Genomic DNA, 71,332 nt, shown 5'->3' on the forward strand with positions numbered 1-71,332 from the left:
CGCACAGACTGTAACAACTACAGGGGCATCTCACTCCTCAGTGTGCCGGGAAAGGTCCTGGCAAGGATTATTCAACATCGCCTTGCCAGGCACGCTGAGGAGAGGCTTGCGGAGCCCAAATGCGGTTTCAGGAAAGGGCGGTCCTGCACAGATGCCATATTTTCTGTCCGTCTGCTACAGCAGAGGTGTAGGGAATTCCAACAAGACCTACATCTCTGCTTTATTGACCTGGTCAAGGCCTATGATACCATCAGTAGGCCTGGGCTCTAGGTTGTTCTTCGTGCTTTTGGAGTACCTGACCCTCTGCTCACGATCATTAAGGACCTTCATGATGGTGAACGGGCCCGGGTAAAACTACGTGGCCAGGAGTCAGAGCCATTCCCTGTACACCTTGGGGTGCGACAGGGATGTCCTCTGGCTCCCACATTATTTAACATCTATTTTGACTACGTAGTTCGTGAAACCTTCAATAGCTGTACCGGGGGAATCTCCATATGGTACAGATATAATGGGAGGCTGATCGATGCCTGGGTGCGGTCAAGGGATGGCTCCCTATTGCTCAACCACGTTATGTATGCCGATGATTTGGTAATAGCTGCTAATTCAAAGGAGGAGTTGGAGACGCTGCTGCTGAGACTGGAGCGTGCCACTAAGAGGTGGGGCCTTACCATCAGCCCCACCAAAACTAAGCACCTGCCTGGGTATGTTGTACCATCGGACACTCCACCCCCACAATTCCCAATCGGTGATGGGGCAGTTGTGGAGAGAGTGGAGAGTTTCCCATACCTGGGCAGTGTGCTTATGACAGGCTCCAGTTTAACAGCAGAGGTCTCACTCCGAATCAGTCGAGCGGCAATATCTTTTCATCGGTTGCGTAACGCTGTGTGGAAGCTACCTGGTCTGTCGCTCCGCACTAAGCTTCAGGTCTTCTCGGCCACGGTCATTCCCTCCCTTCTCTACGCTTGCGAAACGTGGACCCCCCTAATGGAACATCTTCGCCGGTTGGAAACATTTAGGCTGGCCTGCCTACGATCCATCCTGGGTTTAACCAGACTGGATTGTGTGAGGAGCTCACAAATCCTTGAAAGATCTGGGCAGAGTCTCATCGGTGAGCTCCTCCGGCGGGGAAGGCTGCGATGGCTGGGTCATGTAGCCCGCATGCCCAGCCACCGCATGCCGAAACAGCTTTTGTTCGGCCGGATTGAGGGGGCTAAGCGGGCGCGGCACAGGCTAGAGAAGAGATGGAGTGATGTGGTACAGGAGGACGTGGAGCTGAGTGGACTTGCCGATGACTGGTACCAGCGGTGTCAAGATCGGCCTCTGTGGAGGAGGCTCGTGAAGGACGCTACTGGGCAGTTGGAGGCAGTCGCCCTCCAACAACAACAGAGGGCGGAGGAGCGACGCTCACAACAACGAGCGGAGCGCCGGGTGGCTTAAGCACAGCAGGTTGCCACAGTAGGGGGCACAGGTGGTGCATCAGCCAGTCATCTCAGCCAGTCGACCCGTGGCACCTGGGTCTGCCCCGTGACCTCCTGCCAGCGGGCGTTCGACACTGCACGTGGCCTCAGGGTGCACATAGCCTGGCACAAGCGTCGTGGTGACGTCACCGCCACTTAGTGGCGAATGGCGATTGTTGTTGTGTGTGTGTTGGGGTGTGTGTGTATTGGGGTGTGTGTGTGTTGGGGTGTGTGTGTGCATCAGCCAAGATAAAGTACCCCATATAGCCTTAACAGACTGTAGGGGCAAGTGCTGTTAGCGAGCACCTATTAAGGCCGGTAACGGTACACGAGGGGGTGGGTGGCCAGCACCACGCCCGACCGCCTTTGTCTCCCTAGTGGAAATGTTTACACACTGCACCAGGTACTCATTTGAGGCTGAGTCGACCTAGGGGAGGCCCGGGACCGGTTAAGATAATCGTCACTGGTGTTTGCCGTGAGCGGGAATCGAACCCGTGTCGCCGGGTTCATAGCACAGTCATCTCAGTCAGTCGACCCGTGGCACTTGGGTCTGCCCCGTGACCTCCTGCCAGCGGGCGTTCGACACTTCACGTGGCCTCAAGGTGCACATGGCCTGGCACAAGCGTCGTGGTGACGTCACCGCCACTTAGTGGCGAATGGCGGTTGTTGTTGTGTATGTGTGTGTTGGGGTGTGTGTGTGTGTTGGAAGAATGCCCTGGTGGTCTGCCTCTTTAAGAAGGGGGACGACACAGACTGTAACAACTACAGGGGCATCTCACTCCTCAGTGTGCCGGGAAAGTTCCTGGCAAGGATTATTCAACATCGCCTTGCCAGGCAGGCTGAGGAGAGGCTTGCGGAGCCCCAATGCGGTTTCAGGAAAGGGCGGTCCTGCACAGATGCTATATTTTCTGTCCGTCTGCTACAGCAGAGGTGTAGGGCATTCCAGCAATACCTACATCTCTGCTTTATTGACCTGGTCAAGGCCTATGATACCATCAATAGGCCTGGGCTCTGGGTTGTTCTTCGTGCTTTTGGAGTCCCTGCCCCTCTGCTCACGATCATTAAGGACCTTCATGATGGTGAGCGGGCCCGGGAAGAAAAAAAAACTATGTGGCCGGGAGTCAGAGCCATTCCCTGTACACCTTGGGGTGCGACAGGGATGTCCTCTGGCTCCCACATTATTTAACATCTTTTTTGACCACGTAGTTCGTGAAGCCTTCAATAGCTGTACCGGGGGAATCTCCATTTGGTACAGATATAATGGGAGGCTGATCGATGCCCGGGTGCGGTCAAGGAATGGCTCCCTATTGCTCAACCACGTTATGTATGCCGATGATTTGGTAATAGCTGCTAATTCAAAGGAGGAGTTGGAGACGCTGCTGCTGAGACTGGAACGTGCCACTAAGAGGTGGGGCCTTACCATGAGCCCCACCAAAACTAAGCACCTGCCTGGGTATTTTGTACCATCGGACACTCCACCCCCACAATTCCCAATCGGTGATGGGGCAGTTGTGGAGAGAGTGGAGGGTTTCCCATACCTGGGCAGTGTGCTTATGACAGGCTCCAGTTTAACAGCAGAGGTCTCACTCCGAATCAGTCGAGCGGCAATATCTTTTCATCGGTTGCGTAACACTGTGTGGAAGCTACCTGGTCTGTCGCTCCGCACTAAGCTTCAGGTCTTTTCGGCCACAGTCATCTCCTCCCTTCTCTACGCTTGCGAAACGTGGACCCCCTTAATGGAACATCTTGGCCGGTTAGAAACATTTAGGCTAGCCTGCCCATGATCCATTCTGGGTTTAACCAGGCTGGATTGTGTGAGGAGCTCACAAATCCTTGAAAGATTTGGGCAAGGTCCCATCGGTGAGCTCCTCCGGCAGGCAAGGCTGCGTTGGCTGGGTCATGTAGCCCGCATGCCCAGCCACCGCATGCCTAAACAGCTTTTGTTCGGCCGGATCGAGGGGGCTAAACGGGCGCGGCACGGGCAAGAGAAGAGATGGAGTGATGTGGTACAGGAGGACGTGGAGCTGAGTGGACTTGCCGATGACTGGTACCAGCGGTGTCAAGATCGGCCTCTGTGGAGGAGGCTCGTGAAGGACGCTACTGGGCAGTTGGAGGCAGTCGCCCTCCAACAACAACGGAGGGCGGAGGAGCGACGCTCACAACAACGAGCGGAGCGCCGGGTGGCTAAAGCACAGCAGGTTGGCATAGTAGGGGGCACAGGTGGTGCATCAGCCAGCCATCTCAGTCATCTTAGTCAGTCGACCCGTGGCACTTGGGTCTGCCCCGTGACCTCCTGCCAGTGGGCGTTCGACACTTCACGTGGCCTCAAGGTGCACATGGCCTGGCACAAGCGTCGTGGTGACGTCACCGCCACTTAGTGGCGAATGGCGGTTGTTGTTGGTGTAGCGGTTAGCGCGCTGCGCTATGAACCAGGCGACCCGAGTTCGATTCTCGCTCACGGCCAAACACCCAGTGACGATTATCTGAATCGGTCCTGGGCCTCCCCTAGGTTGACTCAGCTCCAAACAAATACCTGTTTAAACATCGCCACTAGGGGAGACAAAGGCGGCCGTGCCTGGTGCTGGCCACCCCACCCCCTTCGCGTGCCGTTCCGACCTTCATAGGTGCTCGCTAACAAGGCTATACGGGCCTCCTTCCGTCTCTCCTCCCTGACCGCTGTGTTTAAATAAAGCGTCGCGTGTTGATGCTCCATTCAGAGCCCCCCTCCCACCTCACTCCACTCCCCCCGACTCCCCGCGAGCTTCCCCATTCACAGCGAGCGAGAGCTGCGCTCTCAACCCACCGGCCGGGCCCATAGGGGCAGGCACGCGCCGGCTATGCGTACCCAACGTAACCCAGCGTCTGTGAGTGTGTGTGGCTGTGTGTGACGTGTGTCTGTGTGGCTGTGTGTGACGTGTGTCTGTGTGTGGCTGTGTGTGTGACACATGTCTGTGTGACACGCGTTTGTCTGTGGTCCTGAGTGGCACGTGTGTCTGTGTGTGACACGTGTGTGTCTGTGTGTCTGTGTCTGTTTGACACGTGGTTGTGTGTGACACACGTTTGTCTGTGGTTGTGAGTGACACGTGTGTCTGTGTGTGACACGTGTGTGACACGTGTGCGTCTGTGTTTGACACGTGGTTGTGTGTGACACGTGTTTGCCTGTGGTTGTGAGTGACACGTGTGACGCGTGTGACACGTGTGTGTATGTGTGTGACGCGTGTGTGTCTGTGGTTGTGAGTGACACGTGTGTCTGTGTGTGACACGTGTGTGACACGTGTGTGTATGTGTGTTTGTGTTTGACACGTGGTTGTGTGTGACACGTGTTTGCCTGTGGTTGTAAATGACACGTATGACACGTGTGTGTATGTGTGTGACGCGTGTGTGTCTGTGGTTGTGAGTGACACGTGTGTCTGTGTGTGACACGTGTTTTCCTGTGGTTGTGAGTGGCACGACTTAACCTCAGTTGAATACCTGGTGCGGTGTTCAATCATCGCCACTGGGGAGACAAAGGCGGCCGGGCATTTGGTGCTGGCCACCAAACTTCCTCGTGTGCCGTGCCGGCTTTCATCGGTGCTCGCTAACAGCACTTGCCCCAACAACCTGTTTCAGGGGGGATCGTTGCGTTCGCGTCGTGAGCATCCCTCCCGGGGAGACCGCGGGTTGTGCGGGAGCTGACCCTGCCCAGACCATGGTTGGGTGCGAAAGAAGTTCACCACAGATGCCTCTTGCAAACTAAGCAGGCGTTGAGCCTGGAAAGTGCTTGGATAAGCGACAAGCAAATTGGTACCAACAATTGTTTCTGGTTTTTTTGTTGTTGTTTAAGAAAGTTTAGTGTTTTTTGGTTGTGTTTTTTTTGTCTCCAAATTACAATTCAATTCAAAGTGCGTGACGTTACGCACCACACACACACACAGGTGCGGGTGTTGCAGATCCCCGGTGCCGGCGAGGCTCACTTGCGTGGGTCCCGGCGGCTTGCACCCAGCTTGTAGCTAGCGCGAGCGCGCACCCCCGTGGCCTCCTCCCGGTGCCACGTGAGGTCACGGAATAAATCTCCCCTGCGAACGCGCGCGCGTGCGAGATCCCGACGATTGTAGCAGAAACAACATTTAAAAAAAAAGATGTGAACATTTTTTCGTCGACCGATTTATTATTTTTGTTTAATGAAAAATAACTTTTTTTAGCTCCTGTTCCGTGGGGGGGGAGGGGGGCGGTGGGGGGTCATCGGGGTTGGGCCGAAAGGAGGAATTGGGTGGGTGATGATGTCTCGGCTGAGCTACCCTACAGGGATATCACGGGGACCCATAGCCACACAGAGTCACCGTGCGCTCTCGGCGTGCTCGCTGATCGATCCCGGAGGTGGCGACGTTCGGCCGGGCTCTGTGGAGTTCGTCTCCGCACTACGGGAGGGATGCCGAGGGGCCGTGTGTTGTTGGTGTGATCTGGGACTGTTGTTGTTGTTGTTTTGCTGTCTTGCCCCAATCTTGCAAATCCGCTTTCAATGATTTGTGAGCTCCTCACACAATCCAGCCTGGTTAAACCCAGGATGGATCGGAGGCATGCCAGCCTGAATGTTTACAACCGCCGAAAATGTTCCATTAGGGGGGTCCACGTTCCGCAAGCGTAGAGAAGGGAGGGCATGACCATGGACGAAAGGACCCGACGCTTCGTGTGGAGCCACAGGCCAGGTAGCTACCACACAGCGTTACGCAGCCGATGAAGAGAAAATGCCGTTCGACTGATTCGGAGTGAGACCTCTGCTGTCATACCGGAGCTGGTCATAAGCACACTGCCCAGGTATGGAAACCTTTCCATTCTCTCCACAACTGCCCCGTCACCAGTGGGGAGTTGAGGGGGTGGAGTGTTTGATGGCACAAAATACCCAGGCAGGTGCTTAGTTTTGGTGGGGCTGTTGGTAAGGCCCCACCTCTTAGTGGCACGCTCCAGGTCTAGCAGCAGCGCCTCCAACTCTTCCTCTGAGTGAACAGCAATTACCAGATCATCAGCATACATAACGTGGTTGACCAAGAGGGAGCCATCCCTCGACCGCACCCGGGCATCGATCAGCCTCCCATTGTATCTGTACTTATACCGGATGGAGATTCCTCCGGTACAGCCATGGAAGGCTTTTAGAACGACGTGGTCGAACAAAAAATTAAAATAATGTTGGAGCCAGAGGACATCCTTGTCGCACCCCAAGGTGAACAGGGAATGGCTCCGACTCCTGGCCACTAAGCTTTACCCAGGGCCTGCCCACCATCATGAAGGTCCTTAATGATTGTAATTATAGATTCAGGGACTCCGAAAGCACGAAGAATAACCCATGGGGTGCACATAAGTCTAGCAGTTTCCTACCGTTGTTATTGAGCTGATCTGGCGCATGCCTTCTAATCACTCCAGCCCAGGTGCCAGCATCATGACCCACTCGGGCATTAAAGTTACCCAACAGGATGACTCGATCCCGAGAGGGCATTTTAGCCAGCATCTGTGACAGGAGGACATAGAAGACATCTGACTCATTGGCCTTGCCTGCTTCCCTCCACTGATGTACATCTTCAGTGGGGGAATAAGCAACCACCACCACTCCTCTCGCGTCTGGTTGATTGGGAGGCGAGCTCACAGTAACCTGGGGCTTACAGCTTTCCACACCTGCATCGGCCAGATGACTGGCCGATGCAGATGACTGGCCGATGCACCACCTACTATGCCAACTTGTTGTGTTCTAGCCGCCCAGGGCTCCATTCGTTGTTGTGGTGGTGATCACCATCATTACGACCGCAGCCTTTATCACCATCCACCACCGCTGTGGCGCGAGGTCTATTCTTCCCCGTGATCGCCTCCCTCTGGATGCCCCGCCATTGCTTTCTCGGTCTCCTGCCCTCCTCCTCCACCCTACACACGAGTCCCACCCATCACTACCTCCAAGTTGCCTACCCTATCCTCCTGCACCCTACACACGAGTCCCACCCATCTCCACCTCCTCCTCTTCCTCGTGTACATTCACAACGATTTCCTGCCACGTGCTATTCCCAAGTTGCTTACACTATCATGCCGTGATATCCCCAGGCATCACGCGCATGCACCTGCAATGAACGCTCGTTATAACCCCCGCGTGATGCACATCGCCACCTAAACTCAACAAGGTCTCTCGCACGCTTAGGGCCAACTCAAGGGGACGCAGTCTACACATCGACCAAACCTCCATTTGTGTGCTGGCGTGGAGGTTTCATAATTACTCATCATCAGCCGTGACCGATCCACTGCTGGTTGAAGGCCTTCCCATGCCGACGCTATCCCTCGGGTCCATTACGTGGCAAAGGACCTCGAGGGATAGCGACGGACCTGGGAAGGCCGATTTCACCGCTCCGTCTCCACGTTGGCACCCGTTGCCCGCGCTTTGGCTGCCACTCCATCCGCAGCCTCGACCGCCGCGCTGGCGAGATGTTAACTACCTCGCCTGGTATGCAGGCGGTCGTGGGTTCGGTCCCGACCCTGACTCCTGCTGCTGTATATTTGGAGTTTGCGTCTCTCTCATCATCACCATCACGGTGACTAGGATATGTTAACTACCTCGCTTGGTATACAGGAGGTCGTGGGTTCGATGCCGACCCTGACGCCTGCTGCTGCTGCTGTATATTTGGAGTTTGCGTGTCTCTCTCTCTCTCTCCGTCATGGTATGGACTTTTCTCCAGGTCCTCCTGTTTTCCTCTCCACATTTAGAATCAACGTCACGCGTTCAGAGTATTTGGCTGCTACACATTCCCACGCGAGCTATCATTTGTGGTCAGGTCACTTCTGAAAAAGAGCTACATAGCTCAGTGGGCCTTACCTGGTACAATAAAAAAATAGCTTATCGTTTCACAGTTTGATCCTGCCTTCCGAGGTCCGCGCGCACTTCCTAACGATCAACACCACGGCCGGAAACCTCGTGTACGTCCTCTCTGCTAACCCACGCGTGCCTGTGTCCGTCTTTCAGTGTCCCTCCACGCAACGCTCATCCGCCTTGTTTCTTACGACCACACACTCGTCAGCGAACCCCGACCATTCCCGATGAGAGGCAGAGACGTCGGAGCCGATTCAGGGCATTGCTGCTTCAACAGTCGCTGCTTTCGCTCGCTCTCTTTCTCTCTCTAGCACTGTCTCTATCTCTCTCTCTCTGGTTCATGACGTGGCGAGAAGAGGTGGTGAGTCGACCGTTCCTCCTCGTTCATCAGGCGCTTAACAAGTTGCCTAACCACGGACGCTGCCTTTGCGGAGTCAACCGCGCCGTGAAGTTTCACACGGCACGAGTGTCCGCCTAACGATATTGATGGGGGGCGAATTTCATTAATGTGCTCGCCTATTACCCTGCCATTTATAGCAGCCCCCCCCCCCCCCAAAAAAAAAACATGCATTGTTTGTCGCGCCCGAGAATAAGGCATTCAAATGAAGACATTAAAATCAAATTTTGGTGCGAAAATAATTTACGGAGTGAAATGGGTTTTTATTATGAAGGGCAATGATTTATGGAATGATGCGCGAACTATTAGGGGCTGATGACAGAAGCGATACGATATTCGGCGCAATCCGCGAGTTGTGAAGTGCGCGGGTGTTGTTGTGAGGTGCTCGCTAACAGCACTTGCCCCAAACAGTCTCCTAGGGCTACATGGGGCATCTTTGTATGGATAGGTGCTCGCCAACAGCACTTGTCCCACACAGTCTGTTGAGGCTACACGGGTCAGCTTTGTATTTGTGTTAGCCTTCATAGGTGCTCGCTAACAGCATTTGCCCCACACAGTCTGTTGAGGCTACACGGGTCAGCTTTGTATTTGTGTTAGCCTTCATAGGTGCTCGCTAACAGCACTTGCCCACACAGTCTGTTGAAGCTACACGGGGCGTACGTGTGTTCGGAGAAGACGCCTCAAACATTCCCCGCGTGTAATTATCGCCACACCGCCTTCCCCGACATCAGCCAGGGTCGCGCGAGTTGGCGAGGTCAGCCCCAGTCTGTGCTGCCTGTGCGTGCGTGTGCGTGTCTGTGTGTGTCTGTGTGTGTCTGTGCGTGTCTGTGTGTGCCTGTGCGTGTCTGTGTGTGTCTGTGCGTGTCTGTGCGTGTCTATGCGTGTCTGTGTGTGTCTGTGCGTGTCTGTGTGTGTCTGTGTGTGCCTGTGTGTGTATGTGTGTGCCTGTGTGTGTCTGTGCGTGTCTGTGTGTGCCTGTGTGTGTCTGTGCGTGTCTGTGTGTGTCTGTGCGTGTCTGTGCGTGTCTGTGTGTGCCGGTGCGTGTCTGTGTGTGTCTGTGCGTGTCTGTGCGTGTCTATGTGTGTCTGTGTGTGCCTGTGCGTGTCTGTGTGTGTCTGTGTGTGCCTGTGTATGTATGTGTGTGCCTGTGTGTGTCTGTGCGTGTCTGTGTATGTCTGTGTGTGTCTGTGCGTGTCTGTGTGTGTCTGTGCGTGTCTGTGTGTGCCTGTGTGTGTCTGTGCGTGTCTGTGTGTGTCTGTGCGTGTCTGTGTGTGTCTGTGTGTGCCTGTGTGTGTCTGTGTGTGTCTGTCCGTGCGTGGGGGGCAGTGGTGTAGCGGTCAGCGCGCTGCGCTACGAACCCGGCCCGAGCCGAGTTCGATTCCCGCTCACGGCCAACACCGGTGATGATTTATCTGAAACCGGTCCTGGGCCTCCTCCCCTATGTCGGCTCAGCCTCAGATGAAGTTACCTGGTTCCGTGTAGCAAACATCGCCATTGGGGAGACAAAGGCGGTCGGGCGCGGTGCTGGCCACCCACCTTCTCGTGTGCCGTGCCGACTTTCAGAAGTGATCGCTATCAGCACTTGCCCCAACAGTCTGTTAAGGCTATACGGGGGATCTTTGTCTTTGTGGTGCAGAGATTAGCGCTTTGGTCGACCAAAGTTAGATTCCCGCTCACGGCCACCAGCACCAGCAATGATCATCTGAACCGATCCTGAGCAATTCGCCCCCTTCCCATCTTAAATCTGTCCCCCCACACAACATGTTTTTTTTACACATCCTAACAGCTACACTGCGAGTGCATAACGTCGGCAGCGTTGGTTCGACAACAAAGTAAAACTGTGGGTCGGGTTTCGACATTCAGTGTCTCATCAGCAGACTCAGGCTGCTCCCCTTGATCCAATGCTCGAGAGTTTAGGCAGAGGTTAGGACCCCTCTCTGTCACGACAATGGGCGGAATGTAAACTACCTCGCCTGGTATACAGGAGGTCGTGGGTTAGATCCCGACCCTGACGGCTGTATATTTGGACTTTGCATGTCCTCTCTTCCCGTGGTCGCGTGAATTATTCTCCGGGTCTGCCGGTTTTATTTCCCTCCACATTGAGAATCACCACGCGTTTAGAGCATTTGGCTGCTATAAATGTCCACGTGATGATGGGCCACTTCGTTAAACTATCATTTGCGGCCAGGTCGCTTCTGAAAAAGAGCTACATAGCTCAGTGGGCCTTACCTGGTACAAAAAAAACATTGTTTAGTTGATATATGGGTCCTAGCTCGACGCTAAGCGATGTAATAGATCATAGAGAATCATCGTTAAGAGTCATTGGTGATTGGAGTCATCGACCAGGAGTTCAACTCGGGTGAATGGGACATTTTACGTCCGTGTGAACAACTGTGACACAAATACACCAAATACAAAGATCAACCTACAGCCTTTAAACAGACTGTTGGGGCAAGTGCTGTTAGCGAGCACGAGGGAGTGAGTTTGATTGGCCATCAGAACGGCCCGCCGCCTTTGTCTCCCCAAACAATGATATTTACACACGACACACCAGGCGCTCGTGTACGGCTGAGTCGACCTGGGGGGAGGGGGGGGGGCAAGGAACAGTTCTAATATCACTCGCCACTGATGTTGGCACTTGCCGGGAATCGAACCGAGATTGCCGGGTTCGTGGTGCATCCGCTCCTCACTGTGGTTCCCGCTCATCAACACACACAGACACGTACACACGTACATACCGACACGTGCATATCACCATAGCGAGCAGCACCCATTTATTATGTATGGACGCACGTACGCAAACCCGCCATTCGCCACTAAGTGACAGTGATAACGTCGCCAGGGCGCTTGTCACCAGGCTACGTGCACCTTGAGGCCACGTGAAGTGTGGAGGGCTCTCCGCTGCCTGGAGGTTGACTGACCGAGATGACCGGCAGATGCACCAGCTCTGCTCATCACGGTGCCAACTTGCCGCGTTTTACCCGACCGCAGCCGCGCTCGTTGTTGTGAACGCCGCTCCTCCGCCCTCTGTTACAGACAAAAATACTAACTTAACTATTTTTTTTTATCTTACCAGGTGAGGAGACACTGAGCTACATAGCTCTTTTTTCAGAAGTGACCTGGCCACCGATGATATCTCGACGAAGTGGCTTATCATGGGGACATCTAAAGTAGCCAAAATACTCTAAACGCATGCTTCTAAAAGTGGAGGGAAATCCCGGAGGATCCGGAGATAAATCCAAGCGACCACGGGGAGAGAGACACGCAAACTCTAAATATACAATCGGCTTCAGGGTCGGGATCGAACCCACCTCGTTAACTACCTCGCCATCGCGGCGCCTTCTGCGCACTCCTGCTCGACACGAGGGTTGTGGCCCCCCGCCAACGGAACGTGGAATTTCCACGTTCCGTTGGCAGGGGGTTCCAGTTTATCCTTAAACGACCGTGTGCGCTGGCCATTGTTTTGTGAGGCGGCGATGATAAGGCCCTCCCCACCCGCCAGCCCCCTCTTTTGCACCACCCCCACCACGACTTTGGGTCGAGTCCGAGATGCGAGCTCCCATCTCACACTCTGCGGGCGCCACCTCGTGACCGAGTGAGGGTGCATCATCCTAACCGCCCAATCAGATTCTCTACGCTCACGTTGTTATATTGTTTCGTCATCAGCCACGGTCAATCCACTGATGGATGAATGCCTCCCCAAGCCATCACCGCCATCGTCATCATCAGCCATGGTCAATCTGCTGCTGGATGAAGGCCTCATCTCTCACGTTCCTGCGAGATGCAACAATTCCATCCACCACCGCCTGCGCGCACGGGATGATCACATTATCGCTCCATCTTCATCGAGGGACGCCCCTCTGTCGAACGCGTTCCCATTGCTGGGATGCCACTCCCGTAGTTCATCTTCGTCATCGGCCACGGCCCTCGTCTAGCCGTGACGGATCCAGCCCCAAGACTGCCTAAGTTTCGTAACAGTTTCAATGTTGTCGTTGGCCTGTGAACTTTGCGCATTTTTTCAATGTTTTTGTTCCACTCTTGTCGTGAATTGCCACGCTGAGTTGTTGCATTGTACGCACCGTATCTGTACGCGTGTGCGCTATAGTGTGGTTAACGCATAGAGGGGGGCGTCAAGGGCACGACACGGGCTGGAGAAGAGATGGACTGATGCGGTACGGGAGGATGCCAATGGCTGGTACCAGCGGTCTTGATTTGAAGCTTTCGTGACTGCAGGGATTACTCTTTGTTTTTTTCGGTAAAGTCACGTATAAATAAGAAATAATAAAATAACATAATAGCGTACGATGTTTCGGTTGCAACACAAGCAGCCATCATCAGGTACAGAAGAGAAACATTATGGAAGTTTGGGCCGGACTGTTTGGGCGGTAGGGGAGGCGAAACAGCGGAGAGAGAGAAGCAGTAAGGACGACGTCGCGCATAATACATCCTCGCAACAACAGCAGCGGGCTTTTTGCTGGCCAGCGAACGTTCCAGACGGCCAGAGCGGTCCGCCTGGAACGCTCCTCCCTTCCGACATTAGGAAGCCGCTGGGAGCTGTGGATTGAAAACGAATTTCTTTAGAGCTTGCTTTTTTTTAGTGATGTTGTCTTTCGCCCCCACCTTCGATTAGCACGGTTGGGCCTACGTACGGTGCGAAAGAAGTTCGACATACAGTATTCGCCCCGACCAGTTTAACTCTCTGACCCGCCCCTACTGGACGTCTGTGGAAGAGAGCTTTATAGCTCATCATCATTCCGCCCTCACCCAATGCGGTATCTGTTGCATTGGTTCACTTATTTTGTGTAGATTGCTCGCATATCCGCCCGTAGCCGATTCCTCCTCAAACGGGTCCATGCGACTGGGTTACGTCAAACCCCATAGACTCACACATAGATCCACAGACTCGCATAGAGACCCACAGACTCACAAATAGACCCACACACTCACATAGAGACCCACAGACTCACAAATAGACCCACACACTCACATAGAGACCCACAGACTCACATAGAGACCCATAGACTCCCACATAGACCCACACACTCGCATAGAGACCCATAGACTCACACATAGACCCACAGACTCGCATAGAGACCCATAGACTCACACATAGACCCACAGACTCACATAGAGACCCATAGACTCACAAATAGACCCACAGACTCACATAGAGACCAAATTTTTGCTAAACCCTGTTTGTCTGGTATGCTTCTCTCTCTCTGTGTCCCCTGTTGTATCTGTGTCAGTTCCCCCTACTTGGGTGTCTGTGTATACATCTGAGGTTATGTGTCTCCCCTCTCTCATAATTTAGCTCTTCTGTACCTGATGATGGCTGCTTGTGTTGCAACCGAAACGTCGTACGCTATTATGTTATTTTATTATTTCTTATTTATACGTGACTTTACCGAAAAATACCAAAGAGTGGTACCAGCGGTGTCAAGATCGGCCTCTGTGGAGGAGGCTCGTGAAGGACGCTGCTACTGCTCAGTTGGAGGCAGTCGCCCTCCAGCAACAACGGAGGGCGGAGGAGCGACCGACGCTCACAGCAACGAGCGGAACGTTGGGCAGCCAGAACGCAGCAAGTTGGCACAGTAGGGGGGTACAGCCGAAGTGCATCTGCCATTTATCTCGGTGAGCCAACACATGGCACCTGGGTCTGTCCCGTGACCTTCGACACTTCACGCGATAGCCTCGAAGTGCACCTGGCCTGGCACAGGCGCCGTGGTGACATCACCTTCACTTGGCAGCGAGTGGCGGTCATTGGTTAGCGCACTGCACGAGTCCCGATCACGACCGACAAGTGACAGTGAATATTGGAGCCGGTCCTGGGCCTACCCCTAGGTCGACTCAGCCCTAAAATAATGACCCGTCGCTGTGTGTAAAGATCAGCACTGGTGCTGCCCACCAAATTCTTCATAGGTGCTACTCGCTAACAGCACTTGCCCCCCCCCCCGCGCCACTGCCCGTTAAAGGTTTACGGAGGGATATTTATCTTTGTTGAAATTCAGCATTCTTCTTTGTTCTGGGGCCTGTTACGTACAATTATAGGGAAATAATTTATACGAGGCGACGTCTCGGGCAATGACCCTTCCTCGTAGCAGAGAGACAATTATTATAATGGAGTAGATTTGGTAATCAAGCCATGCTTATGTAGCAGAGGACAATGACAAAGGCAGGCGCTGCTGTATCACAGGCGGATCATCTAAACTATTTTTGTATTTTTCCAGGTAAGGCCCACTTAGCTATTTTTACGAAGCGACCTGACCACAAATGACAGCTCAATCACGCCACTTATCACGTGGAAATTTATTGCAGCCAAACACTCTAAATAAATGCATGGTGACCCGGAGAAAAATGAACGCGACGACGAGAACATGTAAACTCCGAATATGCAGGTATCAGAGTCGGGATAGAAGGCACGACCTCCTGCACACAAGGGGAGGACAGTGAACATCTCGCCACCGCGGCTCCCTGCCTTCTGCTGTCAGTAGGGTGCGATGCTGCTACTGCTGCTACTGCTGCTGTGTGTAATCCCAATTGAGCAACCTGCGGGATAATTGTTCGAATTTGTCGAGAATTTGGACCGTGACGAACGGGCAATTCTGTGCCATCGCGACGGGGGGAGGGTCGCAGTATGAATAACAGCAGACGATTGAAGAAAACAATCATCAGCCACGATCAACCCACTGCTGGATGAAGCCTAACATCTAATCCCTATCGTTCAATTACACTACGGCAGTCTAAACTGCCTAGGGAGGACCCTAATGGCAGCTGCCCCTATGTGGCATAGGAGGAATCCGATAAAGCTATGAAGCTCTTCTTACACAAGATGTCCCGTACATAATCTGCCACCAGACGGGGTGAGGGGGGGGGGAGCGGGCGATGTTGCGTGGTGCTAATACAGCCAGAACGTGAAGCCTTTATTGTGATAAATAAGTCTTTGCCGTAACGTCGAAGATTTCTCTCCCACGCTGCGGACTCATCAGCAGCGCGTGGCCCGGAAGCCCTCCTCCGCCAATGGCAGCAGAGGGCTGTCAAGGTCACGCGCGTGACGTCACGCAGGCGCCCGTGACGTCACGCAGGCGACCGTGTGCCTAAACCGCGCGCCCCCATTGGCCAGGGAGGCAAGCAGAGCCCCGCCCATATCGGTGGGAGGAGGGGGGGGGTGCCCGCCAGCCAATGGAAGGGCAGCGTTGCGCCCTATGCGCTCTACGATTTGTGAAGCCGGCGGACGGAGTTCGGGAGGCCCTTGGCGTGCAGTGGAAGGAGTAAGAAGGAGGAGGCCGACGGCTCGCTCGCTCGCTCAAGAGACGCCTCGCTCGCTCAAGAGACGCTCCGACCGCACTCCTCGCGTCTCGCCCACACCCTGCCCGGGGCCCAGAAGCGCGGCCGTTCGCCTGAGGGGAAAAAGGATCGGATGGGCGCCAAGGTGACCAAGTCGTTGTGGAGGGCGGCGCGCAACGTGAACTTGGAGAGCCGCGCGATGGAGGCACTCTCCCGCGAGAAGCCGCTCGCGGCTCCGCGGCACCGCGCGGCCCCCGGGGCCGAGCTCCCCCCTCAAGGCACGTGACCTGCCCCCCCATCTCCGCCCCTGCCCCCCATCCCTGCCCCCCCGCCTCTCCTCCTGAGCGGTCACCTCGCGCGCGCGCGCCCTCCGACCCCGTGGTTTCGCGAGTTCGAATCCAACCTCCCACCGCGCTTTTATTTTGGGGGGGGTGGTAATACAAAAGATGTATATTTTTTTATATATATGTGTTAAAAAACAAAACTTGCCGCTATCGCTAAAACCTGACGGGTTACGTTTCAGCCGTCCCCGCAGCTTTTCGAAATAATGCACGACGAGTACTATGACCAGAGTGGTGAAGTATGGATAACAACAACAGCAAACACAAAACACACAGCAGCCAGCAGCACGTCGATCCACGCGTGACTGGCGTGGAGGGAGCGGGGAGGTGAGAGCCTCCATTCACCAGTTGGGTGACAATGGCCGTGGATTTGCCGGTGCTGGTGGTGATTTAAAGGACCTGAAACATTTTGGAAGTTTGGGCCGGACTGTTTGGACGGTAGGGGAGGCGAAACAGCGGAGAGAGAGAAGCAGTAAGGGCGACGTCGCGCATAATACATCCTCGCAGCAACAGCAGCGGGCTTTTGGCTGGCCAGCGAACGTTCCAGACGGCCAGAGCGGTCCGCCTGGAACGCTCCTCCCTTCCGACATTAGGAAGCCGCTGGGAGCTGTGGATTGAAAACTAATTTCTTTAGAGCTTGCTTGTTTTTTAGTGATGTTGTCTTTCGCCCCCACCTCCGATTAGCACGGTTGGGCCTATGTACGGTGCGAAAGAAGTTCGACATACAGTATTCGCCCCGACCAGTTTAACTCTCTGATCCGCCCCTACTGGACGTCTGTGGAAGAGAGCTTTATAGCTCATCATGATTCCGCCCTCACCCAATGCGGTATCAGCCCGTAGCCGATTCCTCCTCAAACGGGGCCATGCGACAGGGTTACGTCAAACCCCATAGACTCACACATAGACTCACAGACTCGCATAGAGACCCACAGACTCACAAATAGACTCACACACTCACATAGAGACCCACAGACTCACAAATAGACCCACACTCACATAGAGACCAATAGACTTACACAGAGACCCATAGACTCACACATAGACCCACAGACTCGCATAGAGACCCATAGACTCACACATAGACCCACACACATAGAGACCCACAGACTCACAAATAGACCCACACTCACACATAGACCCACAGACTCGCATATAGATCCATAGACTCACACAGACCCGCACACATAGAGACCAAGAGACTCACACATAGACCCACAGACTCACAAATAGACCCACAGACTCACATAGCGACCCACAGACTCACAAATAGACCCACACACATAGAGACCAATAGACTTACACAGAGACCCATAGACTCACACATAGACCCACAGACTCGCATATAGATCCATAGACTCTCACATAGACCCACACACATAGAGACCAATAGACTTACACAGAGACCCATAGACTCACACATAGACCCACAGACTCGCATAGAGATCCATAGACTCACACATAGACCCACACACTCACATAGAGACCCACAGACTCACATAGAGACCCACAGACTCACAAATAGACCCACAGACTCACATAGAGACCCACAGACTCACAAATAGACCCACAGACTCACATAGAGACCCACAGACTCACACATAGACCCATAGACTCACACATAGACCCATAGACTCACACATAGACCCACAGACTCGCATAGAGACCCATAGACTCACACATAGACCCACACACTCACATAGAGACCCACAGACTCACAAATAGACCCACAGACTCACATAGAGACCCATAGACTCACACAGACCCACAGACTCGCATAGAGACCCATAGACTCACACATAGACCCACATACTCACATAGAGACCCATAGACTCACACATAGACCCACACACTCACATAGAGACCCACAGACTCACAAATAGACCCACAGACTCACATAGAGACCAATAGACTCACACAGAGACCCATAGACTCACACATAGACCCATAGAATCACATAGAGATACATCAACTCATACAGAGACCCATAGACTCACACATAGACCTTTAGACTCGCACATAGACCCATATCCTCGCATAGAGACCCATACACTCACACATAGACCCATAGACTCACACATAGACCCATAGACTCGCATAGAGATCCATAAACTCATACAGAAACCCATCGACTCGCATAGACTGAGTTGTGACGAAACCAGTTTCTCAAGTGCAGCGAGTTGATGGTCTCGGCCTGGTCAGCAGTGACCGCACAGGAAAATAAAAAAACAATCCTTACACATTTCACTTAACCTGGCTACGTACGGTGCGAAATAAGTTCAACGTACATAATTCCAGATTTTATAATTGCAGCAAAAACCTCTCAGACGAACTAAAGAGCTGGGCTGAGCCGGGTCACTGCTTGCATTGTCGACCACGATGCACAGACAGGTTGCCATAGGCTACTGCGGCACTACGCGTTAGGCCACAGAGGGGCAGTGCAGCAACACCCTTAGTTGTACTCGACTCACGTGTTCCCACGGTTATTCTCCACCACGAACCCACCCAGCGGACCGGCATGGTGAAGTACGGTAAAATTAACCGGCGCGGCGCGGAGAGGTCCTCATCATCCAGCAGCGGATTGACAAAACGTGGAGGTGCGCGGGTGTTGAAGCCTGTTGACGTTGAGCCCGTGACCCCCGTGACCCCCGTGACCCCCGTGACCCCGCAGAGCGAGAGGCGATCGCGGAAAAGCTGCGATCGCGCGAGGACGTACTGCTGGCGCACCTGCAGAGCGTACGCGTCCACTCCACAGACACGCCGGGACAGGTGAGCGGAGGAGCGCCGGCCACACCGCCACTCCCGTCGCTCGGTGTGACTCAGTGTAACACACCGTCACTCGGTGTGACACCGTCACTCGGTGTGACACACCGTCGCTCAGTGACACACGATCACTCGGTGTGACACCATCACTCGGTGTGACACACCGTCACTCAGTGACACCCCGTCACTCGGTGTGACACCCCGTCACTCGGTGTGATGCACCACCACTCAAACAAATACAAAGACCCGCGGTATAGCCTTAGGAGGCTGTTTGGGAAAGTGCTCTTAGCGAGCAGCTCCTATCAAGGCCGGCACAGCACACGAGGGGGGGTGGTGGCCAGGGCCACGCCGTTGTCTCCCGAGTGGCGATGTTCACGCACCTCACCAGGTACTCATTTCAGGCTGAGTTGATCTCGGGGAAACCCAGCACCGGTTCAATTAATCGTCACCGGCGATGGTGGCCGTTAGCGGGAATCAAACTGCGGGCGCCGGGTTTCGTCGCGCAAGGAGCTCCAGCCGCTGCGCCGCCGCTCGCGGCGATGTCGACCCGTCCCTGCTACCCCGACCCCAGGTTCTGGAGGACGAGTGGATGAGCCTCCGCACCCCAACAGGAGGCGCGTCGTCACCGCCGTCCTCGTCCCCGCGTCACCGCGAGCCGCTCGTCCACCTCCCGTCGGCGCTGGCCGACTCGCCGCACGCGCCGGCGTCCGTCCCCTCGGTGCCGCTGGGCCGCGTCACGGTGGCCGAGGCCGTGCTGCTGCTGGGCCTCGAGCGCTCGGGCCCCGCGGCCCGCACGGACGCCGACGTCGCGGACCAGTTCGGCCTGGACGAGCGCTCGGTGCGGGCGCTGCGTGATCACTTCCACGCGTTCGACATGCACGTCGAGCCGGCGCCCGGCAAGAGGCTCGCGGCATCGGCGGTGCCATCGCAGCCGCCGCCGCAGCCGCAGCCGCCGCCGCCGCCGCCTGCAATGCGGCTGCAGCAACAGCGGCGCCAACAGGACCAGCAGCTGCAGCGGCTGCAAGGGCCGCAGGGGACGGCCGTGAAGCCCACCTGACCTGCGGGGGAATGCAGGGTAGAGGGAGGCTCTCGCAATGGCACTGTCGGATGACGGCGTGGAGCCGAGGTGTTGGGGGCTAAGAGCGCTGCGGTCGGGTCACTCAGCATCATCATCATCGTCATCGTCGTCGTCGTCATTATCAACATCGTCGCCAGTAGTAGCGGCAGAGCTGTCATTGTCACAAGCAGCAGCAATCACTCACATCAGCAGCAGCCTCTAAATCTTCATCATCATCAGCAACAGCACAAGAAGCATGATAAGCAGCCTTTATTATCAGCAGCAACTGCATCTGAAATCATCAGCCATGGTCGATCCACTGCTGGATGAAGGCCTCCTTGAGCATCGCTCAAAGTGCGCAACTTCGTCAGCGTGCGACGAGGGGAGGAGTGATGCCGGAGTTTCTGGCTTGTTTATTTTCAGGGAGCCTTTTCGGCAATTGATTGCTAGGGGAGGTTTTAGCGTAAATCGAATGTACAGCGCTTTGCCAACCCGCTCCTGGATGAGCTTGCCGTTTGGTCACGGTCAAACTGTGCAGCGATGTAAATAATCGAGGCCTCCCCACGCCGCGTCAGTCGTGGGAGTCGTTTGACCAAACGTCACCGCGGCGTTGGAAATCGAATGTTACCCGGCACTGGTGTCACTCGTGCCCCTGGGAATGACCCGGGGTCCGCGCGGTTTATAGCGCGGTGCGCTGATCATGGGGGCACCTCCGCTTCGCCCCGGGTGTCTTGTACAGAGCGATCCCCGCGACACCTCGCAAGCAAAGCAGGGTGGGTGGGGGAGGGGGGGAGGACCCTGTCGAGGGCTTGGATGGTCGAGCAGCTGCGCGTGCAGTGGTAGGCGCAGCGGAGGGCAGCCAACTCCCACTACTTTTCTGTGCTCGCTTCATCTTGACCAACCCCGCTCCGACCAGCGTGATGAGGTGTGGTCAGATGTGTCTCTCGCCTCGCCCCGCTCGGCGTGCGCAGGCCGGAGGCCCTCGTCCAGCAGTGGATTGACAGGCGGGCTGCGCAGGTGATCTGTGTGTGCGTGCGAGATCGCGTAATTTATAAATGGGCGGGCGGGCGTTTGTTTGAAGCCGCTGTCTTCCTCGCTGTTTAATATTAAACGTCATCGGTGCGGTGCATTGCGAGCGTCATCCGGCGAACATTCCTTCCGAGCGGCCATCGTCGAAGCTACAATCGCGGCGCCAATTGACGTTGGTACGCTTAGCGTCTGAACGCACACACCGCATCTCCGGACGGTTATCAGGAAAACTAAAATGAGTTTGCTCTGCGCACGCGAAGCCTCGACTTGAACCTAGGGCAGCGACGGAGTCTCAACCGCGCCGAGCCTCAAGAGGGGCAGAATTCCAGAAGGCGGGAGCAGAAGCCGAGCATGGGCGACCTCCGATGGAGCAAAGGTTGACTGCGGGCGGGCGGGCGGGCGGTCGGCTTTACCTTTACTGCAGCGGAGACGGCACTTCGAGAGGGCAGCACAGCAAGTAGACCGCCGTGAGGCCGCCCGTGAAACGGAGAGTTTGTTGTTATCCCCCTTGCTTCTGGGGGTTTATTCCTGGCACCCCCCCCCCCCCCCCCGGGGTAAATCCCAACACGAAGCTGGGCAGTTGCAAAAGTCGGGCAGCACCCGTACAGTGGAAACGTCAACATAACCCTAACGTGCGTACCTTTGCTGAACCTCTTTCGTGCCGCGCGTAGCCAGCCGTGCTAATCGGAGGTGTGGATAACAATTAGCATTCATGACAATTGGTAGCCCATACTTAATAATGCATGTAACAAAAATAATGCATTTACATTGCTCCTATAACTTAGAAAAACGTCCTAAGGGCACAGGGGGTTGTGTTTATGTTATCCGAGGGGGACCCCCCCACCCCACTGCTGACAGCTCTCGGTGTGCAGCGCAAGGCGGCACAACACCAGGCCAACAGCAAGTGGCAGATGTTGCCGTTTGGTTGAACTCGAGCATTTCGTATCCGGCGTCCTCGCGTTTGAGCAACGTCATGTTCTCCTGTCACGCGGCGGTCATTGCGTTCCTGAAGGACACGGCATTGTGGGAAAAATCGCGTTATAATTTATAATGTGTGGGGGAAGGGGGGGGGCATAAAGCACGATCCGCGATAACACGTGAGATGCGTACGTAGGCCGAGCAAAGACGGAGGCGGGTGGTGGGTAGCATCTAGAAGCATCCAGCGGCATCTCGACTCGTGTGCGATGCTACGCCGAGGCAGCCGTACAAGCGCCGACTCGCCCTGCGTAGTTCTGCTCACTCGATCGCGTTATATCCCAATTTCGCGTTAGAAAAAAAAAACGTGTTCCCTACTACATTCATCGCATTGTAGCCAATTGGCGTTATGAAGACAACGCGCGTTATAGGAGAAGGGGCTGTACGCGTCGCACACGCACTGTTGTTTTCTTAAGTCTGCGTGCGCAAGCCACGTCGGCAACAGCACTGGCGCGTCAGTGGATGATATTGCGTGTGCATGTGGCGTGTCTGTGTGTGTGTGAATGGACGCTTGCGTCTTGTTTGAGACATTAACGATGACCTCCCTACAGTCCATCCCGGGTTTGAGGCGCTCACGGGTCCTTGAGGGATCTGAACATAGCCCCGTCAGTGAGCTACTCCGGCAGGCGAGGCTGCGTTGGCCGAGTCATGTAGCCCGCATGCCCAAGCAGCTTCTCTTTGGCTGGATCGAGGGGGCTAAACGGGTGCGGCAGGGGCTGGAGAAGAGATGGGCTGATGCAGCACAGGAGGATGTGGAGCTGGGTGGACTTGCTAATGGCTGGTACCAGCGCTGTCAAGATCGGCCTCTGTGCAGGAGGCTCGTATCGAATGCTACTGGGCAGTTGGAGGCAGTCGCCCTCCGACAACGGCAGAGGGCAGAAGAGCAATGCTCACAACGAGCGGAGTGCCGGGTGGCTAAAACGCAGCTTAGTGGCACAGTGCGGAGCACAGGTGGTGGAAATTACCCTTGCTTGGTAAGTCGTAACATCATAAGGATATATCGAGACAGACAGAGACTCGCAGAAACCCACAAAGATACAGGATATTAAAAACACGCCACGGTAGTGCGATTGTAGCCGTGAAAACCAAACTATGGAACATTACAAACGCACAGAGAGCCAGAGATACATCGATACTCAGAGTTGCGTAGAGACGCATATAGCCACAGATATCCATAATGACACAGAGACCCATAGAAATGCATTAGAAACAAACCAGGGTAGCGCGCGGCTGTGGCCATGCAACCCAAACTGGACCGTGTCGTCAAGAAGCTGTGGTTTGTCTGCGCGCTCCTTCGACGGAGGAGGAGGAGGAGGAACAAGACACGAACTCTCTCTCCCGAGGCCCTTTCGTGGTGGCCAGCGCACCTCCACATTGGCATCGAGCTCCTGAACCACGCTGCTGCTGCTGCTGGTGCCACTGCCATCGTGTGTGAGAGCAGCATGCGGTCTGCTGGGTCTCGGCGGCCACCTCGCCAACTTGCACGCGCGCATTAACCCCCAGATGAACCGATAAATCACATCTCGCATTTTAAAGTAGGTACATTTTAAAACAAAACTCGACACGCGTCAAAAAGTGAGTGACCCCCAACGTGGGAGGAAATGTTTTAATAGGTGATGTTTCGGGCAATGGCCTTTCTATATAGCACACGAACAAAATATTTTAAAAAACATTAAAAGTGAATGTCAAATAATATTGATTCATAATTATTTTATGCTGGGTTAGATCGTGTAGTAGTAGGTATAATGTAAATGGTTTTACTATAGCCGTCCACCGATCAACAGAGGCAATCAAATTAAGTCATCACATGGGCTAATATGCAAATTTATTTGGTTTATGGGCAAAATCCATTAGATTACTCAAATCCCAGTGTGACGATGTTCTGTGTTGTGTCCTCGGGGTGTCGATGCTCAGTGTTTCTATCCCTATCATGAGCTAGCGAGTAGATTGACTAATATGGTACATGAGGATGTGGGGCCGAGTGGACTTGCTCGCGACTGGTACCAGAAGTGTTAAAGATCGGCCTCTGGAGGAGGCTCGTGAAGGACGCTGCTGCTACTGGGCAGTCGGAGGCAGTCGCCTTCCGGCAACAACGGAGGGCAGAGGAGCGACGCTCACAACAGTGAGTTGAACGCCGGGCCTCTAAAGCGCTGGCAACAGTGGAGAACACAGCTGGTGCATCTGCCATTCATCTCAGTCGACCCGTGGCACCTGTCTGCCTCGTGACCTCGTGCCAGCGGGCCTTCGACAACTTCACGTGGCCTCAAACTGCACCTAGCCTGGCACAAGCGCCCTGGTGACGTCACCGTCACTTGGTGGTGAACGGCGATTGTTGCTGTAATGCCTTTTGGGTTAGATCGCGTAAATATAAATGTGTTGTTAAATCCGCCACCAGCCGACACAGCCAGCTCGTAAGGGTTGTCACGTAAACAAAACGTGCCAATTCGTTAATAGTACAGCACACCGGTGTGTTGGAGAGCAAATCCACAACAACATTTATAATCTGAGTCCGACGTTTCGCCAGTAATTACAACCGACATCATCAGGCTGCATTATAGACGATATTGGTCGCGAAAGCCAACGTCTTAAACTGGGTTGTTGCTGTCTATAATAATAGGTTTTAACCTTTCTGGCAATAAAACAGGTGTTAAGGTGTAAAAAAAAAAACACCAAACTGAAACTTTTTGCAAGGAATCATGTCTCCATTAACCACATACTTGTGGTGAACATGCAAACAAAAAACATGCTCTGGTAGTATATGATGCATTGTCTTTGAAAATGATTGGTCCACACCAGAGACGGCTTTCTTTAGAGCCGAGTCTCAAACAGCGTTAGACCAGAGGACGCCAAAAGGCGACCAGGGCAAGGACAATGCCACTATCAGGACATTGAGAGCTCGGGGTTGAGCAGCTACATCATGGGACCTCCCTTGCCAGTATCTATTCTTAGATTTTGATACTGGCTGCATCCCTGTAAACAGGGGTCCCAAATCCCCGGGCCGCGGACGGGTACCGGTCCGTGGCCTGTTAGGAACCGGACCGCACAGCAGCAGCAGGAGGTAAGAGCGGTGAGTCCGCGCGTGGCCCGCCCCCATTGTTTTATTATTTACCACTTCCATCCGCGCCTCTTTCCCGCACTGCGCACTCGTCTCAGTGTTGGTAAGCCCACAAGCTCTAACCCCTAGTAGCCACAATAAGTAAAAAACAAACGTCGCTGGAGAGCTTCTTTGAAAAGGGGGAAAGACCCAATGATGAACCCACCCCCCGGTCCGTGAAAAAATTGTCTTCCACGAAACAGTTTTGGATTAGCTATAATTGTTGTTGAACAGGGTTATACTGATAACTTTAATCTAAATTGTCTTATGGTTGTTATTGTTTGGCTTGCATCCCACTGGGATTTTTGCACAAAGCATTGGTATACGGTGCTTTTTCTGGAAGACTTTGCTGTTTTTTCCTGGATTTTTCTGTCGCGCGTAGTCACTTTAAGATGTTCCTTGTTCATGTTTTTTGGTTGTTGCGGTTGCACCCACGTCAAGAGCTCACAGGGCTATACCTTTTGATTTAAAGCTTTCGTGACTGCAGTAATTCATATTCTTAGTTCTTTTGGTAAAGTCACGTTGAAGGGAAACAACAAAATAATAAAATATATATAAAACAATCAAAAAAGCCATCTGGCTACCATGAGAGATTCGTTCATGAGGCTATCCACATATACAAGCACAGAGACAATTTCAACCGAGAAGATGGATTCTATCTTAGCAATCATTGGAAAGATTTGATAAACCATTTCAGGTCTTAATTGATTGTTCACGCTTACAGTGGCTTTCAGACAGCATACATTAAAAAAAAAATTTCGTCTCCCCCCTCCTCTTTTCAGAATATAGATGGACTAGTCCTAAATAAACTGCCAAATCGCTGCGCGTGGCGCTAACGTTTTTTTTAAATAAATAAATACACCGTTTAAAAATAAATTTATGCAAACCAACAAACCTGAAGACGACCGTTTGTGTTATGGTCGAAACGTCGTGAGAATTTTTATTGTTTTATATATATTTTATTATTTTGTTGTTTCCCTTCAACGTGACTTTACCGAAAGAACTAAGAATATGAATATAGGGCTATACCTAATAAATGAACTGAACTGGTGCAAAAAAGGTTGGGGTGGCCACTAGGGGTCACGATCTGCACGCGAGATGGGGGAAGCGGGGAGCCGGTCAACGGAGCTGATTGCCCGAGAATCTCACTTAAATATTCACAGAGGGCCCTGCAAGAGCCGCCCAATCAGCGCTCGCCGCCGCCACAGATCCAGCCCAGGATGTGCGCACTGATTGGAGGCACACAAATAAATAATAAACATCAGACATCAAGGAGTTGGCAGCATCACCAACCACCACCATCATCAGCCACGATTCTCCGCCACTATCTCCATCACCACCACTATCACCACCGCCACTACCACCACTGCCACTATATCTCCATCACCACCACTATCTCCACCAACAACGCCACTACCACCGCTGCCACTATCTCTCCATCACCACCACTATCTCCAGCACCACTGTCACCACCACCAACGCCACTACCACCACTGCCACTATCTCTTCATCACCACCACTATCTCCATCATCACCACTATCTCCACCACCAACGCCGCTATCTTCACCACCGCCGCTGCCTCCATCACTAACCACCGTTATCTCCACCACTGTCACCACCATCTCCGCAGCACCACTACGCGTGTGGGCTTGCAAACCCCGTGTCACCGTTCGTCTGGCAAGATCAGTGTCAACACGATCATCGCTCTTGCACGTCGAGGGCTCCGCACCAACACAGACGGAGAAGAGACGCAAGGAGGCTGTGTGTGTGTGAGGGTAGTGGAGGCTGTGTGTCTGTGTGTGTGTTTGTTGTGTGTGTGTTTGTTGTGTGTGTGTTTGTTGTGTGAATGGCGATGAGACTGCTGCTGGACTGCGCCACTCCACGAGTCACCTGGACAAGTCCGGTGAGTCACGGATACCGCCTCAGTCCCTTTGTTTTTACACCGTGTTTCATTTGTAGATTAACCCGTGTTTAATTTGTAGATTGAACCGTGTTTAATTTGTAGATTAAACTGTTTAATTTATAGTTTAAACCGTGTTTCATTTGTAGATTAAACCGTGTTTAATTTGTAGATTAAACCCTGTTTCATTTGTAGATTAAACCGCGTTCAATTTGTAGACTAAACCGCGTTTAATTTGTAGCCTAAACCGTGTTTAATTTGTAGCCTAAACCGTGTTTAATTTGTAGATTAAGCTGCGTCTAATTTGTAGACTAAACCGTGTTTAATTTGTAGATTAAACTGCCTCTAATTTGTAGACTGAACCATGTTTAATTTGTAGATTAAACCGTGTCTAATTTGTAGATTAAACCGCGTTTAATTTGTAGACTAAACCGTGTCTAATATGGAGACTAAAGCGTGCCTAATTTGTAGACTGAACCGCGTCTAATTTGTAGACCTGGTACTCACCGTGGTACCCACCGTGGTACTCACTATTTTTCTCACCGTGGTACTCACCGTGATACTCATCGTGGCATACAGCACTGCCCGTTCTGGGATTGCCGAATGCGATGAGCGACGAACGTACAGCGTGGCTACTTGTATTTATTATCTAATATACCACAGCTGTAAACCCACACGGTTCACTACCCCGTGTTCCTGTACAGGGAGATTGAGTTTCCAGGTCCATACGGCGCACAGCCGCGTCAATACGGGCAAAAACAGATTCGTGTCTATTTGTGTTTCTCCCTTGCGATGGGACTTTGTAGGATGAACGTTGATATTTTAGAAGGGCACAGAGTGACCAATCAGGTCTGAATTGGTACGAAATAAGGTCGGCACTGATACGCGGTTGATAGGAATGTTAATAAGCAAAGGTGCAGCCTCCAATTGCCTACCCACGCCATTACTGGTGGATGAGGCCGCCACTCCAGAGAGCCCCTCTGGATTGTTTTTGGCATATTCCTCCACGCTGGCGAAGGCGTCTCGGACGAGGTGAGAGTTGCCCACACTTTATCCCACCGCATGCGTCCTGCCGATCTACCGTTGCTGGTGGTGGTGGTGGTGTCCTCTTTTATTACTGCTGGGTGGACAAAGGCTGGAGGAGGAGGTGGAGGTTGACTCGGCCCGTAATTATTTCCCGGCAGTTAACAGAAAACAATGAGTTCCACTCTGCGGTAGTGAACGGCAGTGTATTCCTTTGAGTGAGATGAGAGGGGAGAGGTAGGAGAGTGTGTGGAGGGGAGTGGAGTGAGATGAGAGGGGAGAGGTAGGAGAGTGCGTGGGGGGGAGTGGAGTGAGATGAGAGGTAGGAGAGTGCGTGGAGGGTAGTAGAGTGAGATGAGAGGGAGAGGTAGGAGAGTGCGTGGAGGGTAGTAGAGTGAGATGAGAGGGGAGAGGTAGGAGAGTGCGTGGGGGGGAGTGGAGTGAGATGAGAGGTAGGAGAGTGCGTGGAGGGGAGTAGAGTGAGATGAGAGGGAGAGGTAGGAGAGTGAGTGGAGGTGAGTGGAGTGAGATGAGAAGGGAGAGGAAGGAGAGAGCGTGGAGGGGAGTGGAGTGAGATGAGAGGGAGAGGCAGGAGAGTGCGCTTCGACGTCACGGTGTCAGGAGTCATATTTCCAGTTTAGTTTGAAGGCGGTGGTGGGGGGCGCATAATACCCCCCCCCCCCCCACCCTATGGACGGCGATGCCAGGAGGAGACGAGTCTTGAGAAGTGACAGTGACGTCACAGACAGCGACCGCCACCAGAGGTCCCCCGTATAGCCTTAACAGACTGTCGGGGCAAGTGCTGTTAGCGAGTAGCAGCACCTATGAAGGCCGGCGCGGCACACAAGGGGATGGGTGGCCAACACCACGCCCGGCCGCCTTTGTCTCCCCAGTGTCGATGTTTACACACCGCACTAGGTGCTCACTTGAGGCTGAGTCGACCTAGGGAGAGGCCCAGAACCGGTTCAGATAATCGTCACCTGTGATGTTGGTGGCCGTGAGCGGGACCCGCCGGGTTCGTAGCGCAGCGCGCTAACCGCTGCGCCACCGCTCCCCGCACAGCAGTCCCCACCGCCAGCACCGTGACTGCATCAGCCACAAGCAGCCCCCACCGTCACGGTGACCAGAATATCGATACATTTGATGTAATCCCGGGAAACGAATATTCCTTGAAATATATATATTTTTTTTTTAAATGATAATACTGCAATACGTTGTCATCATCATTGTTCCCGTCGCGGTTTATCAGTCGATGCGTATCCACTGCTGGATGAGTGTCTCCCCGCGCCATTCATTGTACGTCGTCTATCCGCTGCTGGACGAAAGCCATCGCACGCCGTTAACATCGTCCGTTGTCTCTCCACTGCTAGATGAAGATCATAAACACCGCAGTTATTAACGTTTGCCGTCTCCCACAAAATACTCGCAGGGGCGGGCGGCGGGCGGGCGGGCGGGGATGTTCGGTCCGTTTGATGGCCGTGCGTAAACGGCATGGCACGTTTATTGGACCGCCGAGCGTCGCGGGCTTGCCGCAGCCGGTGAGACTCCTACGGTAAACACGCGCCCGCACGCACGCGCGCACGCACGCACTGAACCGCCGTCGCCGCAAAGATTGGAAGCGCGGGCATTATTGTTACGCCGCCACAGGCGACCGCCGAAGCGGATGAAATGCGGCTCTGCACGGCAACGGCTCTGGACTGGAAATGTCAACTGACGCCCATAGCTACCCTGCGCTGGCCATCGCCCGTTCCACCGACAATTTCACCGCCGGTTCTACCACCAGTTCCACCGCCGGTTCTACCACCAGTTCCACCGCCGGTTCGACCGCCAGTTCCACTTACAGTCCCACCACTGGTTCTACCGCCAATTTCACCGTAGGTTCCACCGCCAGTCCCACCACCCCGCTCAGAGACGTTCGCCGCCGTTCTTTAAAAAAAGTTCAGATTATGTTTTTTCCTCCTCTTCCTCCAAACCTCCTGCATCAATTCTCACTTCAAGATTCCTGCCGGTGGAAGTCTCAGCCCTCCTCTGTCGTGTAGAGTTCGCTTCAATGTGGGTAGATTTCTACGGTGTTTTGTTTAAATCGGTTTATTCTCCCCCCCCCCCCTTCTCCGCACGATTCGATTAGCTCGGTTAGCTACGTAGGGCGCGGAAAGAAAACTCCCGGTCGGTCGAGTCCCCCAATGCCCCGTCTCACAGTCTGATCTCACGTACCACCGCCCCCTCCACCCCCCAACGGTGTTATTTGTTTAAGGGCTGTGTTCAGTTTTATCTACTCAGGGTTTACATGTTTTTTTTTAGGGCTACGTTCAGTTTTATAAGTTCGGGGTTCGCGTAAGGTCGGCTTCATTTAGCGACGCGGCGTGTGCGAGAGTCGGTCGTTCGTCCACCATGGCCTCCGTCTACCCCATGGGGGTGTTGGTTGTTGGTGGGGGGATTACTTTTTCTTTCCGTGACGGTTGTCTGCTTCGGGTCGTTTTCACCAATTCCACGAACGAGTGTTTTGGCTTAACGTGGTAAGGAAAACAATCCCTGAGAGAGAACCCCCCCCTCCCCCACGCTTTGGAGGGGCGCGGTAATTGGCATTGTGTACCTTTGGGCCTGCACTTGGCAACCAATGAGATCTCTGTATACAATAAACAAAAGACCAAAGAGCTCCCGTATAGACCCTACAGACTTTTGGGGCAAGTGCCGTTAACGAGTAGCAGCCTACGAAGGCCGCTATGGCACACGAGGGGGGTGAGTCGCCGGCACCACGCCCGGCCGCCTTTGTCTCCCCAGTGGCGATGTATTACACGCCACACCAGGTACTCATTTGAGGCTGAGCCGACCTCGGGGAGATCTAGGACCGGTTCATTTATCCGCCACTCATATTGGTCGTGAACGTATATCGAACTCAGGTAAGCCGGGTTAATAGTGCAGCTCGCGAACCTCTGCGCTATCACTCCTCACACATACACACAAGTACATATATATGCACAACCTACGTCTATATCCGCAGTTGCATTCTTACTTTCCTCGCTTTATGGCGGGTATCAGAGAACATTCATCATTGTATTTCTTTCGGGGGGTTATGTCGTGTTAAACAAATTGTGTGCCGGCCAATTAATAAAAGTGGTGCGTGAATCAAACGAAGCCAAGTGTGTGACTGCTCTCAGTAGCAGCAGCAGATGCAGCATCGCCGCTGTTGTTGTTGTTGGAGAGCAATCCCTCAACATTTCCATGGGTAATGACTCATCGCTGGATCATCAGCATCCGGCCATCATCAGGTTGTTAGCACGAGCTTCGGTAACTCGAGCGACGGCGCTCGCTGATGGGAGGGCAGACCCCGGTAAAGGGCAGCACATCCGTCCCATTATCCGCAAAATTGTCCGCGGGATAAGAGCCAACTGGAAGTCGTCTGACTATATGATTCAATTCAGCGGAGACTCTCCGCTGAATTTCTGCTGCACACCTCCAAGCCGCGGACCGCGAAAACTCCGCACCGCCCCCGGACTTGCTCGTAGGCGGTGCGGTTCTCCAACCTCAGGGCAACGCAGCTGCAATCCCGTGACCACAAATCCCGTGAGCACGCAATCTCTGGTAGTTGTTCTCTTCATAGGTCCACACGAAAGAGGTCGACTCATTCCGGTCCCCCCCTGCCCCCCGCGTTGTGCGCTTTTCTGTGAGGATGAACGGGTGGGGCGCTGGATGTGGCGGCAACTTCATCGTTACCAACAGGAGCCCCCCACGGCTGCGAGGCCTTGAGCCGCTCTGTTTACTTTGAGGAGGGCCGCGCTTGGCAGGTTCATGCGATGGATGGGGTCAGCAACTTGGAGGTTGAGAATAGGAGGAAAGGTCGTGATGGGTGGGACACGTGTGCGGGGTGGAGGATGGAGGAGGAGGGCACCCAGAGGCTGGCAACCAAGGGGAAGAGAAGCCCTAAAGCTACGTGATGGTGGTGGTGATGGTGGTGGTGATGATGGTGATAGTGGTGATGGTGGTGATGATGGTGGTGGTGATGATGGTGGTAGTGGTGATGGTGGTGATGATGGTGGTAGTGGTGATGGTGGTGATGATGGTGGTGATGGTGGTGATGTTGGTGGTGATGGTGGTGATGGTGGTGGTGATGGTGGTGATGGTGGTGATGATGGTGATAGTGGTGATGGTGATAGTGGTGATGGTGGTGGTGATGGTGGTGATGGTGGTGGTGATGGTGGTGATGGTGGTGATGATGATGATGGTGGTGATGGTGGTGATGTTGGTGGTGATGGTGGTGATGGTGGTGGTGATGGTGGTGATGGTGGTGGTGATGGTGGTGATGGTGGTGGTGATGGTGGTGGTGATGGTGGTGATGGTGGTGATGGTGGTGGTGGTGATGGTGGTGATGGTGGTGATGATGATGGTGGTGGTGGTGATGATGGTGATGGTGGTGATGGTGGTGGTGATGGTGGTGATGGTGGTGATGATGATGATGGTGGTGGTGATGATGATGGTGGTGGTGATGATGGTGATAGTGATGGTGTTGATGGTGATGATGGTGGTGGTGATGATCGTGGTGGTGATGGTAGTGATGGTGGTGATGGTGGTGGTGATGGTGGTGGTGATGGTGGTGATGGTGGTGGTGATGGTGGTGGTGATGGTGGTGGTGATGGTGGTGATGATGGTGGTGAGGGTGATGGTGGTGGTGATGGTGGTGGTGATGGTGGTGATGGTGGTGGTGGTGATGGTGGTGATGGTGGTGGTGGTGGTGATGGTGGTGATGGTGATGATGGTGGTGATGGTGGTGATGGTGGTGGTGATGGTGGTGGTGATGGTGGTGATGGTGGTGATGGTGGTGATGGTGATGATGGTGGTGATGGTGGTGGTGATGGTGGTGGTGATGGTGAGGGTGGAGTTGGTGATGGTGGTGGTGGTGGTGGTGAGGGTGATGGTGGTGGTGATGATGATGGTGGTGATGATGATGATGGTGGTGGTGATGGTGGTGGTGGTGATGGTGGTGGTGATGGTGGTGATGGTGATAATGGTGGTGATGGTGGTGATGGTGGTGGTGATGGTGGTGGTGATGGTGGTGATGGTGGTGGTGATGGTGGTGGTGATGATGGTGGTGGTGATGGTGGTGATGGTGGTGGTGATGTTGGTGGTGATGGTGGTGATGGTGGTGATGGTGATGATGGTGGTGATGGTGGTGGTGATGGTGGTGGTGATGGTGAGGGTGGAGTTGGTGATGGTGGTGGTGAGGGTGATGGTGGTGGTGATGATGATGGTGGTGATGATGATGATGGTGGTGGTGATGGTGGTGGTGGTGATGGTGGTGGGGGGGGCGACCGGGGCGGGTTCCGTCGCGGTGCGTTTCGGGGGGTGGGGGGTGCATCCCAGTTCAAGTGCCCCGCTGGAAACTGCTGCCTCGGCACAAAATCGATGCGTGTGTAGGGGGAGGGGGGTAGCAACCATGGCAACCCACGTGCGTTGCACCACCATTAGGCCGTGCCGCTTAATTGCCACCCGAGCGGGCGATGACGAATCCGGGGCGCCGCTGTGACGCACCGGCCGTGCGGTCGATACGTCCGACGCCACGGCTCCTCGCCACGGTAAGGCGGAGGTCTCCGTGGACATCGGCCGCCGCTCGTGCTGAGGCTGCGGACCGCTCGGTCGTCGTGGAACCGCCCCGTTGGTTCGTTCGAGGAGACGTCCTCTGGAAGGGCGCAGGGCGTGATGAGATGACGAGAGAGCGGCAAACCGCACGGGATCCACACCGAGCGGAGAGGCACGGGGTAGAGAAATGAGAGGGTGCGGCGTGAGATGGACTGGTGGCGATGTCGCACATCGCAAGCGGTGGCAGCAGTGAGCACGGTTGGCGGTTGGCAGATTGCAAATCCACTGCTGGATGGCATCACCGACCCGCAATGACCGGCGTGGTGAAGTATGGTCAAACAAACACCCCGTGAACGGCTTAGCGCGGGGTGGTGAGATCCTCATCCAGCAGTGGGTTACCCAAAGGGCTGCTCAGTTCTTGTTATCGTCAGGCTACTCTTAATCTATCCCTGGAGTTTCCTTGGCTGGCTGGCTGGCTGCTGGCTGGCGTCCTGAGCACCCCAAACGACGACTCCGTACGGCTGAGGGCCGTTGCCACCGGAATTCGCGACACCGAAGAGGCGGCTGGGAGAGAAACGGATACGAGACGGCCGACCGCGGCTCGTTTCACGTCGCTCTGACTTTGAACAAAAAAATTGCTCTCCCTGTTAATGTCATTCTGTCGCCAGAATATTTCTTAAATCCTTAGAAGACATCTAACAACAACAGCACAATATATATACGATCTCGGAATTTTATTGTTACTACGTAAAACGTCTATTACTGGTCCTGCTCCCGAGTAAAGCAGGATCGTGAGATGATCCAGAACAAGACAGCTGTCTCTTATGTTTGGTTGCAAGGCAGCGGGCTCCTCTCCTCGTGTTATTATATTAAATCGCAATGCTGCTTTAAATCATCGGAGAGCAAGATTAGACTCGTGTACGGTGATATAACGGTGCATTTCCGAAATTGCTCGATGTTAAATTCGCGTCCAAATGATGGTGCCACTTTGTTGAGCTATCATTTGTGGCCAGGTCGATTCTGAAAAAGAAGTTAATACCTCATTGGGCTTTGTCTGCTAGGATGGGGATGGATTCGTTTCATTTTTTGTATGTGTCTGGGTTATTTGTTTACATTGTATTTTGCACTCCTATCGTGTTTCTGTAATTGTTTGTTGTTGTAACGTTCTTACCCCGTGCCCCAACTGGACATCTGTGAAAAAGAGCTTAATAGCTCATCGGATTCCTTCAGTATAAAAAAATGCATTCGTAATTATAACCAGCTTACCAGATGATCATGATGGTAGTGTTCAGAACTGGATGATGACTTTTAATAAAGGCGACTGCTGACAAGGATGTCGAAGATTCAAATCCTAGTACCCCATGCCTTTAAACATCTGGCAGTTCATCCAGCAGCATTGGTTCAAGCAGAGCTTGACTCTGCTGATGATACACTGAATGTCAAAACCGGTACAGTTTCCCTTGCTTGCGTTGAATCGATGCCACTGAAAACATTCACTGCCAGAAGGAAGGCCGGTCGTGAGGTTGATGGGATGTGTAAAAAAAATCCTATATATTTAGTTTTACTTGGAGGATCAGATATGGGAAGGAGGCACAAGGCCCGCTTATTTTTATTGTTGCAATTGATAGTCGTGACGATGATCATGATGCCTGCGTCTGCTGGTGACGATGATGACGATGGCGACGAGACATATCATCGTCATCACCAGCAGATGCAAGCATCATGATATAGGATTTTTGTTTAACACGTGACGGTGGTGGTGATGATCATGTTGACGACGATGGCGACGACGATGATGGCGATGATGACGATTTACGATTGTGTTCCTGATGGTGACGGTGACAATGGAGGTGGTGATGGTGGCAGGCAGTGATTGTTTCGACGATGGTGGGCGCTGATGATCGTGGCGCTGACGGTCGTGGCGGTGATGGTGTGTGATAACGGCGCTGATGTTGACGAACAATCGGCATCGCTGGCCATGCCGCGCGATCCTCCAGCGAGTCGGCCCCTCGCTCCCCAGTGGGGCGGACGCGCCTCGTCTATGAATAGCCCTCCGCTCCACGCGTGCGTGAGCGCACCGCTTTCATCCTCCTCGCCTCGCCCCCCTTTCATTCATGATGATTAGAACACACATCATCTCCACCACCATCAGAGGTAGGGGGGAAATGGACGAGCCGCCCAGATCGGTCCACGATTTTGAGGTATTTCTTTTTTGTTTTGGGGGGGGGGGGGGGGGGGTAGGGCGCTTTCTTTGCGCAACCCTGTCTCGGTGATGCGTGGGGGTGGGAGGGTGAGAATGTGTGTGGGGGGGGGGTGGGGAGATGTGGTGTGTGGGGGGAGATGTGGTGTGTGGGGGGAAATGTGGTGTGTGGGTGGGGGGTGGGGAGATGTGGTGTGTGGGGGGGGGGGAGATGTGGTGTGTGGGGGGTGGGGAGATGTGTGTGGGGGGGGGGGATGTGGTGTGTGGGGGGGGTGGGGAGATGTTGTGTGGGGGGGTGGGGAGATGTGGTGTCTGGGGGGGGGGAGATGTGGTGTGTGGTGAGGGGGGAGGCGGGGATGTGGGGGGCTCTTGCCCTGCATGTTCATGGGGGAGTTCTCTGCATGCAGCAGCGCCGGGGAAACCCAGCAACGTTCACTGCTGATGAGACTCGGGAGACCTCTGAACTGGTCGACGCGTCTGGTGGTGGTGGTGGTGGGGCTTGCATCGTCTACTGCGAGCGACCGGTGTCCATGAGGCCCTCCGGTAATTGTCCCCGTGGAGGTTATGGAAATGGCTAAATAGTTAAACGCGCACCGGCCTCCTCCTGGGAGCACATTGCTACTGCTGCTGCTGCAGTAGCAGCAGCGGCGTTGATTTGGACGCGACCAAAAACTCCCCGGACCGCCTTTGAGTTCGAGAAGCATCAGCAGAGGGGTCTGCTCGGCAAGAGTCGCCCATGCTTGCTGGTGAGCTGCCCGAGCCAGCCTACGGGCGACGCGGACCCTCCTCCGTCTACGATGCGGGGATCGCAAGATCCATTGGGGTCCATTTCAATTTTTTTTGGTGGCGATACAGCCAAAATTTATCGCCTATTTTTAGATTTTGAAGATTGCTTTTGCTGTTGTTTTTGCTCCTGCCGCCGCTGCTGTTTTCGATCGTACCGGGTGTTGCCGTGCTTTTAAATTGCTCGTGGTTGCGATGCCTACGTTCAGTCACAGTCCGGGGTCAAGATCACCTTTGTCGCTTGCCATCAGTATCGTCATCTCACATCGATGTCGCCCCGTTGTCAACACGGCCATTACCATCGCCGCCACCACCATTTTATCAGCATCGTCGTCAATGTCATCCCTCTGGGGTTGATCAAACAAATGCCGCTTTGAGTGAGCGAACAGTCGTTGCTGTCGAAGGTCTGCTAAAACGAATGCCCCTGCCAGAGGAATGTCGAATTTCCAGCACCGCGTTGTTTACCCACACTCCTTTGAGCGGGGTAGGTGCTGAGATTATTTGCAGAGCGTGTGCGGTGTGTGTGGTAAGGGTGTGTGTGTGTGTGCGCAGGGTGTGTGTGTGCGGTGATGGTGTGTGGGTGTGTGTGTGTGCGGTGTGTGTGCAGTGTGTGCAGTGTGTGTGTGTGTGTGCAGTGTATGGGTGTGTGTGAGTGTGTGCAGTGTGTGCGTGTGTGCAGTGTGGGGTGTGTGCAGTGTGTAGGTGTGTGCAGTGTGTGCAGTGTGTGTGTGCAGTGTGTGGGTGTGTGTATGCAGTGTGTGTGTGTGCAGTGTGTGGGTGTGTGTGAGTGTGTGCAGTGTGTGGGTGTGTGCAGTGTGTGGGTGTGTGCAGTGTGTGGGTGTATGCAGTGTGTGGGTGTATGCAGTGTGTGGGTGTGTGCAGTGTGTGGGTGTGTGCAGTGTGTGGGTGTGTGCAGTGTGTGGGTGTGTGCAGTGTGTGGGTGTGTGTGTGCAGTGTGCGTGTGCGGTGAGGGTGTGTGGTGCAGTGTGTAGGTGTGCGGTGAGGGTGTGTGTGCGGTGAGGGTGTGTGTGTACAGTAAGCGTCTGTGTGCAGTGTGTGGGTGTGCGGTAAGGGTGTGTGCAGTGTGTGTGTGTGCGGTGAGCGTGTGTGTGCAGTGTGTGTGTGTGCGGTGAGCACGTGTGTGTGTGCAGTGGGCGTGTGTGTGCAGTGAGCACGTGTGTATGTGCAGTGAGCGTGTGTATGCAGTAAGCGTGTGTGTGCAGTGTGTGTGTGCAGTGAGCGTGTGTATGCAGTAAGCGTGTGTGTGCAGTGTGTGTGTGCGGTGAGCGTGTGCTATCCCGATGCGCGTGGCGATCGTGGCCGCGGGTTTGCGAGCCCTCATTCTCTTCATCCTCTTCATCCTCCCGTCTTCTCGGAGCAAACGTAAGCGGCTTGAAAGCCGCCACTAACAGTGCCGCGCGATTCATCCCAACGGTTACCGGGGGCAGCCTGCGTGCCCTCAACGCCGCCCGCCTTGCTGTTTGAACCCCGGGCAATACCAAGCGCGATGACCTCCTGGACGCAGCAGCCTCTCTCTGTCGAGCGTGCCAATCGGTTCAATTATTTTTTTTATTTTCATTGCTGGAATCTGGAGACAAAACCATGACCTCCGAGCGTCTTTTTCCTCTTCCCCCTCCCCCCCCCTCCCAGCGAAGCGATTTGCCGGTCCTCCTCCCCATCGCTGGAGCCACCCCGGTATGCGACGAGAAGGTCTCCTCGTTATCGTAACGTGATGACGGTTACAGCTCGGCGCGCCGTGGGCATCGACCAACAGCGCAACAACGTGCAATAAGCACTCGGCCTGCGTGCGTTACGCAATAGCCGTCAGCGGTCCCCCGAAGAAGTGCATTCTGATCCAGTGCTGGAAATTCCACATCCCTGTGGTGGAGGCCAGGCTTGTCCATTGGAGGACAAGCACTGTTTAAATTATCAAAGCCAATAGAATAGATATTCGAACGGCTTATATTGATGGAGAGCAACAGCCGTGATGTTACATTGAGTGTGTTTTGAGCCAGATGAGTAACGGAGTGGTTATTCACTGTGGCGGTGCCTCCTCCTTCGCCTTTGTTGAGCGGCCATTGAGCCATTATAGGTTCCTTGGTCTGTTATGGGTGATTGTACTGGTCTCTGTGTGGGCCTGTGTGTGTGTTGCGGTGTGTAGAGGAGCGACGCTCACAACAGCGAGCGGAGCGCCGGGCGGCTAAAAACGCAGCAAGTTGGCACGGTAGGGGGCACAGGTGGTGCGTCGACCAGTCATCTCGGTCAGTCAACCCATGGCACCTGGATCTGTCCCGTGACCTCCTGCCTAGCGGGTGTTCGACATTTTACCGGGCCTTAAAGTGCACCTAGCGTGGTACCAGCGCCGTGGTGACATCACCGCCACTTAGTGGCGAATGGCGGTTCTTGTTGTTGTAGCGGTTAGCGAGTTGCACTACGAACCCGGCAACCCGGGTTCAATTCTCGCTCACGGTCAACACCAGTAATGATTATTTGAACCAGTCCTGGGTCTCCCTTAGATCGACTCGGCCTCAAATGAACACCTGGTACAGTGTGCTAACATCGCCACTAGGGAGACAAAGGCGGTCAGGCGTAGTGTTATCCACCCACTCCCTCGTGTACCGTTCCAGCCTTCATAAGTGCTCGCTGACAGCACAGAGCCAGGCTAAGGTACCTTCAGAATTCTTAGGGTACAGCGTCGGCCCTGCAGTGGTCAGAGCACTTGGCTTGCACTTGGAAGGTCGCGAGGTCACATTACCCGGTCAGGGGTCAAGCTCGACAATCATCATCATCGTCTCTGCTCTCTCGTCGTCGACAAAGCGGGCACCGCTTCGTCGGAGGTTAACGGTGGGTGTCCTGTATGGACTCGCTCCCCCTCCCCCCCCCCCGGCTCCCTCGCCGTGAGAATGTGGAATTTCCACTGCTGGCTCAGGTCTTCCGAGCGGGGACAAGTGCGCCACCGCGTTGGCCGAGTTGCGTACCGCGTAACCTGCGTGGCGGCCGTGCGGCCGCGTTGCCTCCCGCCGCTAGCCGTGCCTCGACCCCTGGGGTCACTGTGCAATGTGGAGTGGGCCATCGGCCGATCGAGGAACCGAGGGAGGGGTGTGTGTGTGTGTGTCTTGTGGTGAGGCGGAGGGAACGGGTGCTCACTAACGGCGCCCGCGCCCAGCAGGCTCCTGTTTGCCAAGGGGGTGTTTGCGCGCGCCGCTTGCGTGTGTGGGTTGTTGGGTGGCACAGTCGGGGGCACAGGTGGTGGTGCATCGGCCAGTCACCTCAGTCAGTCAATCGACCCGTGGCACCTGCTGGGTTCTGTCCCGTGACCTCCTGCCAGCGAGCAGTTCGACACTTCACGTGGCCTTAGCGTGCACGTAGCCTGGCACAAACGCCGTGGTGACGTCACCGCGAATTGCGGTTGTAGTGGTTGTGTTTTGACCCCCCACCCCCACTAGTGATAAAGGTGGTGTCTACTTATCCCCGGGTCTCTCTCCGAGGTCGGCTCGATCTAACGCGAGCATGAGTGGCAATGTCCTGCAGATGTTCGCACCGCCGCAAATTCCGTACCCTTCACGTCGCCGGGCGATTCTCAGGATTCGCTGCACTCTAGAATCCAGGTGCACATCGCAAAGGTATTCCCGCCACCTTGATGCTACTCTCTGTACACGTGTGAACGTCGGCACTGGGGAGACACAGGCGGCCCTGGCGTGGTGCTGGCCACCAACCCCCTGCCGTGCGCCTTGCCAGCCTTAATAGGTGCTGCTCGCTAACAGCACTTGCCCCAACAGGCTACATGGGGGATATTTGTCTTTATGGCGCCACGGTGGCTAGGAGATGTTAACTACCTCGCCTGGTATGTAGGAGGTAGTGGGTTCGACCCCGACCCTGACGCCTGCTGCTGCTGTATATTTGGAGTTTGCGTGTCTCTCTCTCATCATCATCACGGTGGCTAGGAGATGTTAACTACCTCGCCTGGTATGCAGGAGGTCGTGGGTTCGATCCCAACCCTGATGCCTGCTGTATATTTGGAGTTTGCGTGTCTCTCTCTCATCATCATCACGGTGGCTAGGAGATGTTAACTACCTCGCCTGGTATGCAGGAGGTCGTGGGTTTGATGCCGACCCTGACGCCTGCTGCTGTATATTTGGAGTTTGCGTGTCTCTCTCTCATCATCATCACGGTGGCTAGGAGATGTTAACTACCTCGCCTGGTATGCAGGAGGTCGTGGGTTCGATCCCAACCCTGACGCCTGCTGCTGTATATTTGTAGTTTGCGTGTCTCTCTCTCATCATCATCATCATCATCACGGTGGCTAGGAGATGTTAACGACCTCGCCTGGTATGCAGGAGGTCGTGGGTTCGATCCCAACCCTGACGCCTGCTTCTGTATATTTGGAGTTTGTGTGTCTCTCTTTCATCATCATCACGGTGGCTAGGAGATGTTAACTACCTCGCCTGGTATGCAGGAGGTCGTGGGTTCCATCCCAACCCTGACGCCTGCTGCTGTATATTTGGAGTTTGCGTGTCTCTCTCTCATCATCATCACGGTGGCTAGGAGATGTTAACTACCTCGCCTGGTATGCAGGAGGTCGTGGGTTCGATCCCAACCCTGACGCCTGCTGCTGTATATTTGGAGTTTGCGTGTCTCTCTCTCCCTGTGGTAACGTGGATTTTTCTCCGGCTCCTTCGTTTTTTTTTCCACCACGTTTTAGAATCAACAATGCGAGTTCAGAGTATTTGGCTGCAAATAATTTTCCACATGATGGTGAGCCACTTCGTTGAGCGATCATTTGTGATGGCAACGTAGCTTCTGAAAACAATAGATAAATAGCAGCTTAGTGGGGCCTTACCTGGTAAAATAAATGTGGCATTCTTTTTCGTTGTTTTTTTTTTTACAAGTGACATCCCCTCGTATGCGTTGTTGGGTTTCCTCCGGGTTCAGCGCTTTCCTCCCACGTGAAAACAAAACCATTCTTTAAAAAAAAAAACGAATTTGGCCCAAACACCCCAGTCTGGCAGAACTCCTCTTGCAAAGGAGCCTTGAGACTCGGTGAGGCTTTTCCGCACAATTAGAAGCCGCTGGTAAAGGACCTTGCGTGTGTTTCAAGCTGCGTGCTGTAACGTTCCGTTTCCTAGCACTCGTTAGGGGCAGTCCATAAATGACGTCACGCGATTTTGGACGATTTTTTACCCCCCCTCAAATATGACGTCACAAAGCTCTGCCCCCTCCCAAACCATATTTCCATTTTGAAAATAAAACATGCTTCAAATCGCTTTAAACTATTGTCATTGTCGTGCGTATTTAATATAACAATTATATATTTTTTTAAGTTGCCCATTTTTATGTGACGTCACATTTCTCAAACCCCCCCCACCACCACCACCCCCTTCGTCACACATCGTCACAAATGTCTGACCACCACCACCCCCCCCCCCCCCCTTAGGTGCGTGACGTCATTTATGGACGGCCCCTTAGCCAGGCAGGTCTGGTGACGAACCGAGATGTGACGGTCGCCAACTCAGCAGTACAGCAAGTTGGTTCGGCAGTGCGTGCGGCGTTTTTATCGGTGCCAACCTATTAATTGAGAGCCCCCTTTGCCAATCCACTGCTGGATGAAGGCCTGCCCACGTCGTGTCGGCCGTGGTTGTTGTTTTGCCCCTGCCTCACCGGTGAAGTTGGTCGCTCACGGCTGATGGGGACATCAGTCGCCACCTCCGTATGTCGAGGTGGCTGAGCCAGGCGGTGGCGGAGTGATGAATCGGCGCCCTGGTGGTGCTGCCTTCGCTGTGCGAATCGGGCATTGAGGTCGTTCTGTGTTCCATGGTTCTGTTCGGGGTGAGTCGTACGGGTGCGTGTGTTGGGGTGTGTGTTGGGGTGTGTGTGTTGGGGTGTGTGTGTGTTAGGGTGTGTGTGTTGGGGTGTGTGTGTTGGGGTGTGTGTGTTAGGGTGTGTGTGTGTTGGGGTGTGTTGGGTTGTGTGTGTGTTGGGGTGTGTGTGTGTTGGGGTGTGTGTGTGTTAGGGTGTGTGTATGTTAGGGTGTGTGTGTGTGTTGGGGTGTGCGTGTGCTGGGGTGTGTGTTAAGGTGTGTGTGTGTGTTAGGGTGTGTGTGTGTGTGTGTTGGGGTGTGTGTGTTGGGGTGTGTGTGTGTTGGGGTGTGTGTTAGGGTGTGTGTGTGTGTGTTGGGGTGTGTGTGTGTTAGGGTGTGTGTGTTAGGGTGTGTGTGTGTTGGGGTGTGTGTGTGTTGGGTTGTGTGTGTGTGTTGCGGTGGGTGTGTGTGTGTGTGTTGGGGTGTGTGTGTGTTAGGGTGTGTGTGTTGGGGTGTGTGTGTGTGTTGGGGTGTGTGTGTGTTGGGGTGTGTGTGTGTTGGGGTGTGTGTGTGTGTTAGGGTGTGTGTGTGTGTTAGGGTGTGTGTGTGTTGGGGTGTGTGTGTGTTGGGGTGTGTGTGTTGGGGTGTGTGTGTTGGGGTGTGTGTGTGTTAGGGTGTGTGTTAGGGTGTGTGTGTGTTGGGGTGTGTGTGTTGGGGTGTGTGTTGGGGTGTGTGTGTGTTAGGGTGTGTGTGTTAGGGTGTGTGTGTATTAGGGTGTGTGTGTGTGTTGGGGTGTGTGTGTGTTGGGGTGTGTGTGTGTGTGTGTGTTAGGGTGTGTGTGTGTTAGGTCCGGCAAAACAACCCCCTACCTCCTCGCGGTGCCGGACGGGCAACTCTGTTGTGGACAGTGCTGTGGGGGGAGATCCAATTTTGATTGGCTCCTCCCCTCATGGCATATGTGTCCACCACAGGGGCTAAACGGGGGCTCTGGATGGGTGCGAGGGGCTGGTAACCCCTCCACCTTCAATTAATTACCACGAAACCACGAATTAAACTGAAATATGTAACTAATAAGCTTGTGCCGGAGGCCCTGGGGGGCCAGGCGTCAATGACGTCTCCTGGCCAAACCCCAATTGGCGGAGCCAGGAGATTGAATACCTACCCTCGGGGCTACTCCAGAAACAACGAAAAGCCACTATGGGTGGCCACGTGGACTGTTCGAACGCTCACTGCAGAGGAGAGGCTGCCACTCCTCTGTCGGGAGCTGGACCGGTACCGCCTGGATCTATGCGGCATTCAGGAGGTCCGGTGGACCGGCTCTGGCTCCTGCCACCATGAGGGGTGGACAGTCCTCTACTCGGGGCAGCAGACTACCAAACAACAGGGTGTGGGTCTTCTTTTGAACAAAAGAATGAAGGGGGCGTGGGAGCGTGGCGGTGAGGTGTGGGAAGCTGTAAGCCCCAGGCTACTTTGGGCTCGCCTTCCCATCAACCGGAGGCGAGGAATGGTGGTCGTGGTTACTTATGCCCCCACCGAAGATGAACATCCGTGGAGGGATGCAGGCAAAGCCGATGAGTCAGATGCTTTCTATGACCTCCTGTCACAGGTGCTGGCTAAAGTGGCCCCTCGGGATAGAGTCATCATGTTGGGTGACTTCAATGCCCGAGTTGGTCATGATACTGGCACCTGGTCTGGAGTGATTGGAGGGCATGGGCCAGATCAGCTCAATAACAACGGTAGGAGGCTGCTAGATTTTTGTGCAGCCCATGGGCTTGTAATTACCAACACGCTGTTCCGGCATCGGCGCATCCACACAACATCATGGATGCATGCCGGGTCCAAGCAAGAACATCTGCTGGACTACATAGTGACGGACCAGCGAATGCGAGCCCATGTCCTTGACACCAGGACCTACCGTGGAGCTGATCTGCCCTCTGACCATCGACTAGTCATCTGTAAGATGCGCCTGCCATTCATCCACTCCGGTGGTGGGTGTACACCCAGGACCCCATTCCAACATAAAGTGGCCTGGTCTCAATTATCTGATGAAAGTTGCAAGCGAGAATTTCATCATCGCTTGCGGCTGGGATTGGCATCGTCCCAGACTCCTCCTGATGTCGAGGGTAAATGGGCGAGGTTTAGGACTGTGACTCATGCAGCTGCAATGGCTGCTTTGGGTACGCGGTCCAGACCTCCCCAGAGACCCTGGCTGACAGAGGAGGTGTTCAGGATGGTTGAGAAAAAGCGACAGGCCCACTGTCATCGGCTACAGAATCCCACGTCAGAGAATGAGGAGGCTTACCGCAGCCTTCGCTCGGAGGTTCGGAGAGCCGTGAGGCACTGCAAGGATGGGTGGTGGTCGCGGGTTGCTGAGGAGATGGAGTCTGCCTCAGTGGCCCGTGATCACAAATCTCTATTTAACTCCATCAAAAAAGTAACCTGCAGCACCACACCTATTACCATCATTAGGGGAAAAAACGGTGATCCAATCTCCGACCCCCAGGAACAGGTTCGCAGATTTGCTGAGCATTTCTGTGAGGTCCTGGGGGAGGGAAAATCCCTCAGCCAGGAAAACATCGTGGCACAAAGTGAGGATGACCCTGCTGAGGCTGCGGTGCCTCAAATATTGGAAGAAGTCACCCCTGTGAGTGGCTGGCTGAGGTGCCATCTGCTGAGGAAGTATTGAAGGCGATCTGGAGTCTGAGACCAGGAAAGGCAGCGGGCAGAGATGATCTCCCAAGCGAAATGCTGAGGGAGGGTGGCGTTTGTGCACAGACTGCCCTATATGACATCATAACAACAGTCTGGACCACCGGATGGGTTCCGCAGGATTGGAAGGATGCCCTGGTGGTCCCCCTTTTTAAGAAGGGGGACCGCACAGACTGTAACAACTACAGGGGCATCTCACTCCTCAGTGTGCCGGGAAAGGTCCTGGCAAGGATTATTCAGCATCGCCTTGCCAGGCACGCTGAGGAGAGGCTTGCGGAGCCCCAATGCGGTTTCAGGAAAGGGCGGTCCTGCACAGATGCCATATTTTCTGTCCGTCTGCTACAGCAGAGGTGTAGGGAATTCCAACAAGACCTACATCTCTGCTTTATTGACCTGGTCAAGGCCTATGATACCATCAGTAGGCCTGGGCTCTGGGTCGTTCTTCGTGCTTTTGGAGTACCTGACCCTCTGCTCACGTTCATTAAGGACCTTCATGATGGTGAGCGGGCCCGGGTAAAACTACGTGGCCGAGAGTCAGAGCCATTCCCTGTACACCTTGGGGTGCGACAGGGATGTCCTCTGGCTCCCACATTATTTAACATCTATTTTGACCACGTAGTTCGTGAAGCCTTCAATAGCTGTACCGGGGGAATCTCCATATGGTACAGATATAATGGGAGGCTAATCGATGCCCGGGTGCGGTCAAGGGATGGCTCCCTACTGCTCAACCACGTTATGTATGCTGATGACTTGGTAATAGCTGCTCAGTCAGAGGAGGAGTTGGAGACGCTGCTGCTGAGACTGGAGCGTGCCACTAAGAGGTGGGGCCTTACCATCAGCCCCACCAAAACTAAGCACCTGCCTGGGTATTTTGTACCATCGGACACTCCACCCCCACAACTCCCAATCGGTGATGGGGCAGTTGTGGAGAGAGTGGAGAGTTTCCCATACCTGGGCAGTGTGCTTATGACTGGCTCCAGTTTAACAGCAGAGGTCTCACTCCGAATCAGTCGAGCGGCAATATCTTTTCATCGGTTGCGTAACGCTGTGTGGAAGCTACCTGGTCTGTCGCTCCGCACTAAGCTTCAGGTCTTCTCGGCCACGGTCATTCCCTCCCTTCTCTACGCTTGCGAAACGTGGACCCCCCTAATGGAACATCTTCGCCGGTTAGAAACATTTAGGCTGGCCTGCCTACGATCCATCCTGGGTTTAACCAGACTGGATTGTGTGAGGAGCTCACAAATCCTTGAAAGATCTGGGCAGGGTCCCATCGGTGAGCTCCTCCGGCAGGCAAGGCTGCGATGGCTGGGTCATGTAGCCCGCATGCCCAGCCACCGCATGCCGAAACAGCTTTTGTTTGGCCGGATTGAGGGGGCTAAGCGGGCGCGGCACGGGCTAGAGAAGAGATGGAGTGATGTGGTACAGGAGGACGTGGAGCTGAGTGGACTTGCCGATGACTGGTACCAGCGGTGTCAAGATCGGCCTCTGTGGAGGAGGCTCGTGAAGGATGCTACTGGGCAGTTGGAGGCAGTCGCCCTCCAACAACAACGGAGGGCGGAGGAGCGACGCTCACAACAGCGAGCGGAGCGCCGGGTGGCTAAAGCACAGCAGGTTGGCACAGTAGGGGGCACAGGTGGTGCATCAGCCAGTCATCTCAGTCAGTCGACCCGTGGCACCTGGGTCTGCCCCGTGACCTCCTGCCAGCGGGCGTTCGACACTTCACGTGGCCTCAGGGTGCACATAGCCTGGCACAAGCGTCGTGGTGACGTCACCGCCACTTAGTGGCGAATGGCGGTTGTTGTTGTTGTGTCGGGGTGTGTGTGTGTGTGTTGGGGTATGTGTGTTGGGGTGTGAGTGTGTCGGGGTGTGTGTGTGTGTGTGTTGGGGTGTGTGTGTTGGGGTGTGAAATGAGTACCTGGTGCGGTGTGTAAACATCGCCACTGGGGAGACAAAGGCGGTCGGACGTGGTGCTGGCCACCCACCCCCTCGTGTACCGTTCCGGTCTTTATAGGTGCTCACTAACAACACTTGCCCCTACAGTCTGTTAAGTCTACACGGGGGATCTTTGTCTTTTGTGTTGGGGTGTGTGTGTTGGTGTGTGTGTGTGTGTTGGGGTGTGTGTCTGTATGTGTGTGTTGGGAGCGGTGGTGTAGCGGTTAGCGCACTGCGGTACGAACCCGGCGGCCCAAGTTCGATTCCAGCTCACGGCCAACACTGGTGACGATTATCTGAACCGGTCCTGGGCATCCCCTAGGTCGACTCGGCCTCAAATTAGTACCTGATGCGGTGTAGAGTAAACATCGCCACTGGGGAGACAAAGGCGGCCGGGCGTGGTGCTGGCCACCCACCCCCTCGTGTACCGTTCCGGCCTTCATAGGTGCTGCTCGCTAACAGCACTTACCCCTACAGTCTGTTAAGGCTAATACATGGAGTCTTTGTGTGTGTGTGTACATTCGTGTGCGCGTGTAAGTGGCCGTGTGTGCGTGTGTACGGTCGTGATTAAACTCTGTTGTGTTTGTGTCAATCGACACTCAGGGACGCCCTTACAAACTATATGTCCCCATCCCATTGTGGTGTGCGGTGGGTGTTGCAGGTTGAATATCCGCACGGAGATTCAAAGCCGAGCGGCGTTGGCGGAGCCGTCTCTCCCCCCCCTCCACCCAGCGATGGTTACACTCCGAGTCACGTGATTCGGCCGCTGCCGTCGCCGTGGCGACCGCACACGGAGATTAGCGTCGCCACGGCAACGGGAGGTTTGCGTTGAGAGGCGCGAGCGGGGCTGGAGGGGGAATGAGAGAAGGGGAGGAGGTTGAGGTGGGGGGGGGTGAGATGGGTGGGGAGGGGTGAGATGGGTGGGGGGTGAGATGGGTGGGGGGTGAGATGGGTGGGGGAGGGGTGAGATGGGTGGGGGGGGTGAGATGGGTGGGGGTGAGATGGGTGGGGGGGGGTGAGATGGGTGGGTAGGGGTGAGATGGGTGGGGGGGGTGAGATGGGTGGGGGGTGAGATGGGTGGGGGGGGGGGTGAGATGGGTGAGGGGGGGGGTGAGATGGGTGGGGGGGGGTGAGATGGGTGGGGGGGGGTGAGATGGGTGAGGGGGGGGTGAGATGGGTGGGGGGGTTGAGATGGGTGGGGGGGGGGTGAGATGGGTGGGGAGGGGTGAGATGGGTGGGGGGTGAGATGGGTGGGGGGGGGTGAGATGGGTGGGGGGGGGGTGAGATGGGTGGGGGGGTGAGATGGGTGGGGGAGGGGTGAGATGGGTGGGGGGGGGGGTGAGATGGGTGGGGGTGAGATGGGTGGGGGGGGTGAGATGGGTGGGGAGGGGTGAGATGGGTGGGAGGGGTGAGATGGGTGGGGGGGGTGAGATGGGTGAGGGGGGGGTGAGATGGGTGGGGGGGGGTGAGATGGGTGGGGGGGGGTGAGATGGGTGAGGGGGGGGTGAGATGGGTGGGGGGGGGTGAGATGGGTGGGGAGGGGTGAGATTGGTGGGGGGTGAGATGGGTGGGGGGGTGAGATGGGTGGGGGAGTGGTGAGATGGGTGAGATGGGTGGGGGGGGGGGGTGAGATGGGTGGGGGTGAGATGGGTGGGGGGGGGTGAGATGGGTGGGGAGGGGTGAGATGGGTGGGGGGGTGAGATGGGTGAGGGGGGGTGAGATGGGTGAGGGGGGGTGAGATGGTTGGGGGGGTGAGATTGGTGGGGGGTGAGATGGGTGGGGGGGTGAGATGGGTGGGGGAGGGGTGAGATGGGTGAGATGGGTGGGGGGGGGGTGAGATGGGTGGGGGTGAGATGGGTGGGGGGGGGGTGAGATGGGTGGGGGGGTTGAGATGGGTGGGGGGGTTGAGATGGGTGGGGGGGGTGAGATGGGTGAGGGGGGTTGAGATGGGTGGGGGGTGGTTGAGATGGGTGGGGGGGGTGAGATGGGAGGGGGGGGGGTGAGATGGGTGGGGGGGGGGAGAGATGGGTGGGGGGGTTGAGATGGGTCGGGGGGGGGTGAGATGGGTGAGGGGGGGGGAGAGATGGGTGAGGGGGGGTGAGATGGGTGGGGGGGGGTTGAGATGGGTCGGGGGGGGGGTTGAGATGGGTGGGGGGGGGGTTGAGATGGGTGGGGGGGGTTGAGATGGGTCGGGGGGGGGTTGAGATGGGTGGGGGGGGGGTTGAGATGGGTGGGGGGGGTTGAGATGGGTGAGGGGGGGTGAGATGGTTGGGGGGGTTGAGATGGGTGGGGGGGGTTGAGATGGGTGGGGGGGGTTGAGATGGGTGAGGGGGGGTGAGATGGTTGGGGGGGTTGAGATTGGTGGGGGGGGTTGAGATGGGTCGGGGGGGGGGGGTTGAGATGGGTGGGGGGGGTTGAGATGGGTGGGGGGGGGGGTTGAGGTGGGTGGGGGGTTGAGATGGGTGGGGGGGTTGAGATGGGTGAGGGGGGTTGAGATGGGTGGGGGGGGGGGGTTGAGGTGGGTGGGGGGTTGAGACGGGTGGGGGGGGTGAGATGGGTGAGGGGGGTTGAGATGGGTGGGGGGGGGTTGAGGTGGGTGGGGGGTTGAGATGGGTGGGGGGGTTGAGATGGGTGGGGGGGGGTTGAGATGGGTGAGATGGGTGGGGGGGGTTGAGATGGATGGGGGGGGGGTTGAGGTGGGTGGGGGGTTGAGATGGGTGGGGGGTTGAGATGGGTGGGGGGGTTGAGATGGGTGGGGGGGGTTAAGATGGGTGAGATGGGTGGGGGGGGTTGAGATGGGTGAGGGGGGGGTTGAGATGGGTGAGATGGGTGGGGGGGGTTGAGGTGGGTGAGGGGGGTTGAGATGGGTGGGGGGGGGGGTTGAGATGGGTGGGGGGGGGTTGAGATGGGTGAGGGGGTTGAGGTGGGTGAGGGGGGTTGAGGTGGGGGAGAAAGGCGGTTGTGAGAGGGGGTTTGAGATTGAAAGGGAGACCGGCGTAGCTATCGAGTGTGCAGGCGGTGCAATTGTGCTCTGGGGTCCACGTGCGGGATATGAAGAGGTAATTGGATGGGGGAGGAGGGGGTTGGTGGGGGTGGGGCATTTAATTGCTTGCACCAGGGCCCCAACTAAGCAGGCTGCTGTTCCAGTGTAGGCGAGCACCTGGACTGGCACAGCGCCAGGCCTGCATTATCTCCCCAGTGCTGTTTGTTTGCACTTCGGTCTACACAGGGGGCCTCCGTGCCCGCGTCTGCTGAGCCACTCGGCCACCTGTGACTACGAGTAAACAAAAGCACGCGTTGTTGTTGTTGTTGTTTTTTCCCTGTTGCTCTAGGACGGTGCCGTGAGCGGCGGGGAGGACAAGGAGCCGCGTCGTTGCCCAGCCCACCCGCCCGCTTCGTGCGTCTGAACGACGCGTCCAAAGACAGCGCCAACCCTAACGCCACCCCCCGCCACGCGTGCCGGGGAAAAACGACCGCCCCACTGAAACGACGGCCGTCATGCGGCGGGGCGGACGCCTGAACCCCAGCGAGGAGCGGTTCCCTCGTCCCGTCGCCCGCGATTCTCGTCGGCCGCCTCCGTCCGGCTCGCCCGGCGAGGCCAGCGGGCTCCGCCTGAGGAGGGGGGAGAAGGACGCGGCGACGGATTGAGTTCCGGCGGGGCCCTTCCTCCGGGCGACGGTCGATATTGGCCGAAAACAACTTGCGTCTCTTTTTTTCTCGCCGTCTCAATTTGAGTTCAGCGAAGGTCGCGCTGACGCTGACGAGCGCATCGAGGACGAGCAGCGGCCACCCCCCCCCCCCAAGGGACACGGGCGTCGTCGGCAAAGTTCGGCATCGGGGGAGGCGGGGATTTGGTGGGGACAGCGACATCGTCCTTGCTTGCCAGGGACTCGTACTCGGTATTGGTCCTGCGTTCGGACGCTCGTCCGCTTGGTCATTATTTGGTGAAGCGCGAGGGGGGGCGGTGGGAAATGAGGGCGGAGTGACTCGTCCCAGCGGGCTGCGAGTGGCGGCCGTGGTTTGTGCATAACTTGTTTAAATTTTCTGACGTGTGTGCGAAAAGCCGTCGTTAACATCTGAAGAGCGCGTGATTTATTTTAGCTCATAATTGGATCAGAGCTGGGTATTCGGAGAAAAAGTGTCAATGTTAAACTCGGGAAGGGTTTTTTTTTCTTTCGAATCACCGTACATGAAAGCGACAAAATAGCATTTCCACAAATTCACACCGATTTAAATTCAAGCGTGAGGCGATAACGTGAGAGACAAATTGGCGTGCGCCGCATCGAATTATTAGAAGAAAAAAAAACTCTAAGAAAAATAAAATCTACAAACATTATAAGGTGCAGGCTCCGGAGAGAGATCAGCGAATTCTACCGCGTAGGGACGTCGACACTTTGGAGAAACCCCTGCGACCTAGGCCCTCCTCAGGCCCGCCACATGCCTAGGCCTCGTGCGGAAACTCTCCTCGACGCGGGCACCGGGCAACCCGAGCGACGGGCGCCATGGGCACCGCCACCTACGAGGAGATCTGCGGCGCCTTCTCCCCCAACGTCACGTCGGACGAGGCACGGGCCGCGGCGGCCCCCGGCGCGGCCCTGCGCGTGACGCTGGCGTCGCTGCTCGCCCTCACCACCGCGCTGGGCTTTGGCGGCAACCTCGTCGTGTGCCTCGTCGTCTACCGGCGACCCGCCATGCGCTCCGCCATCAACCTGCTGCTCGCCACCCTCGCCTTCTCCGACATGGCGCTGGCGGCGTCGTGCGCGGCGCCCGACGCCGTGTCGGTGGCGGCGGGCGCGTGGCCGTTCGGCGAGGCGGCGTGCCGCGTCTCGACGGCGCTCTTCTGGCTGCTCGCGGCCGAGGGCGTCGCCGTGCTGCTCGTCATCAGCGCCGACCGCTTCCTCATCATCGTGCGCCGCCGCGACACGCTCACGCCCCGCCGCGCCAAGGCCGTCATCGCCGCCTCGTGGGCCGCCTCCCTCGCCGTCTCGCTGCCCGCCGCCGTCGGGTGGCCCACGGTGGAGTCGCCCCCCCGCGCGCCGCGCTGCGTCCTCTCCTACCCCCGCGCCGCCGGCGGCGGGGGCGGCGGCGCCGGCGCCGGCGGCGGGGGGGCGGCGGCGGCGGCCGGCGGCGCCGGCGGCGCGGTGGGGGGCGGCGGCGGAGCGGCGGGGGGCAGCCGGGCGTACGCGGCGGCGGCCACGACGGCGGTGTTCTTCGCGCCCTTCGCGGCCATGCTGTACGCGTACCTGCGCATCCTGAACGCGGTGCGGCGCAACGCGGCGCGCGTCCACAACCACCCGGCGGGCCTGTGCCCGTCGCGGGCGGGCAAGCCGGGCCTCGCGGGCCTGCAGACGCTGTCGCGCCTCAACGCCGACGTGAGCTTCAAGACGCGCGCCTTCGCCACCGTGCTCACGCTGTTCGGCGTGTGCGCCGCCTGCTTCGCGCCGTGCGCGGCCCACGTCCTGCTGTCCGCGTGCAGCCGCGCCTTCTACTGCGGGGCCTCCTTCTACGCGGCCAGCGCCTGGGTGCTGTGGCTCGCCTACCTCAAGGCCGCCCTCAACCCCGTCGTCTACTACTGGCGCATCGGCAAGTTCCGGCGGGCGTGCGGCGAGCTGGCGCCGCAGCTGTTCCGCTCGCTGCCCGCGTCCGTGTTCCCGGGCCGGGCCCGCGGGCGCGTGCGGCCCAGCGCCGTGTACGTGTGTGGGGAGAGCCAGTCGGCTCTCTGAGAGGGCGGGGGGAGAGCGAGCGCAGTGGGGGAGAGAACGAGCGGGGGGGGGGGGTGAGAGCGGGCAGATCCGGTCAGCTCTCTTGAGAGAGTGGGAATGGTGGGCGGGGTGGGGAGACATCGGGAAGAGAGCAGGGAGAGGGGGGTTGAGTCGGGGAGAGAACGGGGAGAGTGGGGAAAGAGTGGAAAGAGTGGGGAGGGAGCAAGGAGAGTCGCACGGTACTCGGGATGAGTAAATGAGATGGTTTTTAATCTAATGCGATGAAGTGCTGCTATAGCAATCAAATGTAAGAGCTCTGTTGAAAGTGATCAGTGATTCTACAATCATCAAGAGGTCTGTTAAGAGATCTACATGTATTGAAATTCAATGTTGGAGATGACTGTGATAGATCTGTTAATCGGGGCGAGCTGTATTTAAGTGAATCTGTAATGCGAGATAAAAATGTGTATCTTAGAAGAGGACAGAGATTAAGCAGATCTCTTGTTTCATGGAACTTAGGAGATGTGTTCGGGAAGATGTGCACAAAATATTTACAGAGATCCTTTGAAGGAAGCTTGAATTAATTTTCTAAAGAACAGACGTGTTTGTAAAAGATGACTTTTGAAAGACTTTCTGAGCAATATCCGATCGCTCGTGGTGATCTGAACCTTCATCAAGAGATTACCGCCTGTATTTAAATGAGACTCAAGAATACAAAGCAGAGGCTTTTGAAAGTGAGCAATACTCGGTACAGCTCGCTTGAAGCACTGCGTCGTATTTGAGAGACGGGAACCCTAGGCCACTGTCGTGGAGGTTATTGGAGATCGTTTGTCTTTTTAAATCCCAGTAGTGTGTCTATGGGGAGGAGGAGTGGTGGCGGCACGGTGGTTGAGAGCGCCGGGCCACAGACCCGGTCACCCGAGTTTGATTCCAGACTACAGCTAAAATCAGTGGTGAGTGATATCAGGCCTGGGACTGGTTGTAGAGGTTATTGGGGCTCGTTCGTCGTTTTAAATCCCGTAGTGTGTCTATAGGGAGGAGCGGTAGCGGCGTGGTGGTTTAGCCCACCGGGCCACGGACCCGGTGACCCGAGTTCGATTCCAGACCACAGCTAGTATCAGTGGTGAGTGATATCGGGCCTGGGACTGGGCCCCCTCCTCCACTTCCCTCCACCCCCCCCCTCCCCTTTTATGAAGCCGCATGACAAATGTAATTAAGTATGGTCAGACAACTCCCACGACTGACAAAGTGTGGGGAAGCCACATTTTGTCAGTTGTCAGTCGTCCAAACCAGTGGATTGACTGTGAATTGTTATCAGGATCACGACGAGTGATTTGTTTTCAGTATCGTGCTGTACACCGCATCCCCTGTGGGCGCAGGGTCACCTGACCAGCATTGGTCTACTGCCAGCCGGTATGCGGTGATTGCTGCCGTGCATGATCCAATCGAGTGCTTTTACGGGCGATTTTACTCAACACTGTAAAACCAAAACCTCGCCCGGCGCCGGTTTTCCCATTGCGCATTTGACCGCATTTCGCGCCAAATTGTGATTGAGGCGAGGTGCAGAACTTGGCCGATCGCTACCCTGAGATGGCAAGATTGCGCCTCGGTAGGCATCGCAAAGAGGTTCTCGCGTTAAGCCACCGGGGCCATGGACTTTTAAATCTAGATTTGTTTTTTTTTAAGCTCATTTCGTTGACAAACGCTCTTTGTGTGTTTAGTTTGATGTCGTTGACCCCTGCGCCTCCGATTAGCACGGTACGGAGCGAAAAGAAGTCCAACGGACTGCATACTCTTAACTGCACTGCTCGCGATGATGATGCTGCTGCTGCTGCTGCCACGCTTCCTATAGCGGTTCCCAGGTCACGCGCTGCTCCCAGCGTCCACCGAGGCCACCAGCGACAAGTACATGTATTGCGCGCAACGTTCATTTTCATTTCGCCCGTTGACCGCTCAACTTACATTCGGCAACTGGAGAAAAATGTTAATATTTTGCGTAAAAGAAAATAGTTCCCGTTGCATGTCTGGGGGCAGTAGTTCTCAACCGGGGGTACGCGTACCCCTCTTGTTAGACATAACTTGCACGGTCAGCGTATGAAATGGAAATAAGTAATGCAGTGTGCGGTACCGTACTCGTATATCCGTGTACAGTTCAGCACACTGCGGGGATAATAATTATGGCACGGCTGAACTTCACCGCCTCCTCACCGGAGGCCGGGAACGCCGTGTGTGCCTGGGACCCGCGATGGACCGCGTGGGAGACGGAGACGGCTCCGCGTGTCTTCTTCCGCGGCAGCAGCAGCAGCAGCAGCAGCGGCGGCGGCGGCGTCGTCGTCGCAAGCAGTGCAGTCACGACGCTCTACGGCTGGGAATCTCGCGAGCGGTCGAGCCACGTTGCGGGGGGGGCGGCGAACGGTGAACTGCACCTCCACAAGTTTTGGCGCAAATCCGCGTACGGCCGAAAACCCGCGAGCGGGAGAGGTGGTTTTCTGTCCAGGGTAACCCCCCCCCCCACCACCCCCTCGGTTTGCGAGAAATTGATAACCCCCCCCCCCCCCCATCGACCACCTTTTCGACGGACGAAATCGAATTTCCCCTTCGAAACGAAATCTCACGGCGCGGCCACGCGGGCCGTGAGATCGTCAAACGGGACGGCACCCAGCCGGCGGCGGCGTCGCCCTGCGTCGCCAAAGTCGTTCCAAGTCGCCCTGCGTCGCTCCAAGTCGTTCCAACACGCGGCGCGTGGTTTGGGTGACGTCCGTGAAAAGGTGAATTGTTGCTCTAGATTCATCATCGTCATTATTATTATTATTCGATCGTTTTCATGTTTGCATTCTTGATTATTTGTACCGTGAAAAGTGACGTAGGTGTATCAATTTAGGTTAGGAGTAGAGTTGGAAGCGCCACGCGACACTCATCCCCTCACGTTTCGTATTAAATTGATGGGAAAAGCCGCTCTGATTTGACCAAGTTTCTTTTTTACCCCGAGTCTTTTTTTTTAAGATCGCATCCCTTTCGTAAACCGAGGGACACGGGTACATACACATAGATATACATACATACAGAGACATCTGTACATACAGAGACATCTGTACAGACACATAGAGATACATACATATATATTCATACAGATACACCTGTACATACACATACAGATACATACATAGATACTTATAGAGACATCTGTACAGACACAGAGAGATACATACATAGATACATACAGAGACATCTGTACAGACACAGAGAGATACATACATAGATACTTATAGAGACATCTGTACAGACGCAGAGAGATAGATACATACATATATATTCATACAGAGACACCTGTACATACAGATACATACATAGATACATACAGAGACATCTATACAGACACAGATAGATATATACATATATACATACAGAGACACCTGTACATACACATAGAGATACATACATATATACATAGATACATACAGAGAAATCTGTACAGACACAGAGAGATACATATATATTCATACAGAGACACCTGTACATAGACATACAGATACATACATAGATACATACAGAGACATCTGTACAAGCACAGAGATACATACATATATTCATAGAGACACATGTACATACACATAGAGATACATACATAGATACATACAGAGACATCTGTACAGACACAGAGAGATACATAGATACAGAGACATCTGTACAGACACAGAGAGATACATAGATACATACAGAGACATTTGTACAGACACAGAGATACATAAATAGATACATACAGAGACACCTGTACATACACATAGAGATACATACATAGATACATATACAGATACACCTATACATATACATAGATACATACAGAGACATCTGTACAGACACAGATAGATACATACATATATACATAGAGACACCTGTACATACACAGATAGATACATACGTAGATACATATAGAGAGACACCTGTACATACCCACAGAGATACATACGTACATAGATACATATACAGAGACACCTGCACATACACAGAGATACATACATACATAGATACATACAAAGACACCTGTTCATACACAGAGATACATACGTACATAGATACATAGAGACACCTGTACATACACGTAGAGATAATACATAGATGCATACAGAGACACCTGTACATACACACAGAGATACATATATAGTGACACCTGTAAATACACATATACATACATGCATACATACACAGGGGCACCTGTGCATACACATTGAGATGCATACATAGATACATATACAGAGACACCTCTACTTACACACAGAGATGCATTCATACGTACATACAAACAGAGATACCTGTACATATACATCGAGATACATGCATACGTACATAGATACATACACCAGGGACACCTGTACATACACATTGAGATGCATACGTACATAGACACATACACCAGGGACACCTCTACATACACATTGAGATACGTACGTAGATATACAGGGTGTTTGAAAAAGATGGACCCGATTTGAAATCGCTCCATCTCTGCAACCACACAAACAGCCCCTAGCCTCAGTCACTCTCTAGACGGTGACCCCAGCACACAAACAGCCCCTAGCCTCAGTCACTCTCTAGATGGTGACCCCAGCACACAAACAGCCCCTAGCCTCAGTCACTCTCTAGATGGTGACCCCAGCACACAAACAGCCCCTAGCCTCAATCATTCTCTAGATGGTGACCCCAGCTCACAAACAGCCCCTAGCCTCAGTCATTCTCTTGATGGTGACCCCAGTGAACAAACAGCCCCTAGCCTCAGTCATTCTCTAGATGGTGACCCCCACAACACAAACAGCCCCTAGCCTCAGTCACTCTCTAGACGGTGACCCCAGCACACAAACAGCCCCTAGCCTCAGTCACTCTCTAGATGGTGACCCCAGCACACAAACAGCCCCTAGCCTCAGTCACTCTGTAGATGGTGACCCCACGATACAAACAGCCCCTAGCCTCAGTCATTCTCTAGATGGTGACCCCAGTGCACAAACAGCCTCTAGCCTCAGTCATTCTCTAGAGGGTGACCCCAGTGAACACAAACAGCCCCTAGCCTCAGTCACTCTCTAGATGGTGACCCCAGCGCACAAACAGCCCCTAGCCTCAGTCATTCTCTAGATGGTGACCCCAGTGAACAAACAGCCTCTAGCCTCAGTCACTCTCTAGATGGTGACCCCAGCGCACAAACAGCCCCTAGCCTCAGTCATTCTCTAGATGGTGACCCCAGCGCACAAACAGCCCCTAGCCTCAGTCATTCTCTAGATGGTGACCCCAGTGCACAAACAGCCCCTAGCCTCAGTCATTCTCTAGATGGTGACCCCACAACACAAACAGCCCCTAGCCTCAGTCATTCTCTAGATGGTGACCCCAGCGCACAAACAGCCCCTAGCCTCAGTCATTCTCTAGATGGTGACCCCCGAAACACAAACAGCCCCTAGCCTCAGTCACTCTCTAGATGGTGACCACCACAACACAAACAGCCCCTAGCCTCAGTCACTCTCTAGACGGTGACCCCAGCACACAAACAGCCCCTAGCCTCAGTCACTCTCTAGATGGTGACCCCAGCACACAAACAGCCCCTAGCCTCAGTCACACTCTAGATGGTGACCCCAGTGAACACAAACAGCCCCTAGCCTGAGTCACTCTCTAGATGGTGACCCCAGCGCACAAACAGCCCCTAGCCTCAGTCATTCTCTAGATGGTGACCCAAGCGCACAAACAGCCCCTAGCCTCAGTCACTCTGTAGATGGTGACCCCACGATACAAACAGCCCCTAGCCTCAGTCATTCTCTAGATGGTGACCCCAGTGCACAAACAGCCTCTAGCCTCAGTCATTCTCTAGAGGGTGACCCCAGTGAACACAAACAGCCCCTAGCCTCAGTCACTCTCTAGATGGTGACCCCAGCGCACAAACAGCCCCTAGCCTCAGTCATTCTCTAGATGGTGACCCCAGTGAACAAACAGCCTCTAGCCTCAGTCACTCTCTAGATGGTGACCCCAGCGCACAAACAGCCCCTAGCCTCAGTCATTCTCTAGATGGTGACCCCAGCGCACAAACAGCCCCTAGCCTCAGTCATTCTCTAGATGGTGACCCCAGTGCACAAACAGCCCCTAGCCTCAGTCATTCTCTAGATGGTGACCCCACAACACAAACAGCCCCTAGCCTCAGTCATTCTCTAGATGGTGACCCCAGCGCACAAACAGCCCCTAGCCTCAGTCATTCTCTAGATGGTGACCCCCGAAACACAAACAGCCCCTAGCCTCAGTCACTCTCTAGATGGTGACCCCACAACACAAACAGCCCCTAGCCTCAGTCATTCTCTAGATGGTGACCCCAGTGAACAAACAGCCGCTAGCCTCAGTCACTCTCTAGATGGTGACCCCAGCACACAAACAGCCCCTAGCCTCAGTCATTCTCTAGATGGTGACGCCAGTGCACAAACAGCCCCTAGCCTCAGTCATTCTCTAGATGGTGACCCCAGTACACAAACAGCCCCTAGCCTCAGTCATTCTCTAGATGGTGACCCCAGTGAACAAACAGCCCCTAGCCTCAGTCATTCTCTAGATGGTGACCCCAGTGAACAAACAGCCCCTAGCCTCAGTCATTCTCTAGATGGTGACCTCAGTGAACAAACAGCCCCTAGCCTCAGTCATTCTCTAGATGGTGACCCCAGCACACAAACAGCCCCTAGCCTCAGTCATTCTCTAGATGGTGACCCCAGCGCACAAACAGCCCCTAGCCTCAGTCATTCTCTAGATGGTGACCCCAGAACACAAACAGCCCCTAGCCTCAGTCACTCTCTAGATGGTGACCCCAGTGAACAAACAGCCCCTAGTCTCAGTCATTCTCTAGATGGTGACCCCAGTGAACAAACAGCCCCTAGCCTCAGTCATTCTCTAGATGGTGACCCCAGCATACAAACAGCCCCTAGCCTCAGTCATTCTCTAGATGGTGACCCCCACAACACAAACAGCCCCTAGCCTCAGTCACTCTCTAGATGGTGACCCCAGCGTACAAACAGCCCCTAGCCTCAGTCATTCTCTAGATGGTGACCCCAGCACACAAACAGCCCCTAGCCTCAGTCATTCTCTAGATGGTGACCCCAGTGAACAAACAGCCCCTAGCCTCAGTCACTCTCTAGATGGTGACCCCAGCACACAAACAGCCCCTAGCCTCAGTCACTCTCTAGATGGTGACCCCAGCGTACAAACAGCCCCTAGCCTCAGTCATTCTCTAGATGGTGACCCCAGCACACAAACAGCCCCTAGCCTCAGTCATTTCTAGATGGTGACCCCAGTGAACAAACAGCCCCTAGCCTCAGTCATTCTCTAGATGGTGACCCCAGTGAACACAAACAGCCTCTAGCCTCAGTCACTCTCTAGATGGTGACCCCAGCGCACAAACAGCCTCTAGCCTCAGTCATTCTCTAGATGGTGACCCCAGTGAACAAACAACCCCTAGCCTCAGTCATTCTCTAGATGGTGACCCCAGTGAACACAAACAGCCCCTAGCCTCAGTCATTCTCTAGATGGTGACGCCAGTGCACAAACAGCCCCTAGCCTCAGTCACTCTCTAGACGGTGACCCCAGCACACAAACAGCCCCTAGCCTCAGTCACTCTCTAGATGGTGACCCCAGCACACAAACAGCCCCTAGCCTCAGTCACTCTCTAGATGGTGACCCCAGCACACAAACAGCCCCTAGCCTCAGTCATTCTCTAGATGGTGACCCCAGCTCACAAACAGCCCCTAGCCTCAGTCATTCTCTTGATGGTGACCCCAGTGAACAAACAGCCCCTAGCCTCAGTCATTCTCTAGATGGTGACCCCCACAACACAAACAGCCCCTAGCCTCAGTCACTCTCTAGACGGTGACCCCAGCACACAAACAGCCCCTAGCCTCAGTCACTCTCTAGATGGTGACCCCAGCACACAAACAGCCCCTAGCCTCAGTCACTCTCTAGATGGTGACCCCAGCACACAAACAGCCCCTAGCCTCAGTCACACTCTAGATGGTGACCCCAGTGAACACAAACAGCCCCTAGCCTGAGTCACTCTCTAGATGGTGACCCCAGCGCACAAACAGCCCCTAGCCTCAGTCATTCTCTAGATGGTGACCCAAGCGCACAAACAGCCCCTAGCCTCAGTCACTCTGTAGATGGTGACCCCACGATACAAACAGCCCCTAGCCTCAGTCATTCTCTAGATGGTGAACCCAGTGCACAAACAGCCTCTAGCCTCAGTCATTCTCTAGAGGGTGACCCCAGTGAACACAAACAGCCCCTAGCCTCAGTCACTCTCTAGATGGTGACCCCAGCGCACAAACAGCCCCTAGCCTCAGTCACTCTCTAGATGGTGACCCCAGCACACAAACAGCCCCTAGCCTCAGTCACTCTCTAGATGGTGACCCCAGCACACAAACAGCCCCTAGCCTCAGTCACACTCTAGATGGTGACCCCAGTGAACACAAACAGCCCCTAGCCTGAGTCACTCTCTAGATGGTGACCCCAGCGCACAAACAGCCCCTAGCCTCAGTCATTCTCTAGATGGTGACCCAAGCGCACAAACAGCCCCTAGCCTCAGTCATTCTCTAGATGGTGACCCCAGTGCACAAACAGCCTCTAGCCTCAGTCATTCTCTAGAGGGTGACTCCAGTGAACAAACAGCCTCTAGCCTCAGTCACTCTGTAGATGGTGACCCCACGATACAAACAGCCCCTAGCCTCAGTCATTCTCTAGATGGTGACCCCAGTGCACAAACAGCCTCTAGCCTCAGTCATTCTCTAGAGGGTGACCCCAGTGAACACAAACAGCCCCTAGCCTCAGTCACTCTCTAGATGGTGACCCCAGCGCACAAACAGCCCCTAGCCTCAGTCATTCTCTAGATGGTGACCCCAGTGAACAAACAGCCTCTAGCCTCAGTCACTCTCTAGATGGTGACCCCAGCGCACAAACAGCCCCTAGCCTCAGTCATTCTCTAGATGGTGACCCCAGCGCACAAACAGCCCCTAGCCTCAGTCATTCTCTAGATGGTGACCCCAGTGCACAAACAGCCCCTAGCCTCAGTCATTCTCTAGATGGTGACCCCCACAACACAAACAGCCCCTAGCCTCAGTCATTCTCTAGATGGTGACCCCAGCTCACAAACAGCCCCTAGCCTCAGTCATTCTCTTGATGGTGACCCCAGTGAACAAACAGCCCCTAGCCTCAGTCATTCTCTAGATGGTGACCCCCACAACACAAACAGCCCCTAGCCTCAGTCACTCTCTAGACGGTGACCCCAGCACACAAACAGCCCCTAGCCTCAGTCACTCTCTAGATGGTGACCCCAGCACACAAACAGCCCCTAGCCTCAGTCACTCTCTAGATGGTGACCCCAGCACACAAACAGCCCCTAGCCTCAGTCACACTCTAGATGGTGACCCCAGTGAACACAAACAGCCCCTAGCCTGAGTCACTCTCTAGATGGTGACCCCAGCGCACAAACAGCCCCTAGCCTCAGTCATTCTCTAGATGGTGACCCAAGCGCACAAACAGCCCCTAGCCTCAGTCACTCTGTAGATGGTGACCCCACGATACAAACAGCCCCTAGCCTCAGTCATTCTCTAGATGGTGAACCCAGTGCACAAACAGCCTCTAGCCTCAGTCATTCTCTAGAGGGTGACCCCAGTGAACACAAACAGCCCCTAGCCTCAGTCACTCTCTAGATGGTGACCCCAGCGCACAAACAGCCCCTAGCCTCAGTCACTCTCTAGATGGTGACCCCAGCACACAAACAGCCCCTAGCCTCAGTCACTCTCTAGATGGTGACCCCAGCACACAAACAGCCCCTAGCCTCAGTCACACTCTAGATGGTGACCCCAGTGAACACAAACAGCCCCTAGCCTGAGTCACTCTCTAGATGGTGACCCCAGCGCACAAACAGCCCCTAGCCTCAGTCATTCTCTAGATGGTGACCCAAGCGCACAAACAGCCCCTAGCCTCAGTCATTCTCTAGATGGTGACCCCAGTGCACAAACAGCCTCTAGCCTCAGTCATTCTCTAGAGGGTGACCCCAGTGAACAAACAGCCTCTAGCCTCAGTCACTCTGTAGATGGTGACCCCACGATACAAACAGCCCCTAGCCTCAGTCATTCTCTAGATGGTGACCCCAGTGCACAAACAGCCTCTAGCCTCAGTCATTCTCTAGAGGGTGACCCCAGTGAACACAAACAGCCCCTAGCCTCAGTCACTCTCTAGATGGTGACCCCAGCGCACAAACAGCCCCTAGCCTCAGTCATTCTCTAGATGGTGACCCCAGTGAACAAACAGCCTCTAGCCTCAGTCACTCTCTAGATGGTGACCCCAGCGCACAAACAGCCCCTAGCCTCAGTCATTCTCTAGATGGTGACCCCAGCGCACAAACAGCCCCTAGCCTCAGTCATTCTCTAGATGGTGACCCCAGTGCACAAACAGCCCCTAGCCTCAGTCATTCTCTAGATGGTGACCCCACAACACAAACAGCCCCTAGCCTCAGTCATTCTCTAGATGGTGACCCCAGCGCACAAACAGCCCCTAGCCTCAGTCATTCTCTAGATGGTGACCCCCGAAACACAAACAGCCCCTAGCCTCAGTCACTCTCTAGATGGTGACCCCACAACACAAACAGCCCCTAGCCTCAGTCATTCTCTAGATGGTGACCCCAGTGAACAAACAGCCGCTAGCCTCAGTCACTCTCTAGATGGTGACCCCAGCACACAAACAGCCCCTAGCCTCAGTCATTCTCTAGATGGTGACGCCAGTGCACAAACAGCCCCTAGCCTCAGTCATTCTCTAGATGGTGACCCCAGCACACAAACAGCCCCTAGCCTCAGTCATTCTCTAGATGGTGACCCCAGTACATAAACAGCCCCTAGCCTCAGTCATTCTCTAGATGGTGACCCCAGTGAACAAACAGCCCCTAGCCTCAGTCATTCTCTAGATGGTGACCCCAGCACACAAACAGCCCCTAGCCTCAGTCATTCTCTAGATGGTGACGCCAGTGCACAAACAGCCCCTAGCCTCAGTCATTCTCTAGATGGTGACCCCAGTACCCAAACAGCCCCTAGCCTCAGTCATTCTCTAGATGGTGACCCCAGTGAACAAACAGCCCCTAGCCTCAGTCATTCTCTAGATGGTGACCCCAGTGAACAAACAGCCCCTAGCCTCAGTCATTCTCTAGATGGTGACCTCAGTGAACAAACAGCCCCTAGCCTCAGTCATTCTCTAGATGGTGACCCCAGCGCACAAACAGCCCCTAGCCTCAGTCATTCTCTAGATGGTGACCCCAGCAGACAAACAGCCCCTAGCCTCAGTCATTCTCTAGATGGTGACCCCAGAACACAAACAGCCCCTAGCCTCAGTCACTCTCTAGATGGTGACCCCAGTGAACAAACAGCCCCTAGTCTCAGTCATTCTCTAGATGGTGACCCCAGTGAACAAACAGCCCCTAGCCTCAGTCATTCTCTAGATGGTGACCCCAGCATACAAACAGCCCCTAGCCTCAGTCATTCTCTAGATGGTGACCCCCACAACACAAACAGCCCCTAGCCTCAGTCACTCTCTAGATGGTAACCCCAGCGTACAAACAGCCCCTAGCCTCAGTCATTCTCTAGATGGTGACCCCAGCACACAAACAGCCCCTAGCCTCAGTCATTCTCTAGATGGTGACCCCAGTGAACAAACAGCCCCTAGCCTCAGTCACTCTCTAGATGGTGACCCCAGCACACAAACAGCCCCTAGCCTCAGTCACTCTCTAGATGGTGACCCCAGCGTACAAACAGCCCCTAGCCTCAGTCATTCTCTAGATGGTGACCCCAGCACACAAACAGCCCCTAGCCTCAGTCATTTCTAGATGGTGACCCCAGTGCACAAACAGCCTCTAGCCTCAGTCATTCTCTAGAGGGTGACCCCAGTGAACAAACAGCCTCTAGCCTCAGTCACTCTGTAGATGGTGACCCCACGATACAAACAGCCCCTAGCCTCAGTCATTCTCTAGATGGTGACCCCAGTGCACAAACAGCCTCTAGCCTCAGTCATTCTCTAGAGGGTGACCCCAGTGAACACAAACAGCCCCTAGCCTCAGTCACTCTCTAGATGGTGACCCCAGCGCACAAACAGCCCCTAGCCTCAGTCATTCTCTAGATGGTGACCCCAGTGAACAAACAGCCTCTAGCCTCAGTCACTCTCTAGATGGTGACCCCAGCGCACAAACAGCCCCTAGCCTCAGTCATTCTCTAGATGGTGACCCCAGCGCACAAACAGCCCCTAGCCTCAGTCATTCTCTAGATGGTGACCCCAGTGCACAAACAGCCCCTAGCCTCAGTCATTCTCTAGATGGTGACCCCACAACACAAACAGCCCCTAGCCTCAGTCATTCTCTAGATGGTGACCCCAGCGCACAAACAGCCCCTAGCCTCAGTCATTCTCTAGATGGTGACCCCCGAAACACAAACAGCCCCTAGCCTCAGTCATTCTCTAGATGGTGACGCCAGTGCACAAACAGCCCCTAGCCTCAGTCATTCTCTAGATGGTGACCCCACAACACAAACAGCCCCTAGCCTCAGTCATTCTCTAGATGGTGACCCCAGTGAACAAACAGCCGCTAGCCTCAGTCACTCTCTAGATGGTGACCCCAGCACACAAACAGCCCCTAGCCTCAGTCATTCTCTAGATGGTGACGCCAGTGCACAAACAGCCCCTAGCCTCAGTCATTCTCTAGATGGTGACCCCAGCACACAAACAGCCCCTAGCCTCAGTCATTCTCTAGATGGTGACCCCAGTACATAAACAGCCCCTAGCCTCAGTCATTCTCTAGATGGTGACCCCAGTGAACAAACAGCCCCTAGCCTCAGTCATTCTCTAGATGGTGACCCCAGCACACAAACAGCCCCTAGCCTCAGTCATTCTCTAGATGGTGACGCCAGTGCACAAACAGCCCCTAGCCTCAGTCATTCTCTAGATGGTGACCCCAGTACCCAAACAGCCCCTAGCCTCAGTCATTCTCTAGATGGTGACCCCAGTGAACAAACAGCCCCTAGCCTCAGTCATTCTCTAGATGGTGACCCCAGTGAACAAACAGCCCCTAGCCTCAGTCATTCTCTAGATGGTGACCTCAGTGAACAAACAGCCCCTAGCCTCAGTCATTCTCTAGATGGTGACCCCAGCGCACAAACAGCCCCTAGCCTCAGTCATTCTCTAGATGGTGACCCCAGCAGACAAACAGCCCCTAGCCTCAGTCATTCTCTAGATGGTGACCCCAGAACACAAACAGCCCCTAGCCTCAGTCACTCTCTAGATGGTGACCCCAGTGAACAAACAGCCCCTAGTCTCAGTCATTCTCTAGATGGTGACCCCAGTGAACAAACAGCCCCTAGCCTCAGTCATTCTCTAGATGGTGACCCCAGCATACAAACAGCCCCTAGCCTCAGTCATTCTCTAGATGGTGACCCCCACAACACAAACAGCCCCTAGCCTCAGTCACTCTCTAGATGGTGACCCCAGCGTACAAACAGCCCCTAGCCTCAGTCATTCTCTAGATGGTGACCCCAGCACACAAACAGCCCCTAGCCTCAGTCATTCTCTAGATGGTGACCCCAGTGAACAAACAGCCCCTAGCCTCAGTCACTCTCTAGATGGTGACCCCAGCACACAAACAGCCCCTAGCCTCAGTCACTCTCTAGATGGTGACCCCAGCGTACAAACAGCCCCTAGCCTCAGTCATTCTCTAGATGGTGACCCCAGCACACAAACAGCCCCTAGCCTCAGTCATTTCTAGATGGTGACCCCAGTGAACAGCCCCTAGCCTCAGTCATTCTCTAGATGGTGACCCCAGTGAACACAAACAGCCTCTAGCCTCAGTCACTCTCTAGATGGTGACCCCAGCGCACAAACAGCCTCTAGCCTCAGTCATTCTCTAGATGGTGACCCCAGCGCACAAACAGCCTCTAGCCTCAGTCATTCTCTAGATGGTGACCCCAGTGAACACAAACAGCCCCTAGCCTCAGTCATTCTCTAGATGGTGACCCCAGTGAACACAAACAGCCCCTAGCCTCAGTCATTCTCTAGATGGTGACCCCAGCGCACAAACAGCCCCTAGCCTCAGTCATTCGCAAGACGGTGACCCCAGTGAACAAACAGCCCCTAGCCTCAGGGATTCTCTAGATGGTGACCCCAGTGAACAAACAGCCCCTAGTCTCAGTCATCCTCTAGATGGTGACCCCAGTGAACAAACAGCCCCTAGTCTCAGTCATTCTCTAGATGGTGACCCCACAACACAAACAGCCCCTAGCCTCAGTCATTCTCTAGATGGTGACCCCAGCACACAAACAGCCCCTAGCCTCAGTCATTCTCTAGATGGTGACCCCAGCACACAAACAACCCCTAGCCTCAGTCACTCTCTAGATGGTGACCCCAGTACACAAACAGCCCCTAGCCTCAGTCACTCTCTAGATGGTGACCCCAGTACACAAACAGCCCCTAGCCTCAGTCATTCTCTAGATGGTGACCCCAGCGCACAAACGGCCCCTAGCCTCAGTCATTCACAAGACGGTGACCCCGCAACACAAGGGGCGCTTTGCGTTCTGCAGTTCAGCAAACTGAACCCGTAATAGCGGTGCAGCGTGCGTTTCAACGGCGTTTTGGCATTGATCCGCCAATGTCAAAGAGCATTCGTCGTTGGTACCGACAATTTGAGGAAACAGGCTGCTGTTGATGTAGGGGGAAGAGCACTGGACGACCACGCACCTCAAGAGGAAAACGTGAAGAAGAGAGGCGTTTGGGACGAATTCAACTCTCGTCTCGATGTTGTCCGTACAGCAGGTGGAGGGCGCATCGAGCAATTATAAAATGGTTAGTTAAACTTGATAACTCATTAAACCGTGTGTAACTTTTCGTGTAATTGTAACATGTTGCCATCGTGAAATATACTGCTTTGATGTTGGGTCCATCGTTTTAAAAACACCCTGTACATACACATAGAGATACGTACATGCATACGTACATCGGTACACACACAGGGACACGTGGTACACGATGAGTGTAGGTGCGGGAGCAAGCAGCGTGTCGGTCCGAGGTGGCTGTGGTTCTCGCCTGTGACGCCAGGCCCAGTGTCTTGTGGACCCGCCCTGCTGATGAGAGACAGCGAAGTCGAAACCCGGCTGGGGTTGCTGCTTTAAACAAATGCTGCTGGGAAAACTGCTGCTTTCGAAAAACCCAGACGCCGATAGACGTTGTTGTTGTTGATAATAAAGAATTCAAGCTTTCGTGACTGCACAAATTACTCATTGTTTTTTTCTTGGTATAGTCACGTATGTAGAAATACCATAAAATTATATTAAAATAAATCAATCACCCCACTTAGCAGCACACCCCCACCGTGCAGCACACCCACACCGTGCAGCACACCCCACCGTGCAGCACACCCTCACCGTGCAGCACACCCCACTATGCAGCACACCCCACCGTGCAGCACACCCCCACCGTGCAGCACACCCCACCGTGCAGCACACCCCACTGTGCAGCACACCCCACTGTGCAGCACACCCCCACCGTGCAGCACACCCTACCGTGCAGCACACCCCCACCGTGCAGCACACCCCCACTGAGCAGCACACCCCCACCGTGCAGCACACCCCCACTGAGCAGCACACCCCCACCGTACAGCACACCCCCACCGTGCAGCACACCCCACCGTGCAGCACACCCCACCGTGCAGCACACCCTACCGTGCAGCACACCCCCACTGAGCAGCACACCCCCACCGTGCAGCACACCCCCACCGTGCAGCACACCCCCACTGAGCAGCACACCCCCACCGTACAGCACACCCCCACCGTGCAACACACCCCACCGTGCAGCACACCCCCACCGTGCAGCACACCCCCACCGTGCAGCACACCCCCACTGTGCAGCACACCCCGTGTGTGTGTGTAAATACGAATATGCTCCGTTCTCTGTGTGCTTCAGCGCCGTCTAATACATGCCAATCTACGATGACGAAAAAATAATCTAATGACTCGTGCTATATTTTATAAAGCTTCGCCGTTCATTCAAATTGCATCTCACAATCGACGCCGAGTAGAAACCACAGAACAAGCCAGAGCGACCCACGATTTGTTCTGCAGTTCTCTACATATTAAGATGTTTTCAGCCAATTAGTGAGCGTTCATTTATTATGCACGTGGGAGGAAACCGGAGCACCCGGAGAAAACCCGCGCATGCGAGGGGGTAACGCTCTATCCCTTCCAGCAGGGACAAGATGATACGAGTGCACACTGGCTGTCAAGAAATGTCATCGTGTGTGTGTGTGATCCACGAACCCTCACTCGCCCCCACAGTGCTGGACTACAGCCACCCACGTGGTGCACAAAACCACCCACCACCACCTAGCTCCTTAACCAGCCATCCATCAGCGCGCATCCTTTAAATCAGGGGCGGGGAACCTTTTTTTCTGCCAAGGGCCATTTGGATATTTCTGCGGGCCATACAAAATGATCAACTTAAAAATTTGTCCGTTATATTTGGTCAAACATTTAATTAACTCGCCCCCTAATGCGATGGGCTGGAACTGCCTCTCTTTGGCGAGGCGTGGTGATGATGTCAGCCGGTATTGACGATGTTGTTACTCGCAACTGCTTTTCCAGGTTTGCGCCTAGATTTATTGAATTTCGAGTTCCGCCTGCGGTTGCCTTGGCAGGGCCAGAGACCCAAATGATTTCGCGGGCCGGACGTTCTACCACCCCTGCTTTAAATGAAAGTAATTGTTCGACTTTCTCGTGTCAAGCATCTGAGGCTGCACGTGGTTGTGTTGGTTAGCGACCCGAGTTCGATTCCCGCTCACGGCCACCAGCACCGCTGATGGCGATTATCTGAACCGGCCCTGGGCCTCCCGTAGGTCGACTCGGCCTCGAATGAGTAGCTGGTGCGACGTGCAACCATCCGTCACTGGGGGATACAAAGGCGGCCGGGCGTGGTGATTTGCTGGCCCCGTCGTGCGCCGTGTCGACCTCCATAGGTGCTGCTATTCGCTCTCACCACTTGCCCCCTGCACCTGCTAGGGGGCGTCCATGAATGACGTCACGCACCTGGGGGGGGGGGGGGGTCAGACATTTGTGACGATGTGTGACGAGGGGGGGGGGTGGGTGAGAAATGTGACGTCACATCAAAATGCGCAACTTTAAATAAATATAGACAACACGTTCTACTTAATTAATTATAATTTTTAATAAATGTTTTCTCCTACAACATCAGAGTGCAGCGCCACATTAAATACGAACTACAATGACAATTTAGATTTACCGAAAGAACCAAGAATACAATGACAATAGTTTAAAGCGATTTGAAGCATGTTTTATTGGGGGGGGAGGGCAGAGCTTTGTGACGTCATATTTGAGGGGGGGGGTCTGACTTTTTGTGACGCCGTGTGACGAAGGGGGGGGTCAAAAATCGCCCAAAATCGCGTGACGTCATTTATGGACGGCCCCCTATGGCTGCACGGGTGGGGTGGGGTGGAGGATCTTTGTTTGCAAGTAACCCCCCTCAACCCCGCGACCGTGGCTCCCGATCGACTAAGTAGGATATGCCGCTGCAGGCTAAGCCCTGTAAGTGGATTACACGGTCAGAGCCTTTGCGGGGGAAATGCGGATTGGCTGGGCTGTGATCGGGCACGGCAACGGGAAAAGTGCCGCTAATGTGGCATCCGCTCACAGCCCTGAGCAAGGCCATAGCCATGGAGTCAACATTGGGGGGGACCAAATCTTCCAGGGTGTCCGGGGGTCCCAATCCAGAAAAATATCTAAATTTGAAAACTAATTTCCTGCCTAAAATCTTTTTTAAAAATTCACTAACACATGGGATGAACTTTTTATTTATTTTTTACAATAATGTCTAATAGTGTATTGTATTACATTGCTCTGTTTTTATTATTTTTTTACCATTTCTTGTTTCATCGTATGTAATGGCAGAGATTAGGTATTCATAAAGTACAACCATAACCACGATCATATAAACATTAAATTTATGCATTGATTTATATGAAGACAAGTCCAGATATTGTGGCCAAGGTTTAGCAAATTGTTGTTTTTATTTACGTAGCATAGCAAAAACATTTTTATAGCAATATATTGGGGGGACATTTTGAGCATATTTGAATATAATTGAATATGGGGGGATATGCTCGATCCTCAGGGCCGAGGCCGTAATTATATAATATATATTGGGGGGGGGGGGGGACACATCCCCATTGCCCACGCGTGCATGGGGCCGCTTGCTGATGTTCGGGGTTCTGATTGGGGTAAGAGCTGACGGGGGATGGTGGTGGCGGGGGGGGGGCGGAATTCTGGCAGAGGGAAAGGGGGGGCGACCGCAACGGGCTGGTGACTTGCGCCCGATGAGATTTCACGACGGGGCGGGCATCTCGCCGCTGTCCGCAGTCCGAGGCGCTGCGAGAAGCTTCGCTCGCAACCGAAGAGCCGGCGGGC

At 54.6% G+C, this 71,332-nt stretch overlaps 2 protein-coding genes across 6 annotated transcripts; both read left to right on the plus strand.

The window, feature by feature from the left end:
* Positions 1–15,803: 15,803 nt before the first annotated feature.
* NDUFAF4 (NADH:ubiquinone oxidoreductase complex assembly factor 4) lies at positions 15,804–21,245 on the plus strand. The gene is made up of 3 exons (XM_032972712.2): positions 15,804–16,236; positions 18,968–19,065; positions 19,631–21,245. The coding sequence occupies exons 1-3, from the start codon at positions 16,092–16,094 to the stop codon at positions 20,114–20,116; spliced, it is 729 nt and encodes a 242-aa protein (XP_032828603.1). The 5' UTR covers positions 15,804–16,091; the 3' UTR covers positions 20,117–21,245.
* Positions 21,246–21,376: 131 nt separating this feature from the next.
* GPR45 (G protein-coupled receptor 45) lies at positions 21,377–52,880 on the plus strand. 5 transcript variants are annotated; one of them, XM_076074614.1, is made up of 3 exons: positions 21,377–27,118; positions 47,795–47,954; positions 50,466–52,880. In XM_076074614.1, the coding sequence occupies exon 3, from the start codon at positions 51,636–51,638 to the stop codon at positions 52,854–52,856; it is 1,221 nt and encodes a 406-aa protein (XP_075930729.1). In that variant the 5' UTR covers positions 21,377–27,118; positions 47,795–47,954; positions 50,466–51,635; the 3' UTR covers positions 52,857–52,880. The 5 variants fall into 5 exon arrangements, with proteins under 5 accessions (XP_075930729.1, XP_075930728.1, XP_075930730.1 ...); XM_076074613.1 differs by lacking the exon at positions 47,795–47,954; XM_076074615.1 differs by lacking the exons at positions 21,377–27,118; positions 47,795–47,954 and adding an exon at positions 33,511–33,708.
* The last annotated feature ends 18,452 nt before the right edge of the window (positions 52,881–71,332 follow it).

This window comes from Petromyzon marinus, chromosome 49 (genome assembly GCF_048934315.1).
Source record: "Petromyzon marinus isolate PM22_M1 ecotype Great Lakes invasive population chromosome 49, UKy_Petmar_22M1.pri1.0, whole genome shotgun sequence".
NCBI classification, from domain to species: domain Eukaryota; kingdom Metazoa; phylum Chordata; class Hyperoartia; order Petromyzontiformes; family Petromyzontidae; genus Petromyzon; species Petromyzon marinus.

Bases quoted from the DNA above. Each gene is read 5' to 3' on its own strand.
- NDUFAF4 (XM_032972712.2), top strand. From the start codon at position 16,092: ATGGGCGCCAAGGTGACCAAGTCGTTGTGGAGGGCGGCGCGCAACGTG. The intron at 16,237-18,967 runs GCACGTGACCTG...GTGACCCCGCAG, and splicing joins GGCCGAGCTCCCCCCTCAAG to AGCGAGAGGCGATCGCGGAA. The intron at 19,066-19,630 runs GTGAGCGGAGGA...CCCCGACCCCAG, and splicing joins CCACAGACACGCCGGGACAG to GTTCTGGAGGACGAGTGGAT.
- GPR45 (XM_076074614.1), top strand. From the start codon at position 51,636: ATGGGCACCGCCACCTACGAGGAGATCTGCGGCGCCTTCTCCCCCAAC.